The sequence below is a fragment of the Seriola aureovittata genome, chromosome 6 (assembly GCF_021018895.1).
Source record: "Seriola aureovittata isolate HTS-2021-v1 ecotype China chromosome 6, ASM2101889v1, whole genome shotgun sequence".
Classification (NCBI taxonomy): domain Eukaryota; kingdom Metazoa; phylum Chordata; class Actinopteri; order Carangiformes; family Carangidae; genus Seriola; species Seriola aureovittata.
Window position 1 is genome coordinate 1,502,269 of NC_079369.1, and position 69,739 is coordinate 1,572,007.

At 39.6% G+C, this 69,739-nt stretch overlaps 3 protein-coding genes across 4 annotated transcripts; 1 reads left to right on the plus strand and 2 right to left on the minus strand.

The window, feature by feature from the left end:
• Window positions 1-12,051: 12,051 nt before the first annotated feature.
• On the minus strand, window positions 12,052-17,371 carry tmem165 (transmembrane protein 165). The gene is made up of 6 exons (XM_056379156.1): window positions 16,858-17,371; window positions 16,247-16,472; window positions 15,965-16,140; window positions 15,098-15,280; window positions 14,763-14,868; window positions 12,052-13,648 (listed from the first exon to the last, which is right to left on the minus strand). Exons 1-6 carry the CDS (start codon window positions 17,005-17,007, stop codon window positions 13,572-13,574), a joined length of 918 nt encoding a protein of 305 aa, XP_056235131.1. The 5' UTR covers window positions 17,008-17,371; the 3' UTR covers window positions 12,052-13,571.
• A 676-nt stretch (window positions 17,372-18,047) lies between these two features.
• On the minus strand, window positions 18,048-21,180 carry srd5a3 (steroid 5 alpha-reductase 3). The gene is made up of 5 exons (XM_056379154.1): window positions 20,921-21,180; window positions 20,221-20,372; window positions 19,949-20,134; window positions 19,743-19,868; window positions 18,048-18,724 (listed from the first exon to the last, which is right to left on the minus strand). The coding sequence occupies exons 1-5, from the start codon at window positions 21,130-21,132 to the stop codon at window positions 18,465-18,467; spliced, it is 936 nt and encodes a 311-aa protein (XP_056235129.1). The 5' UTR covers window positions 21,133-21,180; the 3' UTR covers window positions 18,048-18,464.
• Window positions 21,181-29,462: 8,282 nt separating this feature from the next.
• Window positions 29,463-47,316, plus strand: kdr (kinase insert domain receptor (a type III receptor tyrosine kinase)). 2 transcript variants are annotated; one of them, XM_056379057.1, is made up of 30 exons: window positions 29,463-29,799; window positions 30,654-30,747; window positions 30,836-31,038; window positions 31,662-31,783; window positions 32,596-32,764; window positions 32,938-33,077; window positions 33,359-33,542; window positions 34,553-34,670; window positions 34,783-34,949; window positions 35,044-35,200; window positions 37,183-37,303; window positions 37,403-37,514; window positions 37,621-37,965; window positions 38,345-38,491; window positions 38,580-38,711; window positions 40,788-40,894; window positions 41,287-41,422; window positions 41,664-41,768; window positions 41,851-41,964; window positions 42,199-42,287; window positions 42,519-42,681; window positions 42,795-42,886; window positions 43,000-43,122; window positions 43,214-43,325; window positions 43,412-43,511; window positions 43,609-43,714; window positions 45,007-45,149; window positions 45,256-45,340; window positions 46,279-46,364; window positions 46,506-47,316. In XM_056379057.1, exons 1-30 carry the CDS (start codon window positions 29,733-29,735, stop codon window positions 46,720-46,722), a joined length of 4,056 nt encoding a protein of 1,351 aa, XP_056235032.1. In that variant the 5' UTR covers window positions 29,463-29,732; the 3' UTR covers window positions 46,723-47,316. The 2 variants fall into 2 exon arrangements, with proteins under 2 accessions (XP_056235032.1, XP_056235033.1); XM_056379058.1 differs by having other exon boundaries at window positions 32,599-32,764.
• The last annotated feature ends 22,423 nt before the right edge of the window (window positions 47,317-69,739 follow it).

Below are 69,739 nucleotides of genomic sequence, written 5' to 3' on the forward strand. Positions count from 1 at the left end.
TTTGGAGGGCTACATGCCATGGGGCAGGTAAGTGTTTGTCACAATATAGCAAAACATTGCTGCGATAAAATGCCTAGACATTTTTGGAGGTGCACGTTGACGGACGCAGAGGCTCTGTGTCGGGGGTTCACGTCGACGCAGAGGCTCTGCGTCGTGACGGCGTCGACTTGACGCAGTAGTATAAATCAGCCTCCACGCGTCACCACCAGCCCGCGCAGTGTTGTTCCGGCGCAGCAATGTGGAGGCACATACCCGGTGTGAGTGACCCAAAAAGAAAGAGTATAGAGGAGAACGCACCAATTAATTGTGGTTGGCAATAAAACGATGAAACTCGAGACCATCCGAGAGCACGAAGGAAGAAAAATGTCACGCTGTTTGCAAATCAGTGTCTCGGGCTCAGTCCGAGCATCTCTTCACTCAACCTGCCGTGACTGCTCTGACGTCTTTATCAGAAGAGACCAAAGATCATGCACTGATCCACTTTGTTCTGTTCTATTTTTTTTTTTATTTTCCTTGAATTTTGTTATTATCATTTGTTATCAGAACAGGAGGTTAACTGGTTCTGGCACTGCCCATGTTAAAAATGTTAAAAATGTATTTTGAATAATATTTTGGTCTCTTTCCTAATATATATATCGCTATATAATACTGTTATCTCAATGAAAAGTACTGAAACAGATGTATATGTAACAAAAAGAGTCATAAAAAAAGTTATAGTATAGTATGGCATAAAAAAGTCATAGAATAGTAAGCCTAAAAAAGTCATAGTATGGTAAGGCATAAAAAATTGTAAAAAATGCTTAGAATAGTAAGGCATAAAAAAGTCATGGTATAGTTAAGCATAAAAAGTCATAGTATAGTAAGGCATAAAAAGTCATAAAAAAATCATAGTATAATAACGTATAAAAAGTCAGAATAGTAAGGTATAAAAAGTCATAGAATAGTAAGCCGTAAAAAGTAATAAAAGTAAGAGTATAGGGGCGTCGTGTAGCATAGTGGTCTAAGCAGGCGCCCCATGTGTAGAGGCTACAGTTCATGAAACACAAATTCATGAAAAAGTCATAGTATAGTAAGGCATAAAAATTCATGAAAAAGTCATAGTATAGTAAGGTATAAAAAGTCATAGAATAGTAAGGCATAAAAAGTCATAGTATGGTAATGCATAAAAAGTAATAGAAAATTTATAGTATAGTAAGGCATGAAAAAGTCATAGATTAGTAAGGCATAAAAAGTCATAGTATAGTAAGACATAAAAAGTCATAAAAAAGTCATAGTATAGTAAGCCATAAAAAGTCATACTATAGTAAGGCATAAAAAGTCACAAAAAAGTCATAGTACTGTCAGGCATAAAAAGTTATAAAAAATGTCATAATATAGTAAGGCATAAAAAAGTCATAGAATAGCAAGGTATAAAAAGTCATGGTATGGTAAGGCTTAAAAAGTCATAAAAAAGTCATAGTACAGTAAGCCATAAAAAAGTCACGCTATAGTAATGCATCAAAAAAAAAAATTGTATAGTAAGGCATTAAAACGTTATAAAAATGTAATAGTATAGTGAGGCATAAGAACTCATAAAAAAGTCATAGTATAGGAAGGCATAAAAATTAATAAAAAAGTCATAGTATAATAAGGCATAAAAAAGTAATAGTATAGTCAGGCATAAAAAGTTATAGTATGGTAAGGCATAAAAAGTCATAAAAAAGTCATAGTATATAGTAAGGCATAAAAAGTTATAGTATAGTAAGGCATAAAAAGTCATTAAAAAAAGTCATAATATAGTAAGGCATAAAAAGTCATAAAAACGTCATAAAAAGTCATACTACAGTAAGGCATAAAAAGTCATAAAAAAAGTAAGTATAGTAAGGCATAAAAATTCATAAAAAAGTCATAGTATAGTAAGGCATAAAAAATCATAAAAAAATCATAATATAGTCAGGCATAAAAAGTCATTAAAAAAAGTCATAGTATAGTAAGGCATAAAAAGTCATAGTATGGTAAGGCATAAAAAGTCATAAAAAATGCTTGGTATAGTAAGGCATAAAAAAGTCATAAAAATGTTATTGTATAGGAAGGCATAAAAAGTCATAGTATGGTAAGGCATAAAAAGTCACAAAACATGCTTAGTATAGTGAAGCTTAAAAAAGTCATACTATATTAAGGCATAAGAAAGTCATAGTATGGTGAGGCATAAAAAGTCATAAAAAAAAGTCATAATAATGTTTAGAATAATAAGGCATAAAAAGTCATAGTATAGTTAAGCATAAAAAAGTCATAATATAGTAAGGCATAAAAAGTCATAGTATAGTAAGGCATAAAAAGTCATAAAAACGTCATACAATAATAAGCCATAAAAAGTCATACTACAGTAAGGCATTAAAAGTCATAAAAAAAAAGTAATAGTATAGTAAGGCATAAAAAGTCATAAAAAAGTCATAGTATAGTAAGGCATAAAAATTCATTAAAAAAATCATAGTATAGTCAGGCATAAAAAGTCATTAAAAAAAAAAGGCCTAGTATAGTAAGGCATAAAAAGTCATAAAAAATGCTTGTTATAGTAAGGCATAAAAAAAGTCATAAAAATGTTATAGTATAGGAAGGCATAAAAAGTCACAAAACATGCTTAGTATAGTGAAGCTTAAAAAAGTCATTGAATAGTAAGGCATATAAAGTCATGGTATAGTCAGGCATAAAAAAGTCATAGAATAGTAAGCCATAAAAAGTCATAAAAAGTCATACTATATTAAGGCATAAGAAAGTCATAGTATGGTGAGGCATAAAAAGTCATAAAAATGTTTAGAATAATAAGGCATAAAAAGTCATAGTATAGTTAAGCATAAAAATTCATAATATAGTAAGGCATACTAAAGCACAAAGAAGTCATACTATGATAAGCATAAAAAGTCAAAGAAGTCATAGTATATTCAGGCATAAAAAAGTCATAGCATACTAAGGCATAAAAAAGTCATACTATAGTAAGCATAGAAAGTCAAAGAAGTCATAGTATATTCAGGCATAAAAAGTCATAAGAAAAGTTATAGTATAGTAAGGCATAAAATGTCATAGTATAGTAAGGCATTAAAAGTAATAAAAACGTCATAGAATAGTAAGCCATAAAAAGTCATATTATAGTAAAGCATAAAAAGTCATAAAAGGTCATAGTATAGTAAGGCATAAAAAGTCATAAAAAAAGTTATAGTATAGTATGGCATAAAAAAGTCATAGAATAGTAAGCCTAAAAAAGTCATAGTATGGTAAGGCATAAAAAAGTCATGGTATAGTTAAGCATAAAAAGTCATAGTATAGTAAGGCATAAAAACTCATAAAAAAATCATAGTATAATAACGTATAAAAAGTCAGAATAGTAAGGTATAAAAAGTCATAGAATAGTAAGCCGTAAAAAGTAATAAAAGTAAGAGTATAGGGGCGTCGTGTAGCGTAGTGGTCTAAGCAGGCGCCCCATGTGTAGAGGCTACAGTTCATGAAACACAAATTCATGAAAAAGTCATAGTATAGTAAGGCATAAAAATTCATGAAAAAGTCATAGTATAGTAAGGCATAAAAATTCATGAAAAAGTCATAGAATAGTAAGGCATAAAAAGTCATAGTATGGTAATGCATAAAAAGTAATAGAAAATTTATAGTATAGTAAGGCATGAAAAAGTCATAGATTAGTAAGGCATAAAAAGTCATAGTATAGTAAGGCATGAAAAGTCATAAAAAAGTCATAATATAGTAAGACATAAAAAGTCATAAAAAAGTCATAGTATAGTAAGCCATAAAAAGTCATACTATAGTAAGTTATAAAAAGTCACAAAAAAGTCATAGTACTGTCAGGCATAAAAAGTTATAAAAAATGTCATAATATAGTAAGGCATAAAAAAGTCATAGAATAGCAAGGTATAAAAAGTCATGGTATGGTAAGGCTTAAAAAGTCATAAAAAAGTCATAGTACAGTAAGCCATAAAAAAGTCACGCTATAGTAATGCATCAAAAAAAAAAAATTGTATAGTAAGGCATTAAAACGTTATAAAAATGTAATAGTATAGTGAGGCATAAGAACTCATAAAAAAGTCATAGTATAGGAAGGCATAAAAAAGTAATAGTATAGTCAGGCATAAAAAGTCATAAAAACGTCATACAATAATAAGCCATAAAAAGTCATAAAAAGTCATACTACAGTAAGGCATAAAAAGTCATAAAAAAAGTAATAGTATAGTAAGGCATAAAAATTCATAAAAAAGTCATAGTATAGTAAGGCATAAAAAATCATAAAAAAATCATAATATAGTCAGGCATAAAAAGTCATTAAAAAAAGTCATAGTATAGTAAGGCATAAAAAGTCATAGTATGGTAAGGCATAAAAAGTCATAAAAAATGCTTGGTATAGTAAGGCATAAAAAAGTCATAAAAATGTTATAGTATAGGAAGGCATAAAAAGTCATAGTATGGTAAGGCATAAAAAGTCACAAAACATGCTTAGTATAGTGAAGCTTAAAAAAGTCATTGAATAGTAAGGCATATAAAGTCATGGTATAGTCAGGCATAAAAAAGTCATAGAATAGTAAGCCATAAAAAGTCATAAAAAGTCATACTATATTAAGGCATAAGAAAGTCATAGTATGGTGAGGCATAAAAAGTCATAAAAAAAAGTCATAATAATGTTTAGAATAATGAGGCATAAAAAGTCATAGTATAGTTAAGCATAAAAAGTCATAATATAGTAAGGCATAAAAAAGTCATAGTATAGTCAGGCATAAAAAGTCATAAAAACGTCATACAATAATAAGCCATAAAAAGTCATAAAAAGTTATACTACAGTAAGGCATTAAAAGTCATAAAAAAAAGTAATAGTATAGTAAGGCATAAAAAGTCATAAAAAAGTCATAGTATAGTAAGGCATAAAAATTCATAAAAAAAATCATAGTATAGTCAGGCATAAAAAGTCATAAAAAAAAAGTCCTAGTATAGTAAGGCATAAAAAGTCATAGTATGGTAAGGCATAAAAAGTCATAAAAAATGCTTGTTATAGTAAGGCATAAAAAAAGTCATAAAAATGTTATAGTATAGGAAGGCATAAAAAGTCACAAAACATGCTTAGTATAGTGAATCTTAAAAAAGTCATTGAAAAGTAAGGCATATAAAGTCATGGTATAGTCAGGCATAAAAAAGTCATAGAATAGTAAGCCATAAAAAGTCATAAAAAGTCATACTATATTAAGGCATAAGAAAGTCATAGTATGGTGAGGCATAAAAAGTCATAAAAATGTTTAGAATAATAAGGCATAAAAAGTCATAGTATAGTTAAGCATAAAAATTCATAATATAGTAAGGCATACTAAAGCACAAAGAAGTCATACTATGATAAGCATAAAAAGTCATAGTATAGTAAGGCATAAAAAAGTCAGCATACTAAGGCATAAAAAAGTCATACTATAGTAAGCATAGAAAGTCAAAGAAGTCATAGTATATTCAGGCATAAAAAGTCATAAGAAAAGTTATAGTATAGTAAGGCATAAAATGTCATAGTATAGTAAGGCATTAAAAGTAATAAAAACGTCATAGAATAGTAAGCCATAAAAAGTCATAATATAGTAAGGCATAAAAAAGTCATAAAAAAGTCATAGTATAATAAGGCATAAAAAAGTCATAGTATGGTGAGGCATAAAAGGACATAAAAAATGCTTAGTATAGTAAGGCATAAAAAGTCATAAAAAAAAGTTATAGTATAGTATGGCATAAAAATGTCATAGTATAGTAAGGCATTAAAAGTAATAAAAACGTCATAGAATAGTAAGCCATAAAAAGTCATATTATAGTAAAGCATAAAAAGTCATAAAAGGTCATAGTATAGTAAGGCATAAAAAGTCATAAAAAAAGTTATAGTATAGTATGGCATAAAAAAGTCATAGAATAGTAAGCCTAAAAAAGTCATAGTATGGTAAGGCATAAAAAAATTGTAAAAAATGCTTAGAATAGTAAGGCATAAAAAAGTCATGGTATAGTTAAGCATAAAAAGTCATAGTATAGTAAGGCATAAAAACTCATAAAAAAATCATAGTATAATAACATATAAAAAGTCAGAATAGTAAGGTATAAAAAGTCATAGAATAGTAAGCCGTAAAAAGTAATAAAAGTAAGAGTATAGGGGCGTCGTGTAGCGTAGTGGTCTAAGCAGGCGCCCCATGTGTAGAGGCTACAGTTCATGAAACACAAATTCATGAAAAAGTCATAGTATAGTAAGGCATAAAAATTCATGAAAAAGTCATAGTATAGTAAGGCATAAAAATTCATGAAAAAGTCATAGAATAGTAAGGCATAAAAAGTCATAGTATGGTAATGCATAAAAAGTAATAGAAAATTTATAGTATAGTAAGGCATGAAAAAGTCATAGATTAGTAAGGCATAAAAAGTCATAGTATAGTAAGGCATGAAAAGTCATAAAAACGTCATAGTATAGTAAAGCATAAAAAGTCATAAAGAAGTCATAGTAGAGTTAGGCAAAAAAAGTCATAAAAAAAGTTATAGTATAGTAAGGCATTAAAACGTCATAAAAACATCACAGTTGTTAATGCATAAAAATCATAGTATAGTAAGGCATAAAAAGTAATAAAAAATTAATCGTATAGTAAGGCATAAAAAGTCATAGTATAGTAAGGCATAAAAAAGTCATAGTATAGTCAGGCATAAAAAGTCAAAAAAAAGTCATAATATAGTAAGGCATAAAAAAGTCATAAAAAAGTCATAGTATAATAAGGCATAAAAAAGTCATAGTATGGTGAGGCATAAAAGGTCATAAAAAATGCTTAGTATAGTAAGGCATAAAAAGTCATAAAGAAAAGTTATAGTATAGTATGGCATAAAAACGTCATAGAATAGTAAGGCATAAAAAGTTATAAAAACGTCATAGTATATTAAAGCATAAAAATTCTTAGTATAGTAAGGCATAAAAAAGTCATAGTATAGTAAGGCATAAAAAGTCATAAAAAAAGTTATAGTATAGTATGGCATAAAAAAGTCATAGTATGGTAAGGCATAAAAAATTGTAAAAAATGCTTAGAATAGTAAGGCATAAAAAGTCATAAAAAAATCATAGTATAATAAGGTATAAAAAGTCATAGAATTGTAAGGTATAAAAAGTCATAGAATAGTAAGCCGTAAAAAGTAATAAAAGTAAGAATATAGTAAGGCATAGAAATTCATAAAAAATGCTTAGAATAGTAAGGGATAAAAAAGTCATAGTATAGTTAAGCATAAAAAGTCATAGTATAGTAAGGCATAAAAAGTCATAAAGAGTCATAATATAGTAAGGCATAAAAAATTATAAAAACGTCATAATATAGTAAAGCATAAAAAGTCATAAAGAAGTCATAGTATAGTTTGGCAAAAAAAGTCATAAAAAAGTTATAGTATAGTAAGGCATTAAAACGTCATAGAATAGTAAGGCATAAAAAGTTATAAAAACGTCATAGTATATTAAAGCATAAAAATTCTTAGTATAGTAAGGCATAAAAAACTCATAGTATAGTAAGGCATAAAAAGTCATAAAAAAAGTTATAGTATAGTATGGCATAAAAAAGTCATAGTATGGTAAGGCTTAAAAAATTTTAAAAAATGCTTAGAATAGTAAGGCATAAAAAAGTCATGGTATAGTTAAGCATAAAAAGTCATAGTATAGTAAGGCATAAAAAGTCATAAAAAAATCATAGTATAATAAGGTATAAAAAGTCATAGAATAGTAAGGTATAAAAAGTCATAGAATAGTAAGCCGTAAAAAGTAATAAAAGTAAGAATATAGTAAGGCATAGAAAGTCATAAAAAATGCTTAGAATAGTAAGGGATAAAAAAGTCACAGTATAGTTAAGCATAAAAAGTCATAGTATAGTAAGGCATAAAAAGTCATAAAGAGTCATAATATAGTAAGGCATAAAAAGTTATAAAAACGTCATAATATAGTAAAGCATAAAAAGTCATAAAGAAGTCATAGTATAGTTTGGCAAAAAAAGTCATAAAAAAGTTATAGTATAGTAAGGCATAAAAAGTCATAGTATAGTAAGGCATAAAAAAGTCATAGTATAGTCAGGCATAAAAAGTCATAAAAAAAGTCATAATATAGTAAGGCATAAAAAAGTCATAAAAAAAGTCATAGTATAATAAATGCTTAGTATAGTAAGGCATTCATAAAGAAAAGTTATAGTATAGTACGGCATAAAAACGTCATAGAATAGTAAGGCATAAAAAGTTTTAAAAACGTCATAGTATAGTAAGGCATTAAAACGTCATAAAAACATCATAGTATATTAAAGCTTGAAAATTCTTAGTATAGTAAGGCATAAAAAGTCATAAAAAAAAGTTATAGTATAGTATGGCATAAAAAAGTCATAGAATAGTAAGGCATAAAAAAGTCTTAGTATGGTAAGGCATAAAAAATTGTAAAAAATGCTTAGAATAGTAAGGCATAAAAAAGTCATGGTATAGTTAAGCATAAAAAGTCATAAAAAATCATAGTATAATAAGGTATAAAAAGTCATAGAATAGTAAGGTATAAAAAGTCATAGAATAGTAAGCCGTAAAAAGTAATAAAAATAAGAATATAGTAAGGCATAAAAAGTCATAGTATAGTAAGGCATAGAAAGTCATAAAAAATGCTTAGAATAGTAAGGGATAAAAAAGTCATAGTATAGTTAAGCATAAAAAGTCATAGTATAGTAAGGCATAAAAAGTCATAAAAAGTCATAATAAAGTAAGGCATAAAAATTCATGAAAAAGTCATAGTATAGTAAGGCATAAAAAGTCATGAAAAAGTCATAGTATAGTAAGGCAGAAAAAGTCATAAAAAAGTAATAGTATAGTAAGTAATAAAAAAGTCAGAGTATAGTAAGGCATTAAAATGTCATTAAAACATCAGTTATTAATGCATAAAAATCCTAGTATAGTAATGCATAAAAAGTAATAGAAAATTCATACTATAGTAAGGCATAAAAAAGTCATAGAATAGTAAGGAATAAAAAGTCATAGTATGGTAATGCATAAAAAGTCATATAAAAGTCATAGTATAATAAGGCATAAAAAAGGCATAAATTGTAAGGTATAAAACGTCATAGTATGGTAAGGCATAAAAAGTCATAATATAGTAAGGCATAAAAGGTAATAGATAATTCATAGTATAGTAAGGCATAAAAAAGTCACAGAATAATAAGGCATAAAAAGTCATAGTATAGTAGGGCATAAAAAGTAATAAAAAAGTCATAGTATAGTAAGTCATAAGAAGTCATAAAAAAGTCATAGTATAATAAGGCATAAAAAGTCATGGTATAGTCAGGCATGAAAAGTCATAAAAAAAGTCATAATATAATAAGACATAAAAAGTCATAAAAAAGTCATAGTATAGTAAGGCATAAATTGTAAGGTATAAAAAGTCATAGCATGGTAAGGCATTAAAACTCATAGTATAGGAAGGCATAAAAAAGTCATAGTATAGCGAGGCCTAAATAGTCATACTATAATAAGGCATAAAAAGTTACAAAAAAGTTATAGTATAATAAGGCATAAAAAGTCATAGTATAGTAAAGCATAAAAAAGTAATAATATAGTAAGCCATAAAAAGTCACACTATAGTAAGGCATAAAAAGTCACAAAAAAGTCATAGTATTGTCAGGCATAAAAAGTTATAAAAAATGTCATAATATAGTAAGGTATAAAAAGTCATAGTATGGTAAGGCTTAAAAAGTCATAAAAAATTCATAGTACAGTAAGCCATAACAAAGTCACACTATAGTAATGCATCAAAAAAAATCATTGTATAGTAAGGCATTAAAACGTTATAAAAATGTAATAGTATAGTGAGGCATTAAAAACTCATAAAAAAGTCATAGTATAGTAAGGCATAAAAAAGTCACAGAATAATAAGGCATAAAAAGTCATAGTATAGTAGGGCATAAAAAGTAATAAAAAAGTAATAGTATAGTAAGTCATAAGAAGTCATAAAAAAGTCATAGTATAATAAGGCATAAAAAGTCATGGTATAGTCAGGCATGAAAAGTCATAAAAAAAGTCATAATATAGTAAGACATAAAAAGTCATAAAAAAGTCATAGTATAGTAAGGCATAAATTGTAAGGTATAAAAAGTCATAGTATGGTAAGGCATTAAAACTCATAGTATAGGAAGGCATAAAAAAGTCATAGTATAGCAAGGCCTAAATAGTCATACTATAATAAGGCATAAAAAGTTACAAAAAAGTCATAGTATAATAAGGCATAAAAAGTCATAGTATAGTAAAGCATAAAAAAGTAATAATATAGTAAGCCATAAAAAGTCACACTATAGTAAGGCATAAAAAGTCACAAAAAAGTCATAGTATTGTCAGGCATAAAAAGTTATAAAAAATGTCATAATATAGTAAGGTATAAAAAGTCATAGAATATCAAGGTAAAAAAGTCATAGTATGGTAAGGCTTAAAAAGTCATAAAAAAGTCATAGTACAGTAAGCCATAACAAAGTCACACTATAGTAATGCATTAAAAAAAATCATTGTATAGTAAGGCATTAAAACGTTATAAAAAAGTCATAGTATAGTAAGGCATAAAAAGTCATGAAAAAGTCATAGTATAGTAAGGCATAAAAAGTAATAGATAATTCATAGTATAGTAAGGCATAAAAAAGTCATAGAATAGTAAGGCATAAAAAGTCATAGTATAGTAAGGCATAAAAAGTAATAAAAAAGTCATAGTATAGTGAGGCACAAAAACACATAAAAAAGTCATAGAATAGGAAGGCATAAAAAGTCATGAAAAATTCATAGTATAAAAAGTCGTAAAAAAGTCATAGTATAATGAGGTATAAAAAGTCATAGAATAGTAAGGCATAAAAAGTCATAGAATAGTAAGCCATAAAGAGTAATAAAAGTAATAATATAGTAAGACATAAAAAGTCATAGAACAGTAAGCTATAAAAATTTGTCAAAAGTCATACTATAGTAAGGCAGAAAAAGTCATAAAAAAGTAATAGTATAGTAAGGCATAAAAAGTCATAAAGATGTCATAGTATAGTGAGGCATAAAAACTCATAAAAAAGTCATAGTACAGGAAGGCATAAAAATTCATGAAAAAGTCATAGTATAATAAGGCATAAAAAAAGTAATAGTATAGTGAGGCATAAAAAGGCATAGTATGGTAAGGCATAAAAAGTCATAATATAATAAGGTATAAAAAGTAATAAAAAAGTCATAGTATAGTAAGGCATAAAAAGTCATGAAAAAGTCACAGTATAGTAAGGCAGAAAAAGTCATAAAAAAGTAATAGTATAATAAGGCATAAAAATATCAGTTAATAATGCATAAAAAGTCATAGTACAGTAAGGCATAAAAAGTAATAAAAAAATCATAGTATAGTAAGTCATAAAAAGTCATAGTATAATAAGGCACAAAAAAGTCATAGTATAGTCAGGCATGAAAAGTCATAAAAAAGTCATAATATAGTAAGACATAAAAAAGTCAAAGTATAGTAAGGCATAAAAAGTTATAAAAAAGTCATAGTATAGTTAGGCATAAAAAAGTCATAGTATAAGACATAAAAAGTTATAAAAAAGTCATAGTATAGTAATGCACTAAAAAAAAAAGCATAGTATAGTAAGGCATAAAAACGTTATAAAAATGTCATAGTATAGTAAGGAATAAAAAATTAAAGTATAGTAAGGCATAAAAAGTCACAAAAAAGTCTTAGTATAGTTAGGCATGAAAATGTCATAAAAATGTCAGTATACTAAGGCATAAAAAGGTCACAAAAACGTAGTATCGTAAGTAAGAAAACCTCATAGTACAGTAAGCTATAAAAAGTCATAGTATAGCAAGGCATGAAAACATAATGGTATAGTAAGGCATAAAAGGCAATAAAAATGTCTTAGTATACTAAGGCATAAAAAGACAAGTCATTGTATAGTCAGAAATAAAACATCATAGTACAGTAAAGCATGAAAAGACATGAAAACGTCTTAGTATAGGATATTGTCTGTCGTCACCATTCAGGTCAAATAGCAAAAATGATTGGTGTAGAAATAAGACAACACATAAAACATCTTTATTGAGCAGTTCAGATTTATAGGCATTTCGAACCAACCTGTATTACAAACAGAAGTATTTCACAGCTGGGCACAGCCTGTCAAATATTGACAACGCAGCTTTAGCCTGTTTACTTAAAAAAATATTTCCATTCCTTGTTTCTAGTGTCCTCTCTCTCCCACCCTTTGTGTCTACAGTACATATATGCTAAGAAGAAAAAAGTCAAGCTAAATAAATACATACAGTTTAAATAAAAGGAGAAATGTAGGTTCAAAGTACATTGCTGGTTGAGGTGCAGCTGCTTACGGCAAAATAACATGGTGGTGACTTGATCTGTACCTGATGTTGTCATGGTTACATTCTGTCACACCCACTCTGGGATTCGGGGCAGTAAAAATGGAAGCAGCGAGGTTCATACTAGAAATGGCTTTAACCACATAGGAAGAGTGAGTACTGGACCGTCTTCAACCCGTTCACCTGTTCTCTGTCAGCACCTGAAACTGGAGTTAATATAAAGAGCCCTGATCTATATCTCTATGTGTGTTTAGTATTTTGATACTGTACCTAATGCAGGTCTGTCAGACGCAGAGGTATTCTAGTGGTTCAGGCCTCCCTCTCTTTAACACAAAAACCTGCTTGTGTCTTGGCAGTCAAACGGGGCAACCACTAAGGGAAATTCAAGAAAACTTCAAGCAATTTCTTAATTATGTGCTGTTGGTTCTGTCTTTAGTTTTTCCTGACAGTACGCAGCAGGCTCGCTTCTTCTGAGATTTTAATGGTTTGCAGCAAGGAGTGTCACCCGGAGAGGAAGGTGGAATAAACAACTGAGCAACACCAGCACCTGGGCTCAAGTTAAATAGACAAAAATCAACCAGGCAACATTTTAAAAAAAACAAAAAGGCAAGGCAAAGATTTTGAAATGGACTCAGCGTCTGAGTGTGAGGAAAGTACTGCATGTGAGGATCTGTGTCTGAGCCACAGAGCTTCTGAGACAGGTTGGAGGGCAGCGATCAGTAACAATCCAACAAGTCTTCTTTCTCTCACACACCTTGTGATGAGGATACAGCTCGCACAGAAAGCCACAGCTCGGCCTTCTCTCCTAGTTAGCCTCTCTTCCACTGAAACCTGCTGCTGGGTGTTTTCTTCTCATCAAGGGTTTGGACTTTCTGAGGTTTCCAGGTTTCCTGCTCTAAGATAAATGTGTATCTAACCTCTTATTCACTTTATAAGGATTAAACACTGATTGTTTCGTTTAACGACTACACCTCCCATGAGGTTTTAGTGTCCGCCTCAGGTTAGGACTCCTGGGAAATGTTTATTATGTTAGATTCACCCTCTGAGTTACAGGCTGCAGTGGAACAGAGGCTCTCTAGGGAAGCTGGACGGGACTTTGGCTCCCTCTTTAAACTTGTCACATGATCTGTTGGACACGTACAGAGTCAAAACTAGTCTTTCTACAGCAACTGGACCAAATTTTACACGTATGTACAGAGAAAATCTCAAAGTCTCTCATCCAATTAAAATCCAGATTCTGGCTTGATGAACAGGGCAGAGAAGGCGAACGCCAGGAAAACAATACCTCCAATGATTGTAACTGCGGAGACAAAGCAAAGGAAAGAAGAAGCATGTTAGAGGATGTTCAGACACTCGTTCATAGATGTTTCCTAACACACTTTCTTCATGATGCAGCTCATCGCAGCATTACATCCCCTAGCTGCCCTCCGTGCTCTCCGGCAGCCTCCGGGAGGAGCCGGGAGACATTGAAGTCAGTTGTTCGGGCTGCTTTGGTCCGCCCTGTTGCTACGACAACACTGATCATGTTAAGTGATGTGAAAATGGATGTATAAACCTCAAGTTTTCGAAACACTGTCAACTCACTCAGCACTTCCTGTTTTAAGCTGCAACAAACGGTTTTAAACTTTAACTTACTTGTTGCGGTTCTGATCACTTATAAATTATGTGTGTATTACTTGTGGACTCACATTTTGGAAATAATTAAATATCCTACATGTGTTTTTAATCTGCATGTTCACATAAATTAAATCCCATCTGTTTCCATTCAAGAATGAGACCCACTATGTGTCTGTGGTCCTGTTCAGACTCGACACTAACATCCATCTGATCTGATCTGATCACAAGTGGTCAACTCTAAGTTCAGGTGTGAACGCACCAGAGACGCATTGAGGTGGTCTGCACCACATGTGGCCACATTCTTTTTGCAGTGTGAACGTGTCCTGGGCCACATTGAAGGACCGCCTACTCTACTGACGTCCTCTGTCTCAGTCTCATTAGTCCAACACAGTTTATAATGAATCCAAAATATTTCTCTATTTCAAATGGATAAAACCCGATTTCAATCTTGAGCTGTGAGCAGTGCAATGATTCGCTTCATCCCTCCCTACCCCGCTCTATCTCCCTCTGTCCCTCAAACACAATGACAACGGACTATCTGTCATAGTCAGACTGGCTAAAAACAACAATGTGTACGTGTTTATTTGCATACAGAACGAGGAAGTCAGATTCGATCACAGGTTTTCACGCAAGACACATTTTAATGCCAGATGTAAACTGACATATTCAGAGCTGTCCACTTGTGATCACCCGAGACATATGTTAATCCCAGGTCTAAACCTAAAGTTTAGGGCTGTCATGATGAAAATATTTGAAACAGGTGAAATAAACAAAACAACAGCAACAACAAAACTCACCTGTTCTGACAGATATTTTCTGGGCAATCATTCTCCCACCGATCACAGCCAGGCCTGTACACAAACAATGTCCAAGTGTGCCACCCACCGCAACTCCAAATGGATCCTGTGAATTAAAAAAAAAAAAGTGTGTTTCATGTTGATGTGAAAGAAAATGACACAATGCCTAAATATTTAATTACCAGTGTATTAACACAGCAGTGCAGTTCGTCATATGGCTCAAAAACAAACAAAAGATTTGTTCCCACTGGGGCCACCCAGGGTGAACATGTACACACGTTGAACATGTTTTATTTTAAAGCAAACAGACGTGTCGTAGAAGAAATGCAACAAACCTCCCGTGCAGCGAGAATGATGGTGGTCAGCTGCGAGCGGTCGCCCCACTCTGCGAGGAAGGTGAGGGTGAGGGCTTGGATGAAGATGGGCGAGATGAAGCTGTGCCACTTTCCCTGAGGCAGGGTGGTCCCTGATCCAGCCTCAACATCTGGAGTCCCATTGGCCAGCTTGGAGCGCTGAAGCTGAGCAGACAACACAAGACAAGGTGATTATACTGGATACAATGCTCCATTTTCAATTTCAAATAGGAGAGAATTCATACATATACATACAGGACCTGCCACTAACAACACAGAGCAGAGTCAAGAGACTGTTTTAGATTTGACGAGAGGTTTAATTAGTCATTTGAGAGTCTTCATTCAGTCTACACTACAGTAGGTATGTGCTTCAACAGTTGTAACAACCGTTTCAGGTAAGCACAAGGTACAGGATGTGTCCACCCATAACAGGTGGGGTTTCCAAGATGATAACAGCTGCACTTGGAATAATAAAACACCAGAGTCCCAGCCTGCTGATAAAAATGGCTTCCACTCTGCCTAGATTAAGAGTGGTAAAAATGAGTTCATGCATTAATTTTTGATTCATTTAATTCCACATTTAAATCTTCAGACTGTCAGATGAAATGACTCTTTTCCCTCTTTGCATATGTGAGTACCACATTATCTTCTTCACTGTGACTGAGCTTTCCTGGTGATAAAGTAATGTGAGTCACCTTCGACTCAGTGAGTCCGCGAGAAAGTGAGCTACAGTGCTCACACAAGGGTACTTACATTCATTAAGTATGTTTCCTTATGTGTGATGATTAACAGTCACGATGGAGTCATACGAGTGTTTGCTCAAGGCTTCACAGTAAACACTTGACTTACCTCTTCATCCTTCTTCTTGATCTCTGCCTGCACCTCTTCCAGCTCCTCCTGGCCTTCATCTGGACTCATCCTCAGCCCCTCTCTCAGCATGCGTATACCGAAGATGGCAAACAGAGCAGTAGACACATAGTATGTGTAGATCCTAGGGATGATGGTGGTGGCGTAGCCAAACAGCACTGCAGAACAGAGTGGGGGGGCAGGGGGGGTTATAATGCATTCATTATTACTCAAAGAAGAAGGAATAATCATAAAATACAGCAGCAAATCTCCTCTTCTACTAACCAGAAAGACAAGTCATGAGTCCCAGGGCCAGCATGGCGCCCGCCAGCACAGTGAGACGGTTGTAACGCATGGCCATGATGGCTGCAATGAAAAATGTCTTGTCTCCCAACTCTGAGACGATGATGACAGAGATGGAGGCCACAAAGGCGTGGATGAAGCCCAGGTTTCCTTTGGTGGAGTCATCCTCAGACACCACTGGGCCCAGTGGATGAGGACTCGGGGCTTTCTGCAAAGACAATCAACACAGCCACACACAGTGATGGTCAACTCAGGTACACACAGTTTGCAGGTCTGTCCCTGCTGCTTTAACACAGTGGACATCAATGAGGATGTAAACAGAACTGGTGGTGACCTTCTCATGCTAACACCCAAACGTCCTTCACCTCATCCAGCAATTTTAATTCAAATATTTGCTTTTCCTGGTTATATTTAGACGTGATACACTAACTTTACCCACTCGAGCTTGAAACCGGAACTCAGTGTGACATGTCTGTTAGCATGCAAGCTAGCTCGGGGGTGCTAGGAAGCGGCGGCAGCACCAGCGTCTAAAACTGCCGCTTACCGACGGCGGTAAAAGATTAAACCGGTACTAATGAAGTGTAAACGTTCACCTCTTGTGGGGGCTGCTCCTGGACCGGTTTGTGCTCCTCTGGAACAGCAGCAACTCCGACCGACAACAACAACACGGCGGCGAGCGGAAACAAGACGCATACTACACTTCTACCAGCCCGTCCATGTCCTCCGCCGACCATGAGAGGCATTATTGCTCCCGAAGCTCTGACCAAAGATAGTTTGTTCGTTAATTTCTCTCCCGCGAATCACTTAATATCACCTGCTACCGGACTGGCTAACTTCATATTAGCAACCTGTACGGTACGAGGGACTCCTCCGTGATACACGTCACGATCAGAAAGACCGAGCCAGCTCAAGACGGAAGTTACAATCTTGAGGAGAAGTCTGGAGGACAAACCCGGAGAGATGATTGGACCGTCAGAAGAATGACGTCAGGTTGTAGGCTGACGTACGCAGTGGAGAGTTCAGTAATTGGACAGTCTCACTGTCACTAACAAATCCATATAGATGTATTTAAAACCAGATCAATGCTTTAAAAACATACAAAGAAAAAAAAAAACTGTAAAGTTTTCACCACATGTTGTTTGTTACTACTTTAGTGTCATAAAAGACGAATAAAATAATTCAAATGTAAATGTATAATTATTTGCTAAACGTTTATTCAATGGCTGGAAGAAACTCTGACCACTTTAAAGGTCTAAATATTCAGTTACATATATTTTCACAATAAATGTTTAAATGCAAAAATGCAAATTCTCTGTACACGTTTACAGTTAAAGTAATTTTAATCAGTTTTCCACCAAAGATTGATAATCATTTGCGTCGCCATCTTGTGTATAATCCAAATGTACACATAATAATCACAATAAATAAATACAAAGTAATCAAACATAAATATATAATCATCTTTTCATTAAGTGTAGTACTTAATTACAACAAATTTGATTTTATGTTATAGTCCAGAATTATATGTATGAAAAATGTCCAAATGTTTCTACTACAGCAGCATATTGCTGTCAATATAATTATAAGTTTCACAAAATTAAAAAAAATGTTAAAACAGAAATAACTTGAGTAACAATATACAATATTGTTATCATATACTTTGGTTAAACAAAAAACGCCTCATCATACAAGATAAACTGGTATTCTGCTATAAAGAGAATATGAACATTTTACATGTTGCTATAACAACAAAAATATTCAGTCAAAGCCTCAATCTCTCTGATTCGTCCTTATGTATTTTTTTATTAAACAAACATTCAAAAGTTGCTTATTTTTAACAACATATCTTATCTTATATGTAATGACATACATCAGTATATCGTACATTGTTATAACAAAAACAAGGTCTTGTTGTATTGAACGGCTGTTCAGTGGTGAGGTTCCTCTTTTCTTCACATCAGTCTCAAAGAAACAGCTCATCGTTCACCTGGTGAGACTTCTGCTGTGGAGGAATGTTCCTGCAGCGCTGCTACACCTCACAGTCACAGCTGGAGCTGCCAGCTGACAGCTGCTTGGTCCCGATCACCTTGTCAATCACTACTGATAGAGGGGAGTTTTACTCCTGCACATCCAGCTCCTCAGATGTGTCCAACATTTGTTGAGCAGTTTACAGTTCCGAAAACACAGTGGTGACAACTCTTCAAAACACAAAAGGTATAAATGCTTTTCTCTGTCTTGGGTATGACTCGTATTTGCTGATGTAAAGGTCGTGGCAGAGCTGTGCTGCCAGTGATTGGTTGAAGAGCACATAAAGGACAACCAGCCACCACGTTAGAGACAGGCCTCCGAAAACCAAGGCCAGAGAGATGTATATCAGCAGCTCAGCAAAGTAATGAGGGCATGAAACCAGCTCGAAGCCGCCTCCATGTGGCACCCTGTGAGCCAGCGTCTCCACTGCTCCTGCAACACAACAAACAGGAAATACATCGCAGACCGGCAACATGTTACTATTCACACAGTCAACATGAATCTATCTTAAATTAAAGCTTCATTACCAATATTTTTATATTAACAGTCACCCAGCCTTTTAGTCTCTTTAAGAGCATTGTTTTGGTTTTCTGGCTCACACGTGCACACTCATTATTCTTGTTTCCAGACTCCACAGAAAGCTGTTTTCAGCTCCGATTCATCAGATAAACATCACACACACTTAGCTACGAGCTGGTGAACAGAGTGAAGCATCTGGCAGCTAAAGATACAGAATATTAGCTGAGACCAAAACAACCAGCGATGATACGTGAGAGGTCGAGGCTTTGAAGTGTGTGTCGACACGTGTATCATTTTAGACGACGTGGACATTTAAGCGCTGAGTGAAATTATATGGTTTTATGGTTCAGCCACAAATCAAAACACAGACACTGGCCTTAACTTGACTGATATTAATACATTTGATGCATAGAAAATACATTTTGATTGCCTTTACAGTAACTTATACTATAAAGATCTGCTTAGAATAAAAAACACAATCATGGTTTCCCTTATACTGATATTTAATATGTAATACACAAACGTTTGTTTCATTCTGGCCAGTAGCTGTCGACCTGTTCGTCTCACCATCACTAAAAACAACTGCCAAGTGGATACTACAGTTGTATTGTCAATGTCTGTTGGTTGTAACAAGGTCCTCATAACTTCTCTGTAAGGTGATAATATGTCAATGTTGTGGTTTCAGCTTTTCCTGCAAACAAACAATTCAAATCCGTTTGTGTGCCATTTTAAAGGGATTACCCTGCAATAATAATAACACACTTCTGACATAAATAAAAGAATGATGTTCACTGTGGTGGATTTCTGTGTAGCCAGAATCTAATAATTACAGCACTTTGGGAAATGATCAGTAGTATGACACAGTGTACATCACTTGTACTAAATGACCCAAAACACGCACGAACACAAGAAGACAACTGCACAAGCTTACCTGACTTTCCGGTGCGCAGCCTGGCCAGCAGCACCAAGGACTGATGCTGCAGCAGCGAGGCCGCAATGAAAAGTGTGAATCCAGCAACATGAAGCCAGTGCAGCTGAGAGAGGAGGGGGCCACTCCCTAAACAGAATAGCATAAACATCATTAGCACATAGTGGAAGCAGTGGAAAGAAGATGTGGTGGACTAGTTTAGGTCTAACCTTTTCCCATGTGATCTGAGCAGAGCACCGTCAACCCCAGCACGATGTAGTACCCCACACCGAAGAAGTACTGCACCAAATGCATGGACCCACCAGAAAAGACACTGACGAACAGGCACTCCAGCAGCCTCCTGAGGGAGTGGACCCAGAGCAGCAGCTGCACCAGGAGAGTCGACAGCTGTGGCACTGCAGGACAGGAATGACATCACACACCAGTATGAATAAAAACAGGAAAACACGAGCTTTAACAGATCAGAGGGGTGTCAGCCTACCCTGACCATCAGCGCTCGGTACACCTGTCAAGACCTCCAACGTCCCTGTCAGCCATGATGGGCGAGACTGATGCTGAAATATGAAGTTCAGGTACAGGAGCAGGAGGAGGCCGTTCCAGCAAACAGAGAGGGCGTAGAAGTGCCAGAACCACCTGAAGGGAACAAAGGATTTCTGTGTATGTTCAACCAAATCAGTGCTGAAGTAGTTCATTCACTTGAGATAAAATAAAAAAAATCTATATAATATAATTATCTAATAATTCTGAATTGTTTTTAAAAAATCCTGTTTTTTTTACACTTTACATTTAAAAAAAAAAAAACTTCTCTGAAAAAAAATCCTGTTTTTCTGAATTAACGTGATAATTCTCACAGAAGTTTTTTAATCTGCTTTTCTGTATTTCTGAATTAATTCATAAACAGCACTTTTTTTCTCTGAAAATATTTTTTTCTACAATAACAAGATAATTCTCTCAGAATTTTATTAAAAGATTTAATGAGGAAAATAAATTCCTGCTCTGTTTTTCTCAATTAACGACATATCTTACCCTTTTTTACGCTTCCGTAAATTAGCATCTTCACGTTTATGTTTTTATCACATAAACAAAGGCATTACAAATCAATATTTTAGCTAAACAAATCAGAGATGTATAAATTATATACAGAAGCTATAAATACAGTTTCGTTGTTTGTGATGTGTTACCTTTTAGGGACGTCAAACACACGCAGCCATTCGTCGCGTTTGAGGTTTTGTTTTGTTTTTCCGTATCGAATAAGATCCTGGAACAACATGTACAGACCACGTGCTTCATACCTGCTCCACACCTTGTGAGCACAAAACGCCAGGAGGAAGCACAAAGCCAGAAAACCCCACAAAACGTCAATAAGACTCGAGCCGACCGGGCTCCAACTCATTTTTGAGTTCTGCGGGTCGTGTGCATTGTTTTGTGCAACACTGAAAAGAGACCGACGGGAGACAATAAAACGGGCCGCAACAGTTCCGGGTGGGATGCGATGGGAATGTCGTAGTAACCTGATGGAAGGAAACAGCAGGGGGCAGCACCTCAAACTCACCACAGAAAAAAAATGGAGCCGAACATGAAAACATGGATCACTCAGAAATATTCAGACTATTTACATTTACATTACATTTTCTCTTGAAATGAAACGTGATGAATGAAAAAGTTTTATTTCATAACCTTAGTAGCAATTCATCAAACAAAAGGTTTATGTCTGTGTATTATACTATACATCCCACTCATATAGAAATGCAATATATGACATATGTGTCCTTATATCAACAGGGATATTGTCATATATGTTAACTATAAGGGGATATATTATTAACACATATATACATCCTCTGGATATATGAAGATAAAAGTTTATAACATATATGAAATACCGAGAGTATATGTACATTAAAATGATGTATGATGAGAATTTATATGGTTTAACATATTAACAATATATATTTAATTTATATGCGCAAATTCAATATACATATATATTTTTTCTTATTCATTTTAAACGTGTGTCTTCCCATTGTGGGAAAGTGGTCTCAGACTTTCGGACCTTACATATACATATATTTACATAACATATGTCTACAATATAGAGTATAGACATGTATGTCAATATATGAAATTGTTCCAATTTCTAATAGGTTTTTACAAATAATTTTTACACATGTATTGTTATTTTAAATGTACATATATTTCATATATGGAAATTCAGTATATGTGCATATATTTAATTGTATACATATAATTAAATGTGCATGAGTTAAAATGAATGAATGAATAAATAAATAAAACATTCACAGAAGCCAGAACCAGTGCTTAAACAATTATTTAATTATCAGAATAGTTGATGGTTAATTTTCAGTTGATTATCCATTTGACTAATCAGTGAATTGACTGATCAGTTCAGCTCTAATTAAGATTCTTTAACAGCAGTGTCACAAGTAAAAGCACTGATGACACAGAAAGGCCCCGTATTAAGTTTTATATTACTTTATACATTATATTATTTTTAGGCTACTGATTAATGAACATGAAAGCGACATTTTAGCAAGTAATAGCTGTTAGAAGTTTATCTTTACTCATTTATATTATATTTTATATTGTTACATTTATAGCAATGTGTTGTATTTATCATGTAAAACCTTTATCTGCAAAGTGAAAAGAAAAGAAAAACATTTCCCTCTGACATGTTGCCGAGCAGAGAAGAAGAGGGAAGGGTGCGTTCGCGTGCATTCGTGTTGTGAGATGTGTGCGATTGTTTAGATTCAAAATCTGCATCACTTCATCCCACTTTGATCCTCAGGCCGGTGTGACCAGACACAACGTTGAACTGACCCAGATGGCCTCCATGTTTCACTCCTGCTCACTTTCTGCTGAGCTTTCAACTCCGATGTTGTGTTGCTGCTCACTACAATACAGCTATGTGTCAAAGGAAGAGACGTGTGTTTGTGTGAAAGACTTGGTAAGGCCTTTGAGGCTTTAGATTCCAGGATGCCTCTTAGAGGAACACAGTATCCTGTCTGAGGAAGTGTGGACTGTGTCCTGCTTCCCTCCCTTCCCTGTCCTCAGTGTCCTCCTTTTTTTTTTGCTGTGCCAAGACTTGGACCCTCTGCAGCCCCCCCCCCCCCCAAGACATTGCAGTAACCTCTTGCTTTGTGGGCACTGGACCGTAAAAATAAGATTTGTATTAATTATACAAATGAGTTTGTCCAGATTCAGACACAGCACAAAGGAACGAGACACACAGAGAAAGAGACTGTTGACTCTCTGCTCTTTGTTTCTTACCGGCAGAGACAATTTATCCAGAGGTGAGAGGGTAAACTGGCAAAACATTCCTGCTTCAGCACTAATACTAATAAACCTCCGACATACTGCTGCAGACAGGAAGAGATTACAATAAAGCGTGACAACATAATTTTAAAATCTTGTTTGTCTACAAACATAACATATTGCCCCACTTACGTTTCACAACTCCTGTCTGCACCACACTGTTACAGACCCGATATCCTCGGGCCAAACCTTTGTGTTTTTCCCTGAATTTTTTAGAACTGCACATTTTCTCACTTTACTGATGATTTTAAGAGTCAAATAAAATAAAATAACACCTTTACTTACACTTACACTTTGATACTGCTCTTAAAGCTGCCTGTTAAACATGAAGCGGGGACTCTGTGTTCAAAGGTTAAAAAAAGGCTTTCTAGCTCCTCACTAATGAACATATTACTTGTTAAGTTAGTTAGCCAGACGTTTCTTGGCCGAGTGCAGTGACTTACAGCCAAGAAATAGTCCGGTTTCAGGGGCATCAATCAATACTCTCATCTCACTCTTGGCAAGAAGCAAATATGTCTTTTTGCCAAAATGTCAAACAGTTCTTACACTGACCTGCTCCTGTATTTCGTCTTTCTGTCTCCTTGTAGGTGTTTGTCCTCTCTTTTGTTCTGTTTGGTGCTTTAGATCAGCTGAGGGGAATTTTGAAATCATATGATATTATGATATATTATGATGTCATATGATCATATAGATATTTTTAATGATCTATATGATGATTTTTTATATGTTTTTACATGTTGCAGCCAAATATATTAAGAATATATACATCATTTAAATATGCAATTTTATTAAAACAACATACATGTAACATATGTTTATATATGCGTTTTGTATTAATTTCTCATTATTTTTAAACATGTTTATCTTTCCATTCTGGCAATTTGGGTCTCAGACTTTTCCACTGTAAATAATATCAACATATATTGACAGGCTTTGGGATGGATGTATAGTTATGTGACATATATCTACAATATAAACATAAATATATGAAATGGTTCCAGTTTCTTTTGACATTTTTATATGTTTTTATATGTAGATATATTTCTTATATGGAAACTTATGTTAATGTATATTGTTGTGTTGTGTTGCAGTTCTTCTGTGGCCTCTTCTTTTCTGTGTCAGGCCCAACAACGCAGAGTGGACACACAAACACCGACCCCTCCCTCTCTGTGTGTCTCTCGCTTCGAGCTCATTCTTTCCACACTGAATTGTAGGACATTGACCTTTGAAATCCCTCCTGTGATCTCAGACCACAAACACGAACGAAGCCAAGACAATTCACAAGTTTTTTATCAGATGTGATTTCAACACTGTTTTTTCTATTTTTTCTAGTTTATTTCTAGACAGAGTAACTTGACATCGCTGGCTGTAGAGAGAAAAGCTAAAACAGCCTTTTCTTTATGCTTCGTCACTTTGCTTTGTTGCATCAGTAACTGGAAATCTAAGACAATTCCTGCTTTGAAAGTGTCGTACACATATCGAGCTGACACCTTTCACATCATGTGATCTTTAACATCAGTCAACATCCAGATATATAAAAGCCTTTTACAGTATTATGTTCACACATTCCCTCGCCCAGTCTTTCCTTCTCCTGCGTTTCCCCCCAAATACTAAAATCATCTTTCGTGTTTCTCTTTGTCTTTGAATGGGCCAGAGTTCAAAGCAATCATCTCATATTGAGTTTGGAAAACAAAAGGCAGATAAAAAGAGAGAGAGGCAAATGTTCTGTTCTCTGGAAACTGTTTCCAGCTTTCCAGAGGTGCGTTCTGTGCGGAGTGCCCTCCAGGAAGCGTTGCTTTGGAGGAGGGTGGGCGGTTTGGTGGGCAGAGAGTCCCTGTAGGAGTGACCAGGGCCAGGAAACATGTGGATGTAACATACAACCCCATCATCTCCCCTAAACCCTGATGAATCCCTGCCAGCTTCCGAACTCACACCTCCTGCTCCTCATCATCAGGTGAGAGTACATTCATCCCGCCCTGTGGAAAACATGCTCATCAGTCACAGTCTGATGTTGTTTGAAATCGCTTTGCTTCTCTAACACGTTTCTACACCGTCCCAACGATCCACACTGCTCCAACTCTAATTTCCAAACCTTCATCTTTGCTCATGAGATGAATCTTTATCCATTCATTGATTTGGTCCTATATAAAGAACACAGTATGAAGTATATCAGAGTTCGTCATTACAGTGAGTGATTTCAACAGCCTCAGTTCTGCAGTTCTTAAAATGTAAATGTTTTAATGAACCCTCGATCTCGTTCTGACGTGTGGAACAGAACTGGTTTTAATCATATTTCCTCACCACCTTTTCTCTGACATCTTTTTAGTACCGTTCGATGATCTTTGTTGATCGTGCTGCAGTCTCACTGCGTACGACCCTCGACTCTGTCGCCACTCGGAAAATGAAGGCAGTGAATCACAGGTTCCAAAGTACAATACAAAAAAAGAAAAAGGCGTGCTTTAAAGCAGATGCCGTGAAAGCTGGAAACGAAGTGACGTTCCACCAATTTTTACAGATGGTTTAATAACCATAAAAACAAGACGGAGTGTGTCGTAGGCTAGTGTCAGCTGGTTTCAGCTCTTTATCTGTTCTCATCCCTCCTCCTCTCTGTGCTCACATATACAGTATTTTATTACAGCTGAATTCACAATAAAACTTCTCATTCGCACATTTTTCTGTCTCTGTTGTCGAGTATGAAACAGCGACTGAAACACGGCTCATTAAGATGCATCTTAACGTCCAAGCTGCTGCTAAAATCCAGATTTTATAACCACGACGTCGTCTGACAAAAATCACCAAACACATAAATGAAAGACAAAGACTGAGCCGTGATTTCAGCTGGATTTACTCTAAAATGATCACTCAGAGAGAAAGTTAGAAACTCTTATGATTTGTCACTAGATTTGTCACTTGGTGCTTTTTTGATTAAAAAAAGGGTTTGAAAAGTCAGTAAATCTAGTGACAGAGGTTTTAATTTGGCTGTTTGTTTCTGGTAAAAACCCTTTAAAAGAGCAAAGACCGATGCAGAAACTCATCCCTCAGTCATGTGGCATCCGGCTGAGCAGTCACGTGACTTCACTCAGGTCTGCTGCCACGTTCACTGACCCAAATTTTGACTAAATGAGACACCTTAATGTTTCCTGTGGAGCTGATCAACAGATGACAAAGACAGGAAGCAGAAAAATGTCTCACGTTAGATTAAAGACCTGAAACCTGAAGTTTGAGATTTAGTAAAAAATAATAATAATCAAAAGAGGGAAAGTTTCTGTAAATTCTGCTTAATGAACAGTTTGCAAACACTGCCCAAGTGTTGTTTACATTGGAAATTGCATATGCACAAGAGCAGAAACTATGTCAGCCATAGCAACAGTAACTAAGGTCAGCAGGATCACACAGTCAATTTGATGATGCTTGAAACCAGATACAGAAAAATAAAACGTGGGTGTTGAAGAAGCTCAAGCTCTGGAGTCAATTCCATGAGAGATTCACGTGTCAGAGCACAGGGGAGATCAGGTAGGGGAGGTTAAGAACCAGGTGTGTGTTCTCTACAGACCTCTTTATTTGAAACCATCCTATATCACCAAGGGGTTCGAAATGATTAAGATTACTCATCGTTTATTTCCTTCAAATTATGTTTACATACAATGAACGTTAATTTATTAGTGTATTTGTATCCTAATCGATCCAGAATTAAATGAAGCTGTTTGATACCTTCCAGGCAGAATTATGTGAAGATCATGTGTTGGAACCAATTAGTATGTTTCCTTTCAGATAATTGCCAATGAGGCAAATTGTTTTCATTTGGAAGAGGAAGTTTATCATTTCTATCTTGTATTTACTAATGTTTTCTGTAAAGAGGAGAAACACAATCCGGGCAAAAGATCTAAATATTGCTCTTTACCTTAGTGGATGCATTAACAATGTAGGCAGACGTATGTACCTTGTCTTATTTGTTATGGTATGCATGGCACTGTATTGACCTTTGTTTGTTTGTTGTATAGAAAATCCTCCACACATGCATCCATCTGTTCACCGTTCCTCCATCCAACCCTTGCCCCGCTGGCTCCTGGATCCATGTGTTTTAATGTGCACACCAGCCAGAGGCCAGTGATTCTTATCGTACCTCATCAGGCAATAATAATCCAAATTCGTATCATTTTTTTCCAGGATAAATATTGTCTGAATGGGACAAGTCTGTTAACTGCCACGACGTATAGCAACACGCGTCCTGTGTCCACAGGGAGATGCTTGTAGCGTTGAAGCAGGGTGGCACAGTCGCCAGGTATTAGGTCAGAAGTTTAAAATAACTGAAAGCAGCCTCCTCACCTCCCTCATACTCCATCACCATGCACAGAGGATGAAAACAACAAAGAGGCTGTCAGTGACAGTGAGGATGTCGCGCTCCACCAACACCTGCTGGACATGTGATGTTTTGGACAAACTCTGCTGTTTGATCAGTTTCACAACAAAAGCCTGACCAATCTCCCCGTGGTGCTCGAGGTTCAAGGTCCTGGACACAACGCTGGAAACACGAGCAGCTTCTACGACTCCGATTTTAGAAAGAAACTGTCCGGACAAATTCTTAATGTCAACATCATCACATCCTCTTTTCATCTTCTTTTCTCCTCTGACCGGACTCTGCACTCGATCCACAGAATCCGTTTGAACACAAAGTTCATAGAATCTGTCTCCAGTGCTGACAGGCTCGACTGTGTCAAAGTCCTTCATCTCTGGTTTCCTCCGAGGACGACTGCAAGCTGCGATCAGACACATTAAAGACAGAAAACATGTTATGTAATAAAAAGTACACAGAAAAGTATTTAAAGGATTAGAACATAAGGTGAGTGAAGAGAAGAAAAGCAGCTCTGTCCTGTTCATAACGGACCGTGTCCTACGTCACATTTAAGTTTGGGAACAACAAACAATACAACAACACTGTTTTATTTTTCGGCCTATAAAAATAAAAGCCAACAAATACAATTTACTGTACATATAAATACATAAATAATGTGGTAAATAAATATAAAAATGCACCCTATTGGAATGATAATAAAATCATCTCTCTGTACCTGTTAAAGATAATTGACTCCATCAGACCAAAACCAGTGATCCGACTAGACCTGGTTTCATTACACCAATGTTGTCTTGTGTGGCTTTTGCATTCATTTTGTGGCTTTTGTATTTGTGTTGTGGCTTTTGCATTCATTTTGTGGCTTTTGTATTTGTGTTGTGGCTTTTGCATTCATGTTGTGGCTTTTGTATTTGTGTTGTGTCTTTTGCATTCATGTTGTGGCTTTTGTATTTGTGTTGTGGCTTTTGCATTCATTTTGTGGCTTTTGTATTTGTGTTGTGGCTTTTGCATTCATGTTGTGGCTTTTGTATTTGTGTTGTGGCTTTTGCATTCATTTTGTGGCTTTTGTATTTGTGTTTCGGCTTTTGCATTCATGTTGTGGTTTTTGAATTTGTTTTTTAGCTTTTGTATTTCTGTTGTGGCTTTTGCATTCGAGATGTGATTTTTGTATTTGTGTTGTGACTTTTGTATTTGTTTTGTGACTTTTGTCTTTGTGTTGTGGCTTTTGCATTCATGTTTTGGTTTTTGTATTTGTTTTGTAGCTTTTGTATTTGTGTTGTGGCTTTTGTGTTTGTTTTGTAGAGTTTGTATTTGTGTTGTGGCTTTTGTATTTTTTGTTGTGACTTTTGCATTCGAGTTGTGACTTTTGTATTTGTATTATGGCTTTTGCATTTGTGTTTTGGTTTCTGCATTGCGTTGACCGTCTGGGCCACTGTATGGAGCAGCAGTTTAACCTGATGGAGGCTGTTGGCTGTGTGAGAGACAAAATAACAAAGATGATCTGTCTCTTCTAACCTTTTCTCTGAGTGATAATTAGTAAATATAGCTGAAGCGCAGCACAGTCTATGTCTTTAACAGATCTGTGATGTCGTGGTTATAAAATCTGGATTTTAGCAGCAGCTTGGAAATGTCCTGGATGTTAACGTGTAGTCTTAACGAGCCACGTTTCAGTCGCTATTTCAAAGTTGACAAAAGACACAGAAAAACATGTAAGTGATACAGATTTATTGTTGTAGCTGTATCAAAATACTGTATAAAAACACAGAGAGTAGGAGGTAAGCAAAAAGATCCAGGACTGAAACAGTTTTCATTCCCCTCCTCAATTCCACGTGTTGACTACATGTGGTTCAGCCATATGTTAAATTGAGTGTTGTTTTGCTTTGAGCTCCTGCTGCTCACTTGACTTGAACATTGAGGAGTTTCCCTCAGACACTCTGGTCAAAGTTCACTGTTGTCTCTCGTGTCAGAGTAAGACGGAGACTCCTCCCCTGTTGCTCCCCTCTCCATCCTCTCCAGCAGCTCCAGCTCCATGGACTCACACACTCACACCAACACCCACACACACACACACACACACACACACACACACAGTCACTCACACAGACGCACTTTACGCGCTGCTGATCTCTGTCCACTGCCGCTCCACTTCTGTTGTTTTCATGACTTTTCGGCGGCGCAGACTCTCTCTGGAGTGGACCGTGAAGCGTCAGGGGTCAGTGGATTAGTACTGAGCCTCCAGGATTATTCTTGCTGCACTGAAGCTGTTTTAACTGGACTTTGATGAGGACTCTGTCCACGGCTCCTGTCGGATGATGGCTCAGGCGGTCTCCGTCATTCCAGTGCTGGGCATTATTCTGAAAATCACTTGTGTCGCTGGTAAGACAACAAAATAAAACTTCTCAACTATCCTACCTGAACTGTTGACTAAACTGAACAACAGGCTCTGTTGTTTTGTGATGTAGAAGTTTGTAGACAAAATTATAAGATACCAGATTCTTTTTATTTTTCTGTCAATTTCATGTCTCAGTTGTGAGTTTATGAGGACAGACACACTCCTCAGTGTTTTTGTGGTTTAGAAACAGTTGCATAAGTCTACATTGGTGAAAAAGTATTGTAGTGTCAGCTCATCTCATGTCAGGACAAAGGGACATGTTGAGAGAAGGAGGGAACTTTTTAACCATAAAAGATTTAGTTCCAACCACTCATACTCCCATTTTGTATCAGTTAAGGAATAAGGAGTGGCATGTTAATCTTAGGGATCATTAAATTAAATTAAGGCCGATTTATATAATGCGTACTTGGTCAGCTCTTTTTTTTCCCCATACAATACAATATGTGTATTAGGGCCTCACAGGGAGGCGGTGGGCAGCCTGTATCCTCAGAAACAGGAACCCCACCTACACCACACTGTGCTGGGCTATTGAGCCCGGCCAGGCCCATCTTCCCCTGCTTCCTGTTTTTACAAAGCTCCGCCATTTTCTGCAGCAGTGGAAAGAATGGAAAGTGGAAGTGGAAAGTTACAAAACACATCCCATACTAATTTTTATTTCTATATTCTTCTTTCAGTTTCTCTCCTGTGCTTTTGATCTAAAGTCTTTCTTTAAGAACCATACTGTATTTTTTTTTCTTTAATGTGACCCCCGACCTCCGAACTTGTCAGGGACGAGTAAAACTGATGTATCACTGCTGATTGTGTTTGACTTGTGTTATCATGTGACTGTTTCCTGCAGCCATTGACCTGCGCTTTATGCCGGATCCACCAACACTCAACATGTATGGCGTTCACAGGTTGAACAAATCTGACAACCTGGAGCTAATATGCAGGTGTGTATAAATGTTCCTCACTGGACTCCCTCCATTATTGACCCAAACGTGGACAATCATTTATACCCGTCTGTCCCTTCGCCGGCAGAGGCCGCCAGTACCTGAGGTGGTCGACTCCTCCTACCAGCACGCACTTCTCCGTCAGTGACTGCAGCGGATCAGGACTCTTCTGCACAACGCTGAGGATCTCCAACGCAACTGTGAATGAAACGGGACAGTACCAGTGCTCCTACAGAGACCTGAAAGTGGAGGACGGCAAGACCTCAGCTGCGGCTTATGTGTTTGTTCACGGTATAACTCACTTTAACCTCGTTTTGATGGTGGCAAATACACAGTGGCATTATGGTGTAGTGTAGAGCTCCACCCTGTCCACCTCTGTCTCTGTCCTGATCTAAACTGTGACGGTCAATATATCATTAAAATATCCAATGTTTTTACCTATGAAGTAAGAAGGGGGACAGTCATGTATTGTGACCATGGTAACTGTTGTATTGTGATAAACTATTGTGAAGGCCGACTGATAAAATGACGACTCCCTACTTTTGAAGCAGTCGTGAAGTTTGTTTGAAGTATGTTTGTTTTTGTTAGATTACTGCCCGGTTATGATCTCCTAACCAATAAGTGAGCCAGCTAACCTTTTCTCTGCCTAGAGACAACAACAAAAAGAAAACAAATTCTGATTGGATAACTCTATTTTGATGGTTTTGCTATAGCTAGCAGCCAGCCCCCGCTGTTGGTCAAGAGAAGCACAACGCTAGTAATCTGTTTTTCATTACAAACATTAAAAATGGGGACATTTCCAGGGACAACTCCAACTGGGGACAGGCCACCAACAACTGGGAGTGTCCCAGGAAAACGGGGACATCTGGTCAGCCCAATTTAAACATGTATCTGATGTTGTGTTTTGATTTTAGATTACAAGGTGCCATTCGTGCCATCTGAGAAGGAATACGAGGTGGTGTTCATCCGTGAAGGAGAGCGGGTGGTGATACCGTGTCGAGGCTCGGTGGAGAATCTCAACGTTACGCTCCACACTGTAAGGAAGAGTTGTTTCTGTTCCCTTCATGATGAACAGTAGTAAATTTAGTAATGTGCCCGGATTTTGGGGGCGCAATACTATAAACTTAATCAGTGGTTCTCAAATTCAAAGGGCAGGGGACCCTCAGTGGTCGTTGTGGGAGTTTATTTTCACTATATTTCTATCTATAAGTAACACAATAACAGAAACTATGAATATTCTGGTCAAACACTTTCTGTCATAAAACATCTAAAAGCAAAAATATTATCAGATGGGGGTTTGTGGTCTAATTTGTGTCCTTTATGTGAAGAAGTTTGAGAACCACTGACTTAAATTACATCCTAATTAAGGGTGCTCCAACAAGTAAGTGATGCATTTCTATAAAGTTGGGATTCAGAAGAGTCAGATTTAGAAAAGCTTGATCAGATCGGATCTCTCTAAACACCGGATCCTGCATTTCCCAAAATGCAACCAATAACATCTTTTCATTTGACCCTTTATGTTAACACCTGTGTTTTTCAAACTCCATGCCTCAGGTTGTAACGCAGGTTTTCTGTTATACATTTAGTTTCCAAGCAAAATTGACATCATCAGGGTTGTTTTTCAGACTTTAGAAAGCTCCTCCAGAGATGACAACTCAGATGACATTACACAACTTCCTGAGGAGTGATATCAGTAACCTCTGTAAATCTGATATCAGTTTACATGGCTCTTTTTAATCTAATGTGACGTTGTATTATTTTCATAATCAGATAAACCTGCTCATGTGTAAAAGCTGCTGTTTATAATTCCTGGGTCAAAATCAGCACATTTATTTCTGTGTCTGTCAGAAGTATCCAAACAAAGAGCTTCATCCCGATGGGAGGGATTCTCTGTGGGACGCCAAGACGGGGTTCACCATTCCCAGTTACCTGATCAGCTACGCCGGCGTGGTGTCCTGCCAGACTCGTATTGGGAATGAGACATTTAAGTCTCCTCTCTACATCGTGGCTGTTGTCGGTAAGATGGAGTCAAGACTGTGGAGTTCCTTTATGCATCGTGTTTTATAACGTATTATAAGTATAGTGACATGAGTAAGCGATAGAGTGACTTGGTGCAATGAGTGAGTCTGTGGTCTCAGGAGAACAATAGGCCGTGGACTGACTGCCGTGTCTTCCCTCCCTTTTCCGCAGGATACAAGATCTATGACCTCACCCTGACCCCGGCACAAGTGAGGCTGTCTGTCGGGGAGCGGCTGGTGCTCAGCTGCACTGCCCACACCGAGCTCAACGTGGGCATCGAGTTCAACTGGACGCACTCTGGTCAGGCCCTGGTCAGTGTCCGAGGGCTTCCCGCTCTTCTTCTGTGACGGTGTGATGAAGTCATGTGACAGGCTTCAATCAGCCTTTTTGACTCAGACACCAGAAGTGCCGTATCTCACTTCCCGTTGTCCTTGCACATATTCCTCATTTCCTGCTTTCAGGAATCCTTCAGCTTATCTCTGTAAGGTCAAAGTGCAGAGACGACCAGAAGTGTGTCTGATGTTCTGTCTGCTTAACTGAGAAAAAATACAACATGTCACATTTCTCTCTCTCTCTCTCTCTCTGATGTCAGAGCTCGGTGAACGGCTCGAGGCCGACCCACGCGATGCCCCACAAGAAGAAGCTGTGGAACTCCCTGGAGCTGTCCAACACGCTCGTCGTGGAGAACGTGACGGCGGATCACAGCGGAGAATACACCTGCACTGCGTCCAGTGGGCAGATGGAGAAAAGCGCCTCGGCATCTCTTAAAGTGTATGGTAGGTGCAGCCGGAGCTCAGCGCCGCTGCAGACGGCTGTTTCATGTCTCGTGCTGCAAAAGTAAAAATCTCACATTCATGAAAGCTGCCAGCAACACGTCCCGCTCCTGTACAGACAGCTGAGTGGTGTATACAGGGATGATGTGATATTGATGATGCGATTTAAAGTTATGAAACTGCTGTGTGGCGTTTCATGCATTTGGAACAAAGGAACCAGCAGTGGGTGAGTTAATATGCTGTTGTACTGTGGAAGCACAGACCTGCACCCAGTGGAGCCCTGAATCCTATCACACTAGTCAAAACACAAATGATTCAATCAATAAATAATACTGTTAGTTAAATGATTAAAAATGACTGTAAAAACAAATATAACAGTTTATTCCTTTAATTTAACCCCCAATCTGTTGATTTCCTCCCTGAATTTAAATTGATTTTACTCTTTTGTTTATCTTTCCCCGACTCATTTTTCAGTTGTTTTTTTATTAATATTTATTTTATATTTTCTCGAAGAAACATTTTCCTCCTGATTATTGTTTTTGCTGAAAACTAAACAGAGAAGTAAAACAAATGTTCTGAGTTTATTTTGTAAACTGATTGGTGGTAAAGGAAAAATAAAAACCAAGTGATTAGAGTTTAAAGGAAAAGTCTTTTTTTTACTTGTAGTGACATGTATTGATGTTTTCAGTTATATTTTTGTTTGTTAGTGAAACATACAAACAATACAGCTCCTACAGAATGAACTGAATCCATAGTGTCAGTCGTGGTGCATTTGCAGCTTTTCTGCCAACTGTTGACATTATAATTACTGATCAAATTAAATAAATAAAGGTAATTTAGGTAAGAAACATGAATTTTTATTATTATTATTCATAGAAAATGTGAATCTCAGTATAATTACTATGAGGTTTCTGTTAGTTTTTTTTTTCATGAGCTTTTTTAAGCAAATTCGTCTCAGATAAAATACTGTTGATTTGTGTCACTGACAGGATTTTGTGATTTTATTTTTCCAGAGAAGCCGTTCATCGACCTGAAGGAGCCATGGATGAAGGTTTGGGAGGTGAATGTGGGAGATCAAACCACCCTGATCCCTGTCAAGTACTCAGCCTACCCAGAGCCCAGCTTTAAATGGTACGGTGCCGTTAACGAGCTGACTGTCTAACGACGTGTGATCTTCTAACATTCACGTCCTCTCAGATTCTCTGTGTGTGTTGCTTTGTAAAATCCTCCTCTGTCTGCTCAGGTTGAAAAATGGCCTCCCATTTAAGGATGACTACAGAGTGAAACAGAGGAACGACGCCCTCATCATCCGTGAAGTCACAGAAATGGATGCAGGGAATTACACAGTGGTCCTGACCAATAAGATCACCAGAGAGGAGCACCGTCGCTCGCTCCAGCTGCTGGTCAACGGCACGTTTTCATTCTTCTTTCTCTTTTCTGTTTCTTCTTCTGACGCTGTCGGTGAAGAGACGGCAGTGATGACTCTCCATGTCTTCTTCTACAGTTCCTCCTCACATCATTGAGAAGGAGGTGGCGGTGGACACAGATGTGTACCCGTACGGCAGCAGCCCCACCCTGAGGTGCACCGCCCGTGGATTTCCCACTCCTGCACAAATCCAGTGGCAGTGGATGTCCAAAGAGGACTGTCCCAAGGTCTTTATGTAAGTCACCTTTCTTCAGTGTGTGTGTGTGTGTGTGTGTGTGTGTGTGTGTGTGTGTGTGTGTGTGTGAGAGAAAAAGTGACTTCCTGGTGTGTCTGCACGCACATGCCTCTCAGTCAGTCATTGTCAACAGGCTGTTGATCTGCAGAGGAATAGCTGCTTTCGTGATGTTGACAAAAACAACAGAAGAGACAATGAGAGTGAACTCCGACCTGATGCAGTTCGCCGGATGTGATTCATGCTCCTCACAATGTCCATTTTTAGACAGACATCAATTATTCAGACTCAGAACACGTTTACTGATTTCGTACAATCCGACCTTTTGCACTTCGGTCCACGTCCTCAGTGGATCAGCTGTTCTGTGCCGTGCACCGCTCAGACAGACGCAGTTACACAACAGTCTCAGGTATGTGGCGATTTGACGAGTGTTGACAGAAAGGAGGAGGTGGGCTCGGCCGTGTTGATCATCAGCAGGTTCCTTATCTTCTGCCTACACATCAGAGCACTTCCTCAGTCCTGCACTACGTTTCCTGTTGTTCCCATCATCTTGCTCTCTGTCAGAAAAGAGCTTCCTCCTGCAGAAGCTCTCTCTCTCTTTCCCTTGTTATCATGCACCCAGTTTTTCACTCAGTTTTCCTGTATGTGTTCCAGCAGTTCGTGTGTGTCTCAGCCAACAATAAACTGCAAAATGTAGTAAAAAAGAAGCATGAAAAATAAATATAATTCTGAATGTTCCCTATTATTACTCATTGTAAACATAGCTAGGGTTTAAACATCTAGATTTTGGACTCCTGTTGGAAGAGTGTGGACTGTGTCTGGAGAGACTCACTTACATTTCTAAGTGCAGGTGGAAAAATACATGAATATTAAAAAAAAAAAAGATAGAAATGCAGGTTTCACCTTAAAGGAAATTACACAGAAATACTTTAGTTTTATTTGCATGCTGTCAGATGTGTATGTGCAGTGTGGGTATTTTTTTACTATCTCAAATTGTTGTATTGTTACTGCATGTTGCAATCTGTATGGACATGATAAGAAAATTATATATTGGGGATAAAAAAAAAAAAAACATAGTTAGGGACTGAGAGTATATTTGTTAAAGTTTTACTTCTTGTCTATAAGTCACTAAATGAGCCCTGAATATATTTCTGAAATGTCCCATATATATATAAACCTATTAGGTCTCTAAACCCTGCAGGAGCTGGTCAGTTAGTGCAGCCTGTAGTTAAAACCAAACTGCTGCTCACTGCTGAAACCAAATCTGCCTGAATCACAACTGGGTTTAAAAAGAAGCTTAAACTGCTCTGTTCTCCTCTGGCACTTTAATTAGATATCACCTGTTTATAATCTGTGTTTCTCTCTGTTTTCTTATTATGGTTTTTACTTCTATTTTTCATGCTTCTTTCATTTCTGTAAAAGCTCCATATTTTCTTCTTCTGTGTTTTATTTGAAGTGTTGATCTATAAGAAGATATAAAAACCATCTCAGTATAGTTTCACATCTCCTCTCTCAGGCTTCTCTCTGGAGCTCTAGTAACAACAGGTCGGTGAGCCAATCAGAAGAGAGGAGGCTCTGAGCATCTCTTCTGATTGGCTGACTGAGTGATCCAATAAAAATAAAGCATATTTCAGGTAAAAACACTCAGAGACACTAAATCCTGCAAGGTTTGGATGGTGGGTCCAGGTGGGCGGGGCTTGGTGACTGCTTTGTTGTGACATCACAAAGTTCCAGAAGTCCTGACGGCTGGTTTTAAGGCTCAGTTTCTGAATACAGGCTGTGTGCATTTCTCTGTGGACTGAGGCTTTGATACTTTCACAGTATTAATATAGAAGCTAGAGCTGATCTATAATCACACTACACATGGACACAGACCTTTACACTGGAGGAGCTTTAAGCACATTGAATGACCTTCGGTATGATAATGTGCTGTACCAATACATTTGTATTTGTTGTAAAAAGAAGCTTGTGTTTTTTTCCAACAGGTCGGGGCTGATTAAGTCTGAGGTGCAGATGAAGGAGTGCAGAGGCTGGAGAGACATCAGCAACAGCACCAGCCACAACCCTGTAGAGCGAATCATGACGGACACTGATCACCCCCAGAAGGTAAATAACTCCTGATTACAGCCAGCAGAGGAACCCTGTCAGATGAAGGTGGATGCAGCCTGATATGATTGAATTAAATATGTAAATGTGTTTCCATAGAAAACCATAAGCTCACTGAAGATTCAGAAAGCGGAGGCCCACGCCCTCTACAGATGCATGGCTGCCAACAAAATAGGAGAGGATTCACGCATCATCTTCTTCCATGTGACACGTGAGCAATTTGCTTTTTCTTTTTTCCATGTGGTCTTTCTCTCTGTGATCATCACAGCGTCCTTCATGTCTGTTCTGGTTCCTGTCTGTGCGTCCGTCTCTGTCAGGTGGCCTTGAGGTGAGCGTGTTGCCATCCAATGAGCCCTTAGAGGAAGCCGACGTGGTTTTGAAGTGTAAGGCAGACAGGTTGATCTACGGCAACCTCGCCTGGTTCCGTGTGAACAACGCCTCCAAGTCAGAGCAGGTGGCGTCCGTCCAGCCCTGCCGCTCCCTGTCGCTGCAGCGGAGGCCCCTGTCGCAGGCGGTGCTGTCCAGCCCGCAGGGCACCAACGTGACCCTGGAGCTGCCGCTGCCCAACGCGTCCCGTCACGATGAAGGTCTGTACGCCTGTCAGGTGGAAAACATCAAGACCAAGGAGAGAACCTGCCTCCTGCGCCGACTCTCTCTCAGAGGTACCAAAAACTGTGTAACTGAGGATCTACAAATCAATTATTCACATTTCATTACTCACACTCACAGGTTTGTGCACCGCAAAAGCAAAGAGTGTCTGTAGAGTGAAATTGTTTTACGTGTTTTCACATTTAGGAAGTTGTCAAAGGCAAGTGTCGCCATCTTTAAACAAGGCAGAATGAACTGTGTGAATATTAATATTAAGATCATGAAGAAGATGCTGTTATAAAAAGAAAATGGTATTAAGTTTGGAGCATTAAAACATGATCATTTCAGTGTCTCTTAACATCAACTGATTCTTTCAGTTGTTTTAAATAAGCAATGTTTAAAAACCGACATTTTTATTTCTTCGGTGTGATAAAAATTTGATTGTGATTTTAGGTCTGGAGACTGCAAGGATCCTCAATAATTTAACCGACCACAAAGTTAACGTTAGTGCGACGATTACTCTGCACTGCGATGCTGCCGGGACGCCGAACCCAACGCTGAAGTGGACCAAGAACAACCACACTGTGGTGGAGGGCTCAGGTGAGGCGGGCGCGGCTTGTCATAGAAAAGAAAAGACTCACTTCGCGAGTTCACACTGCCGTTAAAGACACCGTGCGTTGCTTTTCAGGTGTGATTCTGAGCCAGCACAAGGACACTTTGACCATTCAGCGTGTGAAGAAGGAGGACAGCGGACTGTACACCTGCACCGCCTGCAACAGCCTCGGCTGCGACAGCTCACAGGCCTTTCTGACGACTGAAGGTCAGTCCCATCCTGAGCCCAGGTCCAAATCCTGCTGCTGATACCTGAGATTAAACAGTGTACAGTGATTGTGAGACAATGGGCACAGAGATGTAAAAGCACATTTAGAGCACATTTAAACACAGCCTGAGCTGACCACGGGACATTAAAATAAACACATGTATAAAATAAGTAAAACACTGGGAAAGAATTCTAAATAAACATGTAAACATACCAAAAAAAACAAGAAAACAACAAGGAGCAAATAAATATTCACGAACATGACAACGGACTAAAAGGTTAGTGAATAGAAATGTATCTTTAGCCGAGATTTAAAAAAAGAGATGGAGGGAGCTCATCTGATCTAATGGCAGCTGGTTAAACCCGGGGCCTCCTGACCCTGTGGGCCTCTGGGCCTGTGTGCGACGGGCCCCTAGTCTTAAACCTCCGGGCAAAACCCACAATATTCACAAAGACCTTGTATTTATATCTGGCCTCAAGGTTTTACATCACACAGACGACATTTTTGATATCAAAGACGTAGAGTAAGAATAACTTTGCTTCCGCATGACAGGAAGTTGGCCCAGTTAGCGCACATCCTCCTGGGAGTTTCTAAATCTAAAACAATGAGGAGGCTGCAGGACAAAGGGAGAGGCCAACCCTGCCCCAACCCCAGCCTCTGCTCCGCTGTCCACCCTTCTCTGTCCCGAACACAGACACATAGCAACAAACAAACAAATGCTCTGACTAGAACCAGGGGCCTACGTGACCTGGTCCCCGCCAGCAGAATGCAGACCCAGTTACAGTAGCTCCCAGCTCTGCTCAGGCGCCAGCTCCGCTAACGAGGGAGGGTAACGAACAAGTACGTCTCTGTATGTGAGGGAGTTCTGAGTGAACACAAAGCACAGGCAGTGGCTCTGTGACTTCTAATGGACCTGGATATTAATTAAAGAATAAGTGTGAATTCGCTCAGATGAGTCTATAAGCTGATATTTATGAAATCGAGTATCTGTCTGTCAAATTAATGACATAATGCCAGAGACGCAAGGCCAGGCCAATGAAAGCCATCTTTGTTTTTTTAAGGGATTTAAAACAATTATCAACCTGCATGAAGTTAACACTGAAGTGCTAAAGGCTGCAGTTCCTCTAACGACCACTAGAGTCCGGCTCCAACAGTGAGTCAGTCCCCATAGACTCCCATGTTAAAATGTCCAACTTTACAGCAGAAATAAACATGTTTACAGCCTGGTACATAAACTGTTTTGGTCTCTAGAGCTAATTTCCTCCTTCATGACACCTGTTTATATAACTCACTTGTTTACATTTTATTAATATCTTTGTGATGAAACAGCGTAGAAATACGGTTGAAATGTTGTTAGAATCTGTCGACTCTCCACTTTCCTTTATATATTCTTGCGAGATCGTATGTGACTCACAGCCTCTAATATTTAGTCGGAGTCAGACACTGCCAAGGTGGCGACGGCGAAGCAGCTCACTCTGAGCTTCAAAACCGCTCTTCAGAAACCTGTCGGTGACGTCACAGAGGCTACGTCCGTCTTTATTTACAGTCTATGATTAGAAACAGTTAAACGAGCCCTTCGCAGACTGCACTCCTCAGAGAAAAGAAAACATGCGTGCCCACCCACCCTCCACTGACCTTCTCCTTCCCTCTAATAATTTTTGGTCCTTCAGATGAATTGTAGCAGAGCATGACAGTTCATTACAGCATGTAGTTACACATGACTCTGGCTCTGATAGGCCTTTTCCAAGTTGTCTTTGGCAGCAGGAGTCCGTGCTGACTCCTGACTATTTGTTATGACTAGATAAAATATCAGTTTGCCAGATTTCAACAGTCTCTTTCCTCCAACTCAAACACAGACGCACACATGCACTTGTACCTGCCAAAGACAATGACAAACCTGTCTGAACTTTATGCAGCTTTATGCCAAGATACGTCATAGTAATTAGACTAGATTCCCACTGTGATTATCCCACAAGAATGAGGGAAACATATGTTGTATGATCTGTTCTTTGGCTCTTCTTATTAAAAGGTTGTTTGTGAATATTTCTTGTAAATTGTCGTTGTGTTTATTGTAGGTGCAGAGGAAAAGACTAATGTGGAGCTGATTGTTCCGATCGGATCAGTGGTCATCGCCATGTTTTTCTGGTTACTGATCGTCTTTGTCATCCGCGGCAGAAAAAGAGTAAGAACTTCCTCATCCGCATCCTCCCTTTGCCACGGTTTTCCTTCCTTGGATTTTCCCTCCAGTTACGCACAGGGGACCTGAAAATGGATTTTAAAAAAAAAAACAAAAAAAAACACACGCACATAAACGAGCACTCACACTGTGGGGGTGTATGACTGATTAGAGGCGACTGGACTGGCTCTCCTTTGTATCCAGGAACAACAGGGCCACTCACATAGGTCACGTAGACCCGCAGCGCTGCCCGGGCCCCTTTTTTACTGCAGGGACACCAAAGATACTTGAAAACTGTTGTACAGTTTGAATTCAGAGAAAAGGGACAAACAGCAGCTCATTAAATCACACATTACATCTCTGCTCATGTCTCACGTTTCTACCCATCACCATTCCAGACAAGCGGTGGTGATCTGAAGACGGGCTACCTGTCCATGATCCTGGACTCGGAGGACATGCCCATGGACGAGCAGTGTGAAAGGCTCACATATGATGCCAACAAATGGGAGTTCCCTCGGGACAGGCTGAAGCTAGGTGAGACACAGATCTGATCACTTGTTCAATGCTTTGTGACTTTTAAGTTAAAAGTATTGAGCAAGTGCGTCCGCCGGAAACACTTCTGTTGTCAAATTGCTGAAGATGTTTTCTGAATTTTTGTGTTTCGTTTATTTGTGTGTGTTTTCTTAAGCTGCAGTACACAATACACAAAAAATATAAAATAGACCACAACAGACAATCTGTAGTCTTTCTTCGTGACGAACGTTTTGCATTAAAGGTGATCCACTGGGACGAGGAGCGTTTGGCCAGGTGGTAGAGGCAGCCGCCTTCGGCATCGAGAAAGCTACGACGTGCACAACCGTTGCGGTCAAGATGCTTAAGGGTGAGTATTTTGTCGTCCGGTGACACACAGTGAAAGCCTCCGAAAAACACACATTACTTACACGGATCTCTCCGCGTCACAGAGGGCGCCACGTCGAGCGAGTACCGCGCCCTGATGTCGGAGCTGAAAATCCTCATTCACATTGGACATCACCTGAATGTGGTCAACCTGCTGGGAGCCTGCACAAAGCCTGGGGGTGGGTCTTCACACAAAGCACATGCCTGGACTGTGCATCGTTGCTGTTCGTGTTTCGCAGCTTTCCTGACTGATCTTCTTTATGATGATCTAATTACGTGTATATGAGGGGGCTTATATTTGTTTTCCTGTCCTTCTAATGTGCCGTACACACTCATTAAATCAGTGTGTGTTGTGTAGTTGTGAGCTGTTGATCTTTCTTTGACCTTTAACCTCTTCTTCCCTCTCTCCGCAGGGCCGCTGATGGTGATTGTAGAGTACTGTAAACACGGAAACCTCTCCAGCTACCTGAAGAGCAAGCGCGGAGAGTACAGCCCATACAAGGTAAATGATGTGTAACCCACACGCAGCCAATAAAACGCAGCCAACCCTCTGATGTGGTCACACTGCGCCCAGACGGCTCGGCGTAAACATATCATTAACCACAGACCATTACACAGCGATGTACAGCAGAGCTAACCCACTGATCGTATCTAATGTGGACAGAGCAAAACTGTTGTGATTGTGTTTTTTCTCTCCACATGCTCTTGAATGATATCTGTGTTCGGTCAACAGAGGAAGCGGGTAGATAGCCAGAAGTGGGCGCCTGCAGAGGAGGATGTGACTGAAGGGGATCTGGGTCTGGGGAAGATTGCCCAGCTGGACATCTGCACGGGAACAGCCGTCTGCTCCACAGCTGGAGACAAGGCTTCGAGCATCAGCATAGACGCTCAGGAAGGTGATTGAAGGCAACTCTGAATGATGCACTTTTCATTTTTTGCACCCCAGTTCAATGTTTGTGCACAAACGGCTCACATTTGTGGTTTTGTAAAATGCATCATGTGACCACAGAGAGCTCAGATGATGACCATCTGACCATGGTGGACCTGATATGCTACAGCTTCCAGGTGGCCAAAGGCATGGAGTTCCTGTCCTCCCGCAAGGTGAAGCTACAATTATTTGGGAAATCTGGCTTCACAAATTGGAGATAATAATCACCCTTTAAATGCACGATAAAGTAAATTCATCTATTAATGTATTTCTGTCTTCTGTGTAGTGTATCCACAGGGATCTAGCAGCCAGGAACATCCTGCTTTCAGAGAACAATGTGGTGAAGATCTGCGACTTCGGCCTCGCCAGAGACGTCTACAAAGACCCCGACTATGTCCGCAAAGGAGACGTGAGTCCCCTACGCTGATGTACACGCTGTCAATCACACTGTTGAGGCTTTGTGAAGCAGTGAAATGTACATCTTCATTTTCTCGCCACAGGCACGTCTCCCTCTGAAGTGGATGGCTCCTGAGACTATATTCGACCGGGTGTACACCACACAAAGTGATGTTTGGTCCTTCGGGGTCCTTCTGTGGGAGATCTTTTCTTTGGGTAAACCTGGTAGTAATCACTGGTACACAAAGATATATAATGACCACTGTACATCCGTTACATCACCTATATTGTATCTCTTACAGGGGCGTCTCCCTATCCGGGGGTCTGCATCGACGAGTCTTTCTGCAGGAGGCTTAAGGAGGGCACCAGGATGAGACCCCCAGAATACGCCACCAACGAGATGTGAGGAGGACACTTGATGCAGTCGAACATGTGACAGACATGTAACTCAAACTATTGTCTGACCATCATCTGATTTATTGTGTGTGTGATGCCACAGATACCAGACCATGTTGGACTGCTGGCTGGATCGTCCCACAGACAGGCCGACGTTTGCAGAGCTGGTTGAACATCTGGGCAACCTGCTAATGGCCAGTGCTCAACAGGTGAGTGTGGGTGAAAACAAAAGCCTGCTGTGTCCAGACATAACTTCACAGTTTAAGTGACATCATCACAGCTATAGTTCAACAGCAGAAAACATCGAAAGCTCCATATTTTCTTCTTCTTCTTCTGTGTTTTATTTGAAGTGTTGATCCATCAGAAGATATAAAAACCATCTCAGTGTAGTTTTACATCTCCTCTCTCAGGCTTCTCTCTGCAGCTCTAGTAACAACAGCTCGGTGAGCCAATCAGAAGAGAGGAGGCTCTGAGCTTCTTTTCTGATTGGCTGACTGTTTTCTGAGTGAGCCAATAAAAATAAAGCAGATTTCAGGTAAAAACACTCAGAGAAACCAAATCCTGCAAGGTTTGGATGGTGGGTCCAGGTGGGCGGGGCTTGGTGACTGCTTTGTTGTGACATCACAAAGTTCCAGAAGTCCTGACGGCTGGTTTTAAGGCTCAGTTTCTGAATACAGGCTGTGTGCATTTCTCTGTGGACTGAGGCTTTGATACTTTCACAGTATTAATATAGAAGCTAGAGCTGATCTATAATCACACTACACATGGACAGAGACCTTTACACTGGAGGAGCTTTAATTTCTCCAATAGTCCAAAATACAACTTTGATTAACGGCACGAAGGTTTCCTCGCTAAAATCTCTCGGGCCATGTCTGTCATGGTGCTATTGTTAAGGCTGTCAGTGTTGCCTGTCTGCCAGCACAACACACAGCTGATTACACACGAGCTCACACCCCTACAGAGTGCTGCCAAGTCATTCTGGGAAACTTTAGGAAGTCATTACCTGAAGCTGACGTGGAACAAACAGGCTGATGCAAACTAGTTACACCAGGAGAAACTCATTATAGCACGAGGAAAAGGAAAAGTAATTACAGGAATATGTTTAGTGTCACTTCATAATTTTAAACACTCAGTTTCTGCTTTAATAGAAAATATATTTTTCTATTCATTTGTGTGGAATCTGAGGTGATATTATTAGATTAATCTTGGTCTCCAGGAAGTGGTTGACTGTTGGCAGACACTACAATTTACAGATGTCAACTAAATGCCTCATCTGCAGACTATCATTAGATGCTACAACTTACAGATGTTCCCTGAATGCCTCACACGCTGGCAATAGGTAGCAGCCAGTCACAACGGGTCCCCACATGGGGCAGTGTAGTGTCTTCATGGGAGGGTTAAAGGGGGTTTGTAGTTGTCATTGCAAAATGGGCCCTTTTCCCCTTTGGAGCCCCAAGCAGTTCCCTGTTTGCCTCTCCTGACCGTGTGCCTTCCTCTCCAGGATGGGAAGGACTACATCCCCCTGACAGTAGGCGAGACGGAGGGATCTCCAGTGGCCCCTGAGCCCAGGAGCCCCTACAGCAGACCTCAGAGTGGGGAGATCCTGGAAGCTCAGCTCCACTATGACAACCCGCCGTCCCTCGGGTCAGCACGATGATCCCACCTGTCACTGTCGCTCTCACCTCTAAACGTTACAGCACTCGGGGCTGAATCTTCACTGTCACTTCACTGACTTCTCGTCTCTGTGCAGACTGTCCCAGCAGGCCGAGAGGTGCAGTCGGCCCCTCAGTGTAAAGACGTTTGAGGACGTTCCTGTGGCGCACAGCAGTGTCATGGTGAGAGTCTGTGAATCAGAACATACACTTCATTCACACTGATTCACTTTGATCTTTGTGGGAGTCAGACAAAGTTTCCTTTTTCTCTTTGACACCTTTTTAAATCCATAAACTAAAACACAGCACGAGTTACTTCTTTAGTTTTTTCATGTTTTGTCACGTAGCTCAGCGGAAAAGACGACCTCATCGAAATAAGAACGAAACATGATTTGATTGATATTAGATGGTGTAAAATAAATCAATGAAATAATTAGTCAAGTAATTGAATAGCTGATAATAGAAAATGAATCCCCACGTCTTAATCCACCTCAAGAAACCCACAGGAACTCTTGAGCTGTTTACTTCAACACACACAAAATCACAACTGGTAGAGAACAGTGTCCATTTAGAGTTATTTTACTCAACTTACTAAAAAACGATGATCATAGTCACGTAATCCCTGTATAACAAACCTAGTTATATATTTTAAAGCACACACCTGTTTAGTGACAGAAATAAAACAATGAACTTATGGTGTTGCACTGCTGTAAATATGAAGTGTAAATACCTCGACCTGTAAATACTGTAAATAATCCTTCACTTTCTTTTAATCATTACTTTATGTTGCAGTTATTTTACATATGCACTTAAACTAATTCGTCCAACATCATTAAATATATACACTTTTCTAGCTGAGTTGTGAGGATTTTTAAGCCTCATTGACTGGAATCTGAATTTCTTTGAATTTTACACTGTTGCTCAAACTGATGGTTCATTTTTCACAATTTTCTGACAGTTTACAGATAAAATTATTTAAAATCCAAAAATAGATTTGATTGATAATAAAGAATGTTGATCGTAGTTCCGGTTTATACACAGAAGGTGGTAAGTAAAAGACTATTTTTCCCTGTCAAAGCACCGACCACTGACATTCATTTAAACTGTGGGCTCTTCTGCAGGAGGGTCACACAGACAGTGGTATGTGCTTCTCACCGGAGGAGGCGAAGGGTCTGAACCAACAGCTGCAGACCACGCCCAACTTCAGGTGAGGACCGAGCACCTGCATCAGCGTATGACCCACGTCGCCTGATTCTCACTACTGCTCATATTTGGCAGCTGTAGTTTGCTTGATTGTGTAAGTAGGATTTCTTATTGAAAATGTCTCCTTCCTGTTTGCTCTCTTCAGCCAGCTGCTGCGCTGTAAGAGTAAAGAGTCGCTGGCATCGGAATCGTCCAATCAGACGAGCGGATACCAGTCGGGGTACCACTCTGACGACACCGACACGCCGATCTACGCTAACGAGGAGGCGATCATGAAGCACAACATGCTGAAGAAGCCTCCGCTGCCCAAGACGCCCGAAAAGTTCAACGTGGAGATCCGTTACAGCACGCCGCCCGTCTGACCCCAGATAGCCCCCCCCCCCCTCGAAACCCAGAGTCTTTTCACTGTACAGTATTTGTTTACCTTCCACAGGTATTACACTTTAGGAACAATGACAACACGTTCACCAGAGCTCCGTCACTGCGGTGCCCAGATGTTTTTGCACGAGATAACTTAATAAGTCGGCAGAGAAAAATGAAGGTTGTATGATAGGTTTGTAAGCGCAGCTCTCCTTGGACAGCCGGAGGAATGCTATCATGTTTACACAGTGGGTAAAAGGTCTGGGCAGCCAAAGGCACGGAGACACGCCTACTTCCTGAGGCGAAATCCACCCACTTCCTCTATTGCAGGAAATGGCATCTGGAATTTTTAGATAATTGAATCAGCAAATGTTTTGTTTTGTTTTTCTGCTCTCTTTTTTCTGTGTTGCTGGCACCGTTAATTGCTGGTGAGGAGGCAGTTCTCTCAGTTCAATCACACCAATGTTTCTAGAGTCACATTTGTACAGTTCCTTTATTCATATAACTTACTGTATTTTATTGAATGTTTATTACTAAACCTGCAATAAATGTAACTAGTTTTATAAAATAAAAATACTCACAGATTAAAATTGTTATCGTGTGTTGCTTTTGTTTGTTTGACATGATCCCAAACTTGATCATCTGTGAGTGTTTTTGTCTGTTTCTTTGCAGCCTACATCTCTCATTTCCTCTCTCTGTGTCTTACACAAAGAAAACAATACTTTCTCAGCCTTGGCCATTCACTCTGTGTGTGTGTGTGTGTGTGTGTGTGTGTGTGTGTGTCCTATAGGAACAATCACTTCATAGTGCCAATAATAGCCCTGCCAAGGCCAGTTTGGGGCAGTATGACAACAAAGTAAATGGCACATTCAAAAAGCAGGTGCAAGAAAAACGTAAAAAATCGTCCATGTGGGATTCTGGATCGTCTTTTCCAACAACTTTCATGTCGTGTAATTACACATGAGATCCACACAACAGCTTGAGAGCGTTGTATGCTCACTTGTTATAAGACGCAGGTAAAGGTCCCGTAGAGTCTAAAGGTAGATGTCTATGTGCTGTTTGATTATAAAGCAGGTCTGTATTCAGAAACTGAGCCATACAACGCGTAGTCAGAAGTTTGTCCCAAGCCCCGCCCACCTGGACCCGCCACCCACTCTGCAGGATTAGGTTTCTCTGAGTGTTTTAACCTGAAATCTGCTGTATTTTTTATTGGCTCACTCTGAAGTCAGTCAGCCAATCAGAAGAGAGGCTCAGACAGTGTTGTTACTAGAGCTCCAGAGAAAAGCCTGAGAGAGGAGATGTAAAACTACACTGAGATGGTTTATGGTTCTTAAAACCACAAATATATCTTCTTATGGATCAACACTTCAAATAAAACACAGAAGAAGAAAATGCAGAGCTTTAATATGGAGCACTGTTCTGTAAACAGGAGATAAGAAGAAGAAAAAACCCTTAATGGGACCTTCAGTGTTAATGGAGTGTTCCTGCAGCCACACTAATATTAAGCCTAAAAGCTTAGAGATGTGTGGTTGGTCTGACTGGGCGATAGAGCATGAGAACACAAAGTATTTTGTCTATAAACAAAGACAACAAACTCAGTTAATTATAGTACACAAGAGGAAATGACTCGAAGCCTCAGAGGAGCTGTTTTCACATGAAACACCAGGGTGGTTAAATTTAGAAAGTCCTGCCCATAACCGCTGCTGGAGGCCGGGGGGGGGGGGGGGGGCAGCTGAATCTCTCTGTAGGTGTATTCAAGACAGGGACTGAGGGTTTTTAAGCCTCTTGTTTCTGATTCATCCTGTTACTGCAGCAGGGAGGGAGATGTAACCTCAAACGACCCGCTGGCCCGTGTATGGGCCGTTAGAAGGTTCTTAACAAGCTTAAACGTTTGTCAATATCAACAGACTGCACCTGGTTAGATCGGTTAGAGCATCTAGAATTCAAATATTCAGTTCATTTTGCGCTAACCATAAGCACTTAAATATGATTTATAAATATCTAGCAGCATGGTGTACCAGCTGAGCGTGGTGACCGCCTACCGTTTAGACGTGTAGAACTCCGGTTCTCCCTCCATTCCTCCGTTATTTATATTCCTTTAGTCCGTAAGGGTCCACGGGTCACAGAAATCAAAAGGGTTCCTTATAAAAGTATTCCAGGTTAATCAATATCGTCCTGAAAAGTCCAAAACAGACGACCGAGCGATTTGTATCCGCTGTTCTTCCCTCACTTCTCCTCTCTCTCCTTCCGTCCGGCTCCATCTTGGCTGTGTTCGCGGGTCTGCTAATGTTTGTTAGCTTTCTAGCTAAAAAATGGCGGCTTCCCTCCCTGTAAAGATCCAAACAGATTTTACTTCAGGAGGGTCAGCTGAAGACAACAAGCTGTAACAGAGTGTCAGACGTAATGACGTGTTCTCTCCGTTGGAAAAAGTGTTTTTTTTTCACACTTTTTTTTAACGACTCGACTTGTAGATAGACGTCTCCCCTGACCAATCAGAGCGAACTAGGAGGGCGGGCCCTTCAGAGGCAGGGCCAATAGGCTGTGGTCTATCTAACTAACAGATCAGCTCTGTTTTAATGCTTCCAAAAGGTTTCTTAGGCATCAAAATGCTTCATGTTTTGTATTATTTCATATTAAAGAGTTAAAGCACATTTCTCCCAGTTTTCCTTTTAGAGAGGTTTATGGGCGCCAGTGAAAGAGTGAACTATAAAGGCCTATTAAACTAAACTATTAGGCCAAGAGGCCTTGAAGCTTCACAGAGCAGCTTTTGACAAGATGCAGAAGTACTGTGGAGCTTTTTCATTGTTCTTGTATAAAGTATATCCTGTTGGCAGTTATTTAATATGACTGTTTTACAGGTGAGGACTGAAAAATACAAAAAAATACCACGTATGATCTGATGTAGTTTGGGTTGGGTTGTAGTCAGATGCAAAACAAGCACATTTTCAGGAACTACAATATGTTTCCTTTCAAATGAGTTCTCATAAATTTATTTTGGCCTTACAGCTCTTTTGTTATAGGCTTAATACATTTACATATGGAAATCAATGCAAATTAGGTTTTAAAACAGTTGGGCTCTAAGAGATAAGGAACTGTGCTTGAGAAAAAACCTTTTTTGTTTTCACAGAAATAGGATCAATGCAACAGAAATCACTGGGTGAATATTGCTCAAAATTAAGATCAGCCTCACTAATCAAAAGATGTCAGTGTTGTTCATGTTTCCACTTTTCTTCATGGACTTTGTGTTAACTGAGCAACAGCGCCCTCTGCTGGGTCAAAGGTGTAATTTTACCTCAATTCAGTATGTCAGACAATCGATCAGTGGATGATATCTGCAAAAAACAAAGGTGATGCAGTTCAGTAAATATGAAAGCCTTACTTGTATGGTACATATCACAGTGTGTTGCTGGTGTGTTTAGACGCAGACTCTGGAGCAAAGGAACGACAGTGCAGGAACGCTGCAGGAACTCAGTCTAATTTCCTGAGGAATGGACAAACAGGCCGAAGGCAGCTCTCTGCACCAGCAGGAAATAAGTTGGCATTCACACACAGACATCACCAGTCTCAATGTAACAGCACACACTGAGCCAACCGGGCTGCGCTCACCAAATGGAGCCAGACAAGACAGATAAGTCCACAGACAGACTCTGCATGATGCTGAACAGCTGCTGCACCGTGGGGTTAAAGGGTTAGTGTGGTCGACACGAGGTGGCCAAATTAGGGGGAATGTGTTTGTTCTGCTCCTGCACAGATAAGTCAGTGGTTCTGGATGCCATGGAGGGTTTGAGAATTAGCTTATTTTATAAAAAAAAAATACAGAACTTATGATTTGTTTACATGGTTTAAATTATCATAGTCATTATTTTCCTCTTCCTCTGTGTTTTATTTGAAGTGTTGATCCATAAGAAGATATAAAAACCATCTCAGTCTAGTTTTACATCCAATAAAAATACAGCACATTTCAGGTAAAAACACTCAGAGAAACCAAATCCTGCAAGGTTTGGATGGTGGGTCCAGGTGGGCGGGGTTTGGTGACTGCTTTGTTGTGACATCACAAAGTTCCAGAAGTCCTGACGGCTGGTTTTAAGGCTCAGTTTCTGAATCAACTGTATGAAAAAATATTGTGACAGTGTCCACTTTTATATCTTTGATGGCGATAAATAAGGTCCTGTTTAAAATGTCTTCATGAGGATATTTGAAACATGTCTGACAGAAGCGGTTGGGTGTACACTGCAGTGTACATATACAGATGTGATCACTGAATAAACTTTAAAAACAACTGAAGTTCTCACAGTGTCCAGCTCCACCTCAAATATCAACACATGATGTCAAACAGGGGTGAGGCAGAAGGATCGTCTGACTTCTGTTTTCTTCAAGCTGTAACTCCGGCCACTAAGTGGTAGTAACGCTCCAACATCAGCTCCCTAAACTCTGGAGCAGCGAGCCGGGTCTCTTCTGTCACTGACGTTAAGGGATAGTTGGTATGTGAACGGGAAAGAGACGAGGTCACAGAGTGTTGCAGGATCATGCACACGTGAAATCTACCTTGCTCTTTCCAGTTATCTGTCTAATCACATCCAGAAGAGATTACGTGAAATCCAAGACACATTTCTGCACTCACGAGTGTGGAGTTGACAGGTTGGCTTGTGGAGCCGTCAGACTTAATTCAGTTTGTCACTCAGAGATAGCAAACTGTGGTTTACAACATTAGACTGTCAGTTCACAAAAAATTAGCCAACCTGGCTGAAAAAGAGAGAGAAAACGAACTACTACCGATGCTGAATTTCTAAAAGTGACAAACACACACTGATTTAATAGATACACTTGTTTCACTGACAGGCCTGCAGCAGGTTTATCTCACATTCTCGTCATATGCCCAGAGCTTTTAAAGGCTGCTTATACAAGCCTGTCAATCACTAGCTGGCAGTCAAGATTGACATCTGAGATACACGACAGCAATTTAGCAGCAGATCGACTCCTGTGGCATTTGGAGGCAGGGAGGAGAGAGAGGTATCCTCAGAGCGAACGTGTCTCTGAATCTTCTCAGACAAAAGCAGCAAAATGGAATAAATAAAAAAAAAACCCTCAAGTGATTTCATGTCATTAAAACATAATCGTTCAAAAATCAACTGAACCGCAATAAACAAACAATGATAATTATGTGGTGTGTGCAGGGCAGACTTAATTGGATGATTTGTTGCAGCCAACCTGACGGTGCATCTGGAACGGGAGCTGAGGTCTGGCAGGAGCAGGAGGAGATATGGAGCTGTGCTGCAGCCTCCGGGCTCAGACTGTGAGCAGTGTTCCTGTCCTCCTGTCAGTCCGCCCTGCCAGTCGCCTGCAGGATACACTGCTGGGTTCGCATGGAAGATCTTCCTCCAACACACAACTGGGATTGTGTGCATGCAGCGTGTTCAGACATGCACTGAAGCTTGTCAGTGCGATATCGTGCATTAGCTTGATGTGGATAATTATCATTTGATTATACTGGAGAGAAAAAACCGAAGCTGCATTTAATATCCACTGCCGTATATAATGGCCTCACATTTATATGGTTGGTGTGTTTTTCTACATTCAGTGTTGTAATTTAATTGAATCTACATGCCAGTATTCCACTGGATTATACTTCAAATCTGCACAATCAAAGGACATGTACAATATATTTGCGTATATTTTTATTTTGGAAACTTTCACTAAAAGACTAATATTGTACTTCAGACTCCACTGCATTTTAAGTACTCTTACTTTGAAGCAGCTTTTAGTCAGCAAATTTATCTTATTTTATTTTGAAAATGTGATAGACCGTACACTGTGTTCATCAGAGGAGAAAAACCAATGAAAGCCAACTCGTACTCTGTCAGTCGTGTTGTGATTTCTGCATTTTCAAACTGTTCAGTTTGAACCTGGCAGCGTCCTGAAATCAGAAGATAAAGGTGTGGAACTAGATTAAGTTGGGTTTTGTTTCCTATGGAAGTGTGTTAAATTAATAAAATAAAGAAATACATAAACAACAATGGCTCCTTTTATTCTACAGGTTCTACAGTCAGTCAGTCAGTCAGTCAGTCAGTCAGTCAGTCAGCAGGTTGTTTCAGAGTCATTATCTTCTGTAAATGTGGAACAATACAACAATGCGTTGACATAAACAAATGTACTTTTGAATACTTCAGTATTTTTAAAATCAAGTACTCCAGTACTTCGTTTGACTGAACAACTTTCACTTGTACTGGAGGAATATTTGACCTGTAGTATCTGTACTGTGACTCATGAGATGGAGCTGTGGAGCTTTTCTGTTGGTACAGATGTGGGATCCTACCAATAATATATTATCCATCGACTTTAGGAACTTTTTCACCTCTTACTTTAAGCTAACTACTCTACTCTGTTTCCGTTTGCTGTTTTAAACATGTATCTGTTACTTTTATACTTCAGCTTGTTTGATAACTTTCTCACGCACTGAGCTCTTTTTAAAGATCTTGTCATATATTTTAATTTCTATATTTTCACAGTCTCTCCCAGTAACACCAAACAACTGGAGAAGCAGCCCTTGAGGGTACAAGTACTTCTTTAGCATTTCAACGTTTCAACAGTGAACACTCATTAGTGAATGATGTGTGCATCCGTCTTAAGGCTATTTACTTTTGACCAGTGTGTCCACAGGATGCGACTGGACACACTGCTTGACCCCCACCTTATCAGACCTCAGATTCACCCACAGGGGGCGTCGCACACCTCAGCTGTAGTTGTAACAAGCACAAGTGGCTCCTGCATCATCTCCATCTGATCTCCACTATCACAGAGTTCACACGGACGGTTTGAAATGTTTGGAAACGGCTCATCTCCGACGGGCAGTGACGTCTCTGCGGTCGGTGTTTCATCACCGACACCAGATAGAGAAAATCAGTGATCCATCTCGCAGTGTGTGACGGGATGTGTGCAGCGCCGCCCATCCATCAATCAGTGTCTTTGATTGACAGGTGGGTGGTGACGGGGCGTGTGCAGCGCCGCCCATCCATCAATCAGTGTCTTTGATTGACAGGTGGGTGGTGACGGGGCGTGTGCAGCGCCGCCCATCCATCAATCCGTGTCTTTGATTGACAGGTGGGTGGTGACGGGGCGTGTGCAGCGCCGCCCATCCATCAATCAGTGTCTTTGATTGACAGGTGGGTGACAGACACTGCCAGTCCATCTCAGAGTTAGAGGAGATATAAACACTTACTCACTAACCAGATTCCTCTGGAGAAAAAATTCAGATGCCAGATTTAAGTGCTGGTGTGAAATAACAAACAGTCATTAAATGATAATTTACCCACAGCTGACACAGATCCAAAAACCCACCGACCATTAGACATTCAAACACTTTCAACTGTTGCTGTGTGGCTCAGAAACTATGTGCTACACACAGATCACGCATCTGAACAATGCACTCTGTGATTAATAGCAGTGAGGGTTTACAAGAACAGAATTATATTGATAATGCTTCGTTGAATACATCTGTTAAAACTCCCCTGCACTTCAGCCGTATTCTTTTATTTGCAGGAAACAATAATACGAGGTGGAATAAAACAAGATGCTCTACACTTTTTGAAAAAGGAAAAGAGGAAACGGTCGGAGAGTTGTGGAAAGGAATCGAGACTGTGAGCAGAAACAGGTATTATATGGGACATAAAGGCATAAATATTAACATGCTGGAATTTGAACTGTATCTGATGAACAGCACAAGGTGCAATATGAAAAACTGTGTGATAAATGACGTTACAGAGGCTTTCGGAGATATATGGGAAAGAGATGTTGCTCATAAATCTAATAAAATTATATTAAAGTCGATTTTAAGAGTGTCTCCCTCTGTAGGAAGGAAAAACATGGATGTAATAAAGTTGTTTTAAGTAAGATGCATCTCAGACATAATAATAATAATAATAATAATAATAACAGTAAATGCTCTCAGATGCATTGCAGTAAATTATTCACTGAGAACAGCCACGACTAAAAACTGTGAGGGGATTATTTAAGGGAAGTTTATTCAATCACTCAGACCCTCAAACTTCCCGGAGTACGTCTACAAAAGTGAATGTGGCGCACGGGGAGAGCGGATGAATCAGCCCGGCACCAGACAAACACTGTTAGTATTAAACAACTATCTGCAGCTGGTATCAGGGCATGAACTAAATGATTCCTACGCGACTGCACTGTATATTCACAACAATTGATTTGCACAATTATCCATTATGTTCTGAACGGAGCAGGATGTGCTGCCTCACTGTGATTGTGTCTCATGGTCCTACGAGGGGCTGAAATCTGCACAGCCAGATAAGAGCACCGGCTGGACTGTCCATTCATAAATTTCTCATGAGGTCACTCAGCTGTTGGATATTAAAAGCCAGCGGGGTGGCTGTGCGTGTGTGCGTATGTGTGTGTGTGTGTGTGTGTGTGTGTGTGTGTGTGTGTGTGTGTGTGTGTGTGTGTGTGTGTGTGTGTGGGGCACCCTCAGGATGTTTTTCTCTCTGTCATGATAACACTTCTGGTTCCTTCCTTCGAAAAAGGAATGTCCAAGTGTATCAAGGAAAAGAGAAGCGTCTACTGTATGTCACCAGTACCTGTTTATTTGTGTGTGTGTGTGTGTGTGTGTGTGTGTGTGTGTGTGTGTCTTCGGTGAATAATTCATTCACAAGAGTTGTTGTGCCGGTGGAGCACAGCTGTACAGGAAGGAGACCCTCTCAGGTTATCACTGCTCTCACCGGACACTCACGTCATTCCCCAGCCACGGTGCAGATGTGTGTTTTCTCTCGCAGGGAAAACATGGCAGGGAAAGTCCTGCACGGCGGTGACGGGGACACGAGTCTGACCGAGTAACTTCATCCATGAGAAAGTTGCAAAACCAATTAAAATCAGTGATGACACGACACCGTGAGTCATAATGTGTCAGTGAAGTTACGAAAACAGAACAAAGGTTTGGGAACTTTTGGAGCATAAAGTGCCAATTAATCTAATGACAAGCGTTATGGGCGGCACGGTAGGGCAGTGGTTAGCACTGTTGCCTCACAGCGAGGGGAATGGGTGTGGAGCTCACATGTTCTCTCTGGCACATCAGGTTAAATTGTGACTGAAGGTCCCACAGGTGTGAATGTGAGGGTGACGGAGGCTCAGGAAGTAGAGCGGGTCGATGTCGAAGCGTCCCTGGGAAAGATACTGAACCCCACTGTCTACATAAAACAGACTGGAAACAGGCAGCGGACGTTTGCTGGCGACGGCTAAGAAGCAGAAGTCGATGGATGGCGAGGGCGATGGAAAGTTGAATACTTCTTCACTGAAAGACAAAACTGTTGCGTTTGTCTCGTTCGTCAAGAGTCGCTGTTACAAAAGAGTTCAATGTGAAAAGACGAGACACGAGACTAAACATAATTCACACCAGCCTCCAGGGCCCCCAGGTATTTTACCATCACATAACAACGGTTGGACACCCCTGCTGACCCAGAGTCAGCTGGGATTGGTTTCGGCGACCCTGTAGAGATAAGCAGTATGGCTAAAGGTCTGTATATGAACATTGTAAATTGGTGTCTGTCATTAGTCCTGATTGGTAATGAACTAATAATTAGCATCACCTTAGCTCCTCAGATGTGACCGTGCAGCTGCTCATGCAGTTGGTCGTGTAGAAAATGTGTTTTGATTATTTCTACTGGAGGAAGTGAATGTAAGTGAGAAACTAAAAAAAAAAAGGAGGAATCTTAATATTAAACGTTATTTAACTCCTTTTAGAAAGCGCTGTTGTCATTACCTGAGGACAGTTAGAAGTGGCTTTAATGGCCCATCACCTGAGTGATTCCACTTAGCTGTAATTCTCTCCAGATGTTGAACATCAGACAGAAGAAAACACTTAGTGAGAGCGGCTCTGACAGTCGAGGGCGTAACGTCAGAAGAGAGAGAAGTATTGACGGGCTGTGAATGTCGACCTGTTCACTAATAACACTTTGACTTGTCATAGAGGGAAAAGCACCTTGTTATTGATACGACAGCGTGACGATGAGGCAGCACGAACGACACCAGCACTGAAGCAGCTAAATGAAATTTAACCATCATTCATTTTCATTATGTGTTCCTGTTGTTTTGCTTCTGTGACTTCAAAACGTCTCCCGTGAAAATGGACTGTTGGACGGAGTATTTTAACATGTTTGTAGGGGAAGAGTCAGATCAATATATCAGAGGAAGGTAGAAAGTATCGTCTGGTGGGACCAGATGAGTCTTCCAAGAAGAAACTGGTAGCTTTCCAGTCACTTACTGGTAAGTCAGAGCATTGGAAATTGAATTTAACGAGAGCTGGTGGATGCAATGAATCGTAGACCAGACCAGGGGGTTTCAGAGTCTTACCTTAGTTTACTTGATTTGTTTTGCTCATTTCCCGGATGTCTACGGGATCATGAATATGATTATTATTATGAGACTAAACCAAATACATCAAAAAGTTCTGTCTTAAGGTTTTTATTAGTTTCTGAAAAACAGTGAAATGACCCGAAAACCACTGAATCCCTGAACTCTGTCTTTAACTGAGTCACACACACTGAGGCTCGTTCCCATCGTCTCCTGTTGATAACTGATGTAATAACTAATATTTCTTCCTGAACCTGTTTGGATTGTGCATGTTTCTTATTGCTTTGCTTTTTATGTGTCTATGTGGCATCTGCTCCTTGTAACTGTCCTTTTTATATAGAACTATATATATAACTATATATAATGTCACCGTACGTCCGACCATGGTTGCTTCTGATTCATTTAAAGCACTTTGTTTTAAAGTTATTAATATTGTAAATGTGCTAACATCGTTTGTTTTGTGTATCATTACATTTGGTGTGTCTGTTTTGTTTTTCATTTATTGCCCCTGGTCTTTTAGCGCACACCTACACAGATGTTCTCTCTCTTACTTTCTGCCTAATTAGAGCTCGTTTAAATACTGCGTGGGTGTCCAGACTCAGTTTGACTGACATCTCCCTCCGTCAGCACAGTCAGCACAAACCGTGTAAAATGTCGTGGCACAGGATTTTTTTATTTTTCGCTTACCGTCCATCCATTTCCTGTTTTTTCTCCAGTGTACGCAAAAACTATCATGATGTTAAAAGACAAAGAAATCTCGCTAACCTCCGGCCACTGCAAACAGGCCTCACCCACATGTGCAGTTATCAAAGCTGATTTCACTCCTGTCTCAGTTGACCAGCTCAGCTTGGAGGATCAAACCTGAAAACACTGTGTTCTCCACTAACTACACATTCTCCTGTACTTCCCGTCTGACCGTCTGAGGAGGCGGGACTTGTGTCCTCATTTCCAACAAATGGAAATTTACTCAACTGATGCCTCCAGACAAATACTCCTCCTTTGAGCAGCAGGTTGATATGGCGACTGCTCCGGTAAGTGTCTGTGGTTGTCATCCACCGCCCACCAGGACAACAGGGTGATTTTGTGGGTGAGCGAGACACACTGTTGTCTTCTATTCCTGAACGTGGCTGTTTGCTACTCATGATCGGTGATATGAACACTGACTTGGACACTGCTAGCTCTGCAGACTTCCTGTCCCTCATGTACTTGTTTGACCTTGAACAGGTTTACCCCCCAAAACCTGCCCTCTCTAACCTGCTTCACCCATGTCTGACTGACACCATCTGAAAGCTGCGCCACTAATCTCAGAGCTGGCGTAAAATCAATGACCCCGCTGACCTCAAGCAGTCTCATCCACTTTTATCTTCCTTCTTATTCTTCTTATTTCTTTATTGAAAACGCTTCCAACCCCAGATGACAGAAACTTAAGCACTTCCCCGAGAGTGGAACAAATTACTCAGACACTTTTACAGCCATCAGACAACGACCGGGAAGATAATCAGTGCGTTTGTTGTCTCTTCTTAAAGTGTTAACATATGTTGTTCCTGGGCTTCATGCCCTGTTAATATCAAATGTTATAAAAATGTTATGTTGCTTAAAATCAAAACTTTGTCTGCACTAAATCTGACTGACTGTATTTCTCACCACCTCCTTCATTCAGGCAAGACTCCAAACATAGTAAGACATAGCTGTCCTGCCACATGTCGTCCCAGGTCAAGGACCCATCTTTTCTCAGATTTATCCCTCTCACTAAGAACGATGTGTCGAAACTTCTAGTCGTCCTACAACCACCGTGCCAGCAGTCACACATGTGATAAATGCTTTGCTGGCTTCAGGAACATTTCCAAACACATTCAAACAGACTCTGGTAACTCCTCCTGCTCAAACAGCCCTCACTTGACCCCGCTCAAGTCGAGAACTATCGACCGCTCGCACTACTTCCACTCTTATCTAAGTGTATAGACGGGGCGTTTTTTCAAGCAGCCCTCAGAATTCCTCAAGAAACGACCCCCTTGATTGAAATCAGTCTGGCTTTGAGAGCGGCCGCTCCACTGGAACGGCTCTGTTGTCTCTGACAGACGCCCTAAGGGCAGATAGAGCTGCAGGTCAGTCCTTGATTGTTATCTTGCTGGCAGCCGTTGATACAGTGAACCACCACATACTGCTGCCTGTACTCTCTGATGTGGTCATCTCGGGCCAGGTGCTTTTATTGGTATGAATCCTAATTCACTGGACAACCTTTCAATGGTTCATGGCAAGGACAAACGTTCTTATCAATCCCCTGCTCACTGGAGTGCCCCAAAGATCGGCACTGGGGCCCCTTCTCTTTGCAATATACAGCCCCCTCCCCGGGTCCAATTATCCGCTCACAGAGCTTCTTATGTCACTGCTATGAAGACAACACCCAACTGTACCTGTCGTTCCCACCAGACGACCCCACTATCTCTGCACTGATGTCTGTCTGCCTGTCTCTGTGACATGTCCACATGGATGAAGGAACGCCACCTTCAACTAAACCTCTGTTAACACTGAACTCTTAGTCATCTCGGCCAATCAGTCTCTCCATAATATCAATATCCAAATCGCCTCTTCAACTGTAAGTACTTAAAGCCAGTGCCCCGAATACCCAGACTTATAGTAGTATAGCAACAATTTCCTTAGAGATGAATAACCTATAAGACCCCTTTCATGTTGTTGAAACTTCATCAAAAAAATGTAGTTCAGTGACCTCACTTAATTCCCTGTGTGTCTTCACTCCAGTCTGAACAGAGGTCACATTAGTGCAGTTTAAAACACCTGCTTGAGTGTGCAGGGCTTTGTCATCTAGCCAGAGGTGAAAGATGAAAACCCTCATCAACGCTAATGTGAAAAGTGGTAATTAAAGTTAGGCTGACGCATGACCTCGATGGGTGAGTTCTTGAATTTGCATACATGTCCTGGTGAATTCTGCTGCTGGCACAGCTCCATCCACAAGTTTTCATGTGACAACCTACAGTGAAGGTTTATTACAGTGAATCCAAAGCTCTAAAACATTTACTACAGCTGAGTCCCTGCAACAGCAGGAGCCACGTACTTCTGTCACTAGCTCCTCATTCACTTATTCTTCCAGGATTTAAGTATAGTCCTGTTAAGCACAAGTTTCCTATATTTATTTTTCCTTAAGTATGTAGGCCTATTGTAATTCCAGTCTCTCACGGGGAGTTCACTGAGCCAGCTGCTTTTATTCTAATTTTGTTGACAGTAGAACATTTTAAAGGAGGTGCACATTAGCCACGCTGTAGGCTAAAGAAGGTATGTGATTAGACAATGGCTTCAACAAAGAATAGCAAGCTTTACTTGCTGCTGGTGACCAGGCAACACTTGGGATTGGTTTTGTTAACAGTCAAGAATTTGCATGTACAGGAATCCCTGATGCCTGAAGAGCATTACTGTGGTTTGCCCAGCAAACATTTTGACATGTCATGTCAAATAAGGCACAGGCGTAATCAATGATAAAAAACACTGTGCCTGCTGGCTAACTGGCAGAGCGCTGCTACAATGATTTATGTCAGTACAGTGCTTCTTTAAGAGATTGTTAATCTTAAACATTAAGGGGAATATTTTCTGTAATATTAAATCAACTTAAATGGGACGATGATTTACTGTCCAGCAAAGGAAGAGTGAAGCAGATACACACTGTTATCTGAACGATCAGGGATGTAAGACAGAGAGAGAGAGAGGATGGATGTTTGTTTAGCTGTAAACAGCTCAGATTGGAAGGGAAGGAAGACTGATATCCTTACTCAAAATAATGAATGCAGAAACAGGATGTTTGGTGCACACCATACAAGGTGAAGAGATAAAGGCGTTGCATACAGCACGGTCAGTGGGGTTAAGTTTATTTCTGTTTTTTCCCCGTTTGAGTAGAGTCACCAACCAAACCTGAACTTAACCAAATAGAAGGTAAGTCAAGTAAACCAAGCCTAATTTAAAACATTAGGTGAGGAGCTTCCTTTTGTGGTCAATGACCTCCAAACATCCTGTGGAATTTCAGACAGCTTTAACCCATACCCCTAAAATAACAATGAGTATCTCCAGGGCTGCCTGACTTCAGGGACAATCCAGTAATAATAATAATCACAACACGCACAGATGAACAAAAAACATTCACTTAATTCCACAAATCAGGTTCAGGTGACATAAGTATGACCATGGATCCTGAAAATACAACATAAACCTGCAGGAAAAACAATGTGGAACTTATGATCCTCCCTCACATCTGTCTGATAATCATTCCCTCAGGCTGAACTGAAGTGGACTACTCTTCCCTCATACTGAGCTTTCCTAAACTGGGCACAGACCTTTAATGGAGGCTGACCCTAAATCCCATTTTAATGATTGGAGCACTAACCCTCAACAGCATGGTTTGAATAAAGGTATAATGACCTGGTGTGAAAACAATGTGCATGAGTGCTGGATTTAGGCTACTTAAAGTTCAAGTTTTAAACTGAAAATACTGGGGCTGGAAGCACATCTACTTCCTCAATGAGACTCAGCCACATGTTTGAGCCTCATTCAGTTTGTTGTGACCAAAATGAGTGAGACATATTAAAGCAGTAAGCGTTTGTTGAAAATGTACATTGCTTTATTAGCTCATAACTGGCAGCGGCCGACACAGTGTTAGCGCCTGTGCTAATACAAACTCAGGTTTCAGTGAGAGGTAAAAGAGCAGAGAGCATCAAGCTAGTTAGAGGAGGAACCATCAGAGAGACTCAGCCACATGTTTGAGCCTCAGCCAGAGCAGTTAGCATAGTTAGCATCTTTTCAGAAGGGTTAGCGCAGTTAGCATCTTTGCAGAACAGTTAGCTAGTTAGCATCTTTTTAGAACAGTTCATGTAGTTAGCATCCTTTCAGAACAGTTAGCATAGTTAGCATCTTTTTAGAACTGTTAACATAGGTGGAACCTTTTCAGAGATGTTAGAGTAGTTAGCATCTTTTCAAAATGGTTAGCACAGTAAGTATCTTTTCAGAACGGTTAGCATAGTTAGCATCTTTTCAGAAGAGAACAGATAGCTAGTTAGCATTTTTTCTGAACGGTTAGCACAGTTAGCATCTTTTCAGAGCAATATGCACAGTTTCTTCTTTTCAGAATGGTTAACATAGACATGTTCTCAGAACAGTTAGCATAGTTAGAATCTTCTCTAAGCGGTAAGTGTCGTTAGCATCTTCTTTGAACGGTTAGCGTAGTTAGCGTCTTTTCAGAATGGTTTGTGTAGTTAGCATATTTTCTTTGTTTATATTGTTTGTGAGCTTGTAACTGGCAGTGGCTGACACAGCGTTAGCGGTTGTGCTAATGCTAACTCTCTCTCTCTCGCTCTCTGTACTGAAAAGGTTTCAGGTTTATTTAGCCCCGCCCCCCGTCCCCACAAGTTGACAGGATTGGTTCCTTAGGTTTGTGACATGAAACCCTGTTTGTCTGAATCTGTGTTTATGAGACTGTCACTGGGTCACTGCAGTTCAAGGTGGAAACACTCAGTCATGGTGTTGATGATTATTGATGTCTGTATAATATAAAAACATCATGTGGACGTTAACAAGGTTAAACACTGGATTTTCATCAGAGGGTCATTAGAAGGGTTTTGAATGGGAATGTAATTACATTTTATTCAGTAAAGAGGAAATATCTTGAAATCAGGTTCTTCCTGTTCTAGAGCTTAAGCCACAGCACAGCGTTGTCATCACAAAAACCTGTTACACTCTTAATTGCCCCGAATACTTCTCCACCAATATGTATCTAAACAGGGGACATCACCTACAGGCTATAGACTAAGCTTCAGTATTTCTCAGACATGTGAGCACTTGTTTGTTATGATGAAGTCATTGTTCAGGTCTGTATTTCAGCCAAACTCCTCTCACAATGGATCAGTCAAAACCGCAATAACGGATTTGATTTGTTTGCTTGTTTGTGGTTAGTACAGGAAGGTTTGACACAGAACCCATGATAAAAAAATAAAAAATGTCAATGTCTCTGTCTTAGACATACACTGTGACGCATGTGACATCACATACCAGGCAGGTAATTACAGTTCAATCAGGAAAGACACACATCAACAAGAATGCATGAAGTTAAACTGACTTCAAGATGAACAGAGCCATATGAATAGCAGCCGTTCTGAGAAGTGGAAATTACATTTTACTTCACATTATTAAAATGAAACAAAGGAATTATTATCAGATGAGCACAACTTTAATTATCTATGAGTGAAATATTAGAGGAGGGTAACACATCAGAGAATATAGGACGGTGATTTGGTTTCATGCAAAGATGAAGTAAGTTTTGCGCATAAACTGAAGGTAAGTAATGAAAAGCACCAGAGGGATGAATGGGAACTATTAGATGAAGGCCAGTAATTATAAAACGTGTGGGCATGTGTGGGAAATAATGAGTGGTTCTGAGAGAAAGAATAAATTGATTGTGGTCGACAGTAAACACCAGTGAGATGCATTATACTCACTGGATATAAGTTTGTCACGTCACATCTTCATAGGTCGTTGGGCAGCGAGGACGGATCAGCTGACTGGAAAATATGAGGAAAAACAAGATCAGCAGTGTCGATTCTAAGAGAGTACCCAGAGTGTGATTGTGTGTTTTAAGCAAAGCAGTGAAATGGGAATGAAACCAGGCTTTGGACACGTGTTTCAAGGAAGGCCAAAGAATTAGAGGATCTGATGAAAGTTCCGATCTGCTCCACCCTCATCAGAATCAGTCACTGTGGAAGTGGGCGAGGCAGAAAAGCTGGATCAAAGCTAAGTTATGACTGGCTGCAACGGGAGCAGAACAACAGGCAACATCAGGAAGGTACAGGGGCGGGAGCTTCTCCCCTGGTGAGCCCGCTCTCCGGACAAAGCATTTGTCGAAGGTCTGCGTCTTTGGAGACATTTATTCCTCCGTACTTGAGAATTTTATGCAAAAGTTTTAAAACAAAATGATCACATCAAAACATATCTACCTCTCCTCAAGCAAAGTCCTCAAAGTTGTCTCCTCACCTGAACCTGGAGTGTACATACAGCATACAAGCCCAGTGGCTGTACAGACATTTTTTACTGTGTAATAGTTTTACGGAAGAGAAAAGTTGAGACATTCTCAGTTAGAGAAATAAAACCAAGGGATGGTTTGCCTTAGGCCCCAAAATGACTAAATTCAACCTTGGTACTAGTGGTAACAGTCGTCATAGTAACAGGCTAGTTTCAGCTAGTCAGTAGCTGCGGCAGGTTGAGAAATGCAGGGCCAAGATTTATCAGTTTAGTAGTTTTTGTTTCATTAAACCCAGAAAAACGATGCGACTTGTCAATCGTCATATTAATGTCTCATCAATACTTGTGTAGCTGTTAAATGGTAACCGAACTAGCTTTCTTAATATTCACTAGGATTCAAGGATGACCCGATCAGATTATGGTGGTGAAAGGTCAAAGGTCAGTGTGACCTCACAAAGCACTTTGACAAAATTGAACAAATGTTTAATATTTTCTCTGACTCTGGATAAACAGGGATGTAACCTGGAACTAGTCTGTGCGGCGGAGGGATACGACCACGTGGAGGTGATTCTAGTTTATCCACTGATACACAGGCGAGAGGTTTCACTTGTTTCATCGCATGATGTACAGGGACTGACAGTGATGGGAAAGAGGGCGGGGACAGACCCATATGGACCAAATTTAGGGATATGTGAAACAACATGGTAGACCATGACCAGTCACATTAAAAAACAGCCCCACCCATCTCCGTCTGGGCTCGTAATCAAGGCACATACCATATCGATTTTCAACCTGTGGTGCAAGGTGTATAATCAGAGGAATGTAGTAAAAAGGGGCCAATGACAACTGGGGAATCACCAGGATATTTCTCAATCTTATCTGCTTTAAATGGAAACAAGCTTGTTTACCGACACGGGAGAGACACGTTTTTAAAATTATTTTATTACAACCAGAATATAAAAAATTAACTGCTGAAAAGAAATTATATTAAAAAGGCAAATAAAAATCACAACATACATAAGAAATAACTTTTATTGAACGTATATATTGGTCAAATATATACACGGGTTGTTCAAGATCTTAAATTACTAGACATTTACTTGAGTTTACTCAGGATAAAATACTGAAAAGTATCAGTTCAACATAAACTCAGCAAAATCAGGAAAAGAATAGTCGCCTCCCAACCTCACAGCACTCAGCTTCACTACAAAAGAAAAGCCAACGAGTAAATAAAAAACTAAACAACCGAAGATCAACCCACCAATCGACCAAACAATCAACCTGCCCACCAAACAAACAAACCAACAGGCAAACCAACCATCAATCTGCCCAACAATCTACCCACCAACCAACAAACCAACCGACCAACAAACCAACCAACAAACCAACCAACAAACCAACCAACCAACAAACCAACCAACAAACCGACCAACAAACAAACCAACCAACCAACAAACAAACGAAACAAATGAGACCAAAAAAGCAAAATAAACCATAAAGTCAAACTAATATGTAAGACTGAAGCAAAACAACAGCAGGTGAACTTATAAAAGAGAAACAGAACCAGTGGGCTCACCATGCTGTATAAAATTACCAACCACCAGCTCTGGTATGGGGCATGAATGGCTCACTATGGATGGGGTGGCCGCCAACCAACGCTACAAGCCACAACTGACAGGAACCAGCGAGAGACTGAACAGAAGCCAGCAGGTGCCCTTTATAAGCTGGCCCTGATGAGGGGGAGGAGTCTTCCCAAGGCTGCGTTCACAAGCCTGACACTACCTGAAGCACTTTTTTTGTCTCTGTTTTGATTACTTATCGGCCCGATTGTGAGACTCCCGGTGCTCCAGATATCCAGTCCGTCCTTGGTCAGGTAGTTTAAATATTCCTCAGCTAAGATGATCGCTGCCGGTGCTCAGGACCCGGTGATGTCACTGGACAATGGTGGAGCGTCTTCCTGCTTAAACTCACGCCATAAACTTCATTTGTCACCAACTGTACAGTTTGAAGTTTCGGTCTCAGTATCACACAAGTGGATGCACCATGTTGTGATACAGCACACGTGTGTGTGTATGTGTGTGTGTGTGTGTGTGTGTGTGTGTGTGTGTGTGTGTGAAATATCGCAGGGAAACATAAAAACATTCTGTGTTGCTTTTACAGGAGTTATTTTGAGCTGCAGCTCCTCTGTTTCCCCGGCACTGCACAGCTGCAGTCATTACAGAAATCATTTCTCATTTTTATAGAATGTCTTGCTTTAATGAGAAAATGTTTTTCATGAAAAAACTTTCTTGTTTTGAAATGTTGATCCAAGAACCAAAAACCATCTCAGTGTAGTTTTACATCTCCTCTCTCAGGCTTCTCTCTGCAGCTCTAGTAACAACAGGTCAGTCAGCCAATCAGAAGAGAGGAGGCTCTGAGCCTCTCTCCTGATTGGCTGACTGTTTTCTGAGTGATCCAATAAAAATATAGCAGATTTCAGGTAAAAACACTCAGAGAAACCAAATCCTGCAAGGTTTGGATGGTGGGTCCAGGTGGGCGGGGCTTGGTGACTGCTTTGTTGTGACATCACAAAGTTCCAGAAGTCCTGACGGTTGGTTTTAAGGCTCAGTTTCTGAATACAGGCTGTGTGCATTTCTCTGTGGACTGAGGCTTTGATACTTTCACAGTATTAATATAGAAGCTAGAGCTGATCTATAATCACACTACACATGGACACACACCTTTACACTGGATGGGACCAATAAGTCTTTATTTTATTTAGTGACTGAATTCAGTCTGATTTTTAGGGTCTATAACCCTCAACAGTTCCAACATGTGAACACAAAAAGTTCAGTTTAGGGACAATTGTTCGTCATCTCAATGAACTGTTCAATATAGAGTATCTGTGAAATATATACTGTGTGAGGAGATATAGAGATGCTGCTGCACAGAGACACCGCAGACATCCAGGCGATCCGTCAACACTGTCTGACATCTCGCTCGGTTCCGTGTGATTTACGTCCTCAGAGTTACAGTCTGCGACAGACGTCTCTCGCACCGAGGAGTTACACAACAAGCGACAGTGTGTACAGCGACTGGACAATCACGTCACCTGTTTGTAACAAATAACTTGAAATTACACTCAGAGAACAGAGAAGATAGATATCACAAAGCTAAAACAACTAAATACAATATCATGAACCATATGTGGAAATGAAATGAACACGGTTATGAACAACCTGCGGTGGTTTTAATTTGCACATGTCATGGAAATCATGGACGACCTGTTCGGCTCTAAAACACTCTCCGGCTGATCTTGCTCAGCGTAGGTGATGAGACAGTCGAGGCAGAATGGGGGGGGGGGGGGGGGGGGGGGGGGCACAGCTAAAATGGATGCAGTGTATAGGTAAGTGGTAAAATGTGGATGGTTTTGACCGCATACCTGCATCCAGATGTTATCACCCACCCAACACTCACTCACTGCAGTGGGCAACTTTCCCCACCACATAAAATTACTTCAACCTGTTAGATTAAGATCTTGTTGAATGCCTAAAATTTCCCCAGTCTCATGTTCATGGCATGGCACATGGAGCGCCCCCCCCCCCGGTTACCTGCACCTACCAGAGAAGAGAAAACAAGGCAGAGCCAAACAGGATTGATTTCACAAAATAACTCCACCAGTTTATTATAGTGTGAGGTTTGAAGCAGGGAGCTGCTCACGAGTGTTTTCTAACCTAGGACCTTAACACCCTGATTTCCTGACTGTGGTGAGGGGAAATCTGACTCTTCGTAGAGAGCCAGACCCTTTGGCTCAGCTCTGCTCTTCATGTAGTAACACTTGGCTTTTATAATTCAGCATCGTTTGAACCTTTGATTAGTGTGTGTGTCTGTGTGTGTGTGTGTGCACGTACACCACTGAAATTATAAAATGTAATTATACTAAACCTTCTAATTTCTATAGAACCAATGTTTCACATTATGTTTGGTATAAAAACATGAATGCAGTAATGAGCAGCTCCAGGCTGCTCTGTAGAGCAACACAACGTTCAGTCAGTACCTGTGCCTGAGCAATATAATCCTATTATATTTATTATAACTCCTATCGCTCATGGAAAAGAGACGTCTCCAAAGGACTGAATCGTTCGTGACACATCACTTGTTATGCATACTCTCCCAAATTTCCTCTCTAAGTAACATCATATGTGAAGGGGTTGAGGGATTATGAGAAACAGCTTGCTTGAAATTCCCGTCCAATGAATACATCACCTGAGTTACTGCAACATATGGCATAATACAGCACGTGCATATATATTTTATAACTCCTTCAATCAATCAAAGTTCATACTTCCAGATACAGTGCAGAGAGGAAGAAGGGACAGCAGTTAAACCCATACAGAGTCAGACAGACAACACTACAAACAAATGCATCAGATGCATAAAGGTTAAAAAAGGTCAAGCTAATATAGCTTTAAAATATCTGCAGAGAGGAAAAGATTCCTGTTTGCAGTTCATTGTATTTGTCCTGAACCAACTGGAGTGTAAATAAGGATTCAAGGTGAAGCAATCATTGGCTCGTGTATCGTTACTGGGAAATTGAAATGAAAGAGTGAGATGTGAGCGCATGTACAGGTAAACATCATGCACTCTCTCTGCAGGCCACCCAACTTTCCAACACACACACAGCCAAATGTATAAAACTCATCACTGTCCGATGAAGAACGCTGTGTTCGTTAAACTCGGTGTAATTGCAGCGTGAGAACTCACAATGTCTCCCGAGCCCCGAGCAGAGATAACAGAGGGGAGGACAATCGTTGGAGATGGAATGAATGGCATGTTTGGCACCGTCAGCTCTGGGCCAACGTCATGATCCATGTGCCAATCCAAAGAAATTGGAGATTAAAATGAACCCAATACCTTTTGCTTTTGTCAGTCGTGCAGCAGCAGGTTAAATATTTGATGAGTGGACAAGTGATATCCTCCCGCCGCTGGAATGTTCCAGCACAGAGAGGCTCGGAAAAATGTTTCTCAGAAGAAAAAGACCCTGTTGAACTGCTGAAACCTTTGTGATGGTGAAGTTGATAAAGTACCAAGTGCACAAAAGATCATTTATTTCTGTGTCACAAAGTTAGAAAGGAACCACTGTCCACAGAGGAGTGTTAAATAATATTGTTAAAGCTGCACAATAGAACACATCATTCTTTCAAGCGTACTAAAAGCTAATGACCTTCTTTTTTTCTGTGTGTGTGACTCACGTTGGGCGCGACAAACCGTCACATCAGAATATATTCATGAGCTGGATCGCGGCTGCGAATCCGTTTCTCGAATGATCGGCTGGCGGCCAGAAATGTGAGCAAATAAATGACAGAAGACGGTTGAATTGTCGTGGTATTTGTCTTGTGCTAAAAAATGTGGCGTCAAGCCAAAGACGGAGAGTGACAGGTCAGAAGGTCAGATTAATGATTACCTGAACTGCATCTCTAGTCACCTTTAAAACTGGTTCACACTGACGTCTCTCTCCCAGCGCTCCTGCAGCTTTCACGCTTTATAAGACCGGCTTCACGTTTCAAATCAGCCTTCGAGATCAATAAATATTTATACGTGTTAAACATGGTACACTGCTTTGTTCCCAACTAAAATATCTCAACAGTTGTTTGTTGAATTGCC

Coding starts and splice junctions, on each gene's coding strand:
- tmem165 (XM_056379156.1), bottom strand. CDS start 17,007: ATGCCTCTCATGGTCGGCGGAGGACATGGACGGGCTGGTAGAAGTGTA. Junction 16,141..16,246: donor ACTCATGACTTGTCTTTCTG/GTTAGTAGAAGA, acceptor TCTGTTCTGCAG/TGCTGTTTGGCTACGCCACC. Junction 13,649..14,762: donor GAAAATATCTGTCAGAACAG/GTGAGTTTTGTT, acceptor TTGTCTCCGCAG/TTACAATCATTGGAGGTATT.
- srd5a3 (XM_056379154.1), bottom strand. CDS start 21,132: ATGAGTTGGAGCCCGGTCGGCTCGAGTCTTATTGACGTTTTGTGGGGT. Junction 19,869..19,948: donor CTCAGATCACATGGGAAAAG/GTTAGACCTAAA, acceptor TATTCTGTTTAG/GGAGTGGCCCCCTCCTCTCT. Junction 18,725..19,742: donor GCTGCGCACCGGAAAGTCAG/GTAAGCTTGTGC, acceptor GTTGTGTTGCAG/GAGCAGTGGAGACGCTGGCT.
- kdr (XM_056379057.1), top strand. CDS start 29,733: ATGATGGCTCAGGCGGTCTCCGTCATTCCAGTGCTGGGCATTATTCTG. Junction 37,304..37,402: donor ACACTGATCACCCCCAGAAG/GTAAATAACTCC, acceptor GTGTTTCCATAG/AAAACCATAAGCTCACTGAA. Junction 45,150..45,255: donor GACAACCCGCCGTCCCTCGG/GTCAGCACGATG, acceptor GTCTCTGTGCAG/ACTGTCCCAGCAGGCCGAGA.